Genomic DNA, 72,089 nt, shown 5'->3' with positions numbered 1-72,089 from the left:
GGTATATCCATGTATGGAGATTGGGTTATTTATGGTGGGGGAAGGCAAGAGCATTGGATTCCCTCTTGAAGAAAGGAGTGGGTGGAAGGGCTTAGAGGGCAACATGAGCATTGTATTCCATCTTGAAGAATGAGAAAGTTGTGGCATTGATGCTGGACAGAGATTCCATGTGTCAAGGTACATATGTTGTCATTAAATTTTTGATAAAAGATGTCCCGTGTTGTCACTTCTTATCTAAAGCCTGTGTAAGGACAAATGTGTTGTCATTTCATGGTTAAAGTTGAGTGGTGCGGTCAATTCGTTTCTGCAGATTACGCCAGGAAAGATGTGATGTCGTTTAATTGTTAAAGTTCAGTTGTGTGGTTACTTCGTGACTAAAGTTAGGCTCCCGATAGAGTTTTCGAACGGTCACTTCGTGTATAAGTAGCTTTGTAAGAAATACTTTTTTAGGTCTGTCGTGAACGGTTCATACATGGCCGAGAATGATAGCAAGTAGCGTGTGGTCACGTTGGATTAAGAAATGCAACTAGCGTGCGATCACATTGGAATAAGAAACTCAGTTACGACATGCTAAGTGTACCATAAAGATTATACGCATCCGAATACGTAAGAATAGATGGCGAATCGAATATGCATATGTAAGTTACAAAAACAAATGTACAATATTACTACTGTCTCTCTCACTGCCGTTGACCGTTCCCCTATCATGGTCCCGCTACCACTGCCGCTGGTTGGCCCTCACGTGGCCCCTAGAATAGGTCAGGGGTCGGGTGGACCAACCTGCCTGCTAGGCCTAGTAGGGAACACCGTTGTCGAGGTCTCCTCTTGTGTGTGTTGTGTCCAAAGTGGAGTACTGGGTACCTGGGACTACTGGAGGACGTCGTAGTCTGGTGTGCCCTTGAAGAAGTTCCGCACGAGGTTGTACGGGGGATCCGGCCCAGACTCATCCTCCTGACTAGGGTATGAAGACTGAGAAGGATCCGTGGGTGTCCATGTATACTGGCTGGAGGGGCCTACAGACAGATAAATGTATTAGATATGGAAAATGTGGAAATGAAAGTAGTTGTACAAAATGCACTATTGTACCTGTGTGGTATGCCGGTGCAGCAGCAGATGGCTAGGCGTGTGTGTCGTAGTAGGGGTCGGTGGTGGTGGGATCGGTCGTGTGGTAGCTGAAGATGGGCTGGCCTCATCACCGAAATAACCTATGGACAATATTAGATATACTGTTGAATATATTGAATACGGGAATGTAGTGTCGCCCAGTACCTGAGGGTGTCGGCACAGGGCTCGGTCTAGGTGGTTGCGTCGAGACGTGTGTAGGTGCACCTAATGTTTCTTTAAAATCAATGCACTAGTAAGGAATGAATATATTTAAACGTCGTGTGAATAAAAAATCCGTACCTATTGAGTCCGGGCCTGCAGGTCATGGTACAGGGGGCCGTGTGGGTGCCAACACCGATGAACGGCGGTGCACATCAGACCTCCTGGATGACTCGGCGTGGACCCCACTCGACCTGGGAGGCACTCCTGCAACGTCTGCGGTGGACTGGCAAGAGGTAAGCTTTAAGGCCCGTGCGGTCTTATCGAAAACCCGCTTGACGAACCCCACTATATCTGACGCACTGAGGTGCACCCCTTGCCTGAGGCGGTCCATGGTGCAAGCTGCGTCCCTATAGATATCATAAATGATATCGGCCTGTGGAAACAAACAAAAAATAACAATTGCAATTTATAGTCGTTGTTACGCGAGTTTGTAGTACTGAAATGAGATGTAAATTACACATACCGCCAATGCAGCGTCCTCATCCCAATGGCCCGGGTAGGCCTCCGTAGTCAACGTGACGTGGGGCCGGACACCCTGTAGGGTGTAGGTGACCCGTGTACTTGTACGTGGCACGTACCACCATAGGTAGTCCTCGAAGCTCCGCTTGTCGAACGGACGCGCCTCCTCCACGACATCCTGAAGGGCTTGGGCCCATGCTGAGACGTACGGGGCCAAGCGATCTACCCAGAGGTTGTTAGCCGGCTATCCCTTGCGTGTATACCCGCAAGTGAACCACGTTAAATAGAATTGACAGTAAGACGAATGTTACGAATTATTCACTTCATTATATTTACCTGTGGACATGCACTGGAACAATGCGAATGTGGACGAGAGGGAAAGCCTGGTGGCAGCCAAACTGCCATATGATGCGGTGCGGTGAGTACTCCTCGGCGTAGATATCGAAGACAAGCGGTGTCTTCGTAAGCCAGTACTCCTCGTCGCAGGTACACAACGGAGATAGACCCAAACCTGCACGGCCTTGGATGGCCAAGAAGCTGTGTGGCGTCCATACCATATCGTCCGGACGCAGCCGGTCGAACTGCAACCGAAAATGCTCGTAAGCGTTGTGAGTCTACTCATGCGCCCAGTGTGGTTGTGTGACAAAATACCTTCTACAATTTCAGCGAGTGGGAGAGACCTCATTTCTCGCATGACCCAGTTATAAACCTCAGCAAGATGTATTGTCATTATTCCATACCTTGCCCCACCACTGTCCTACAGCAAAGCCTATTTTTCATTTGGTTCATTACATATCCACTGTGAAAAGCTCCTAATAGTTGACCCTGACCTCCTTACTATCTGAGGAGTATCTGTTGGGAGAGGTCCAAGGGCTATCGGTTCATCACCAGTGGCTGCAACCACTACTGTTTGTTTCAGAGTTAGTTCATCCAGTTTTGCCCATAGGACATTGAACTTCCGTTGCTGGTTTTGACTGCACAATTTTTTGAAAAGCTTCATCAACTCTTTATTTTTAAACTGTCTGTAGAAGTTTGCACCCATATGGCGCATGCACCACCTGCTCTTCAAGTCGGGCCACTTTACTGCAACACCCCGTCGAACATTCCCAGATTGCATATCCAGCAAAGGCTGCAATAACCCTGCATGTCTATCATGAATTAGACATACATCTGGCCGGTCAAAAACAATAGCATGCTTCACCCGCTCAAGGAACTAATACCAGTTGTCCCCGTTCTCACTCTCTACGAAGGCAAACCCCAGTGGCAGGACTTGGTTGTTACCGTCGATCCCAATTGCAGACAATATCTGTCCTTTTTACTTCACAGTCAGGAATGTCCCGTCTAGGCAAATGATGGGTCGACAATACCGAAATGCTTTGATGGTTGCAGCGAATGCAAAGAAAGCAGGCTGTAATACTCGTTTCCCGCTGTACTCCACATCAGTCGAGGGGTAATGCTTGATATCATAGTAACTGTCTGGGTTCCTTCCACATATTATGACTAATTGATGAGGTAGATTGTGATATGAATCTTCATATGTTCCGAACCTCATCTCAATAGCCTTCTGTTTCGCCCTCCATACTTTCGTATAGTTTATTGTATACTAGAACATTTGCTCAATAGCATGGATTATTGATCGTGGCTCATACTTCAGATTGTCCACAATCTCCCCGTACGTAACATTAGCAATAAAAGTAGATGTCAGGTTCTGGTGGGTGAACTCTATTTTCTCAATATGACAATTATGTTCCCTGACTATTGAGCACCGCCAGTAGTCTACCTATTTCCCCTTGAATGCGTGCACCCGCTAAGGACATTGAGGCACCAAACACTTCACATCATACTTCATTTTACTATATTTAACAACATTGAACTGCCTCCGAAGAGACGACGATCAGAATTTAACTGCATCAATAACAACCTCCTTTATATGGTACATAGCACCCTGAGACACCTCGTTCTTATGATACTCTCACGGTGTTCGATCAGCCTCACTAACCACTAGCTTTGAAAATTCATGATCCGTCCACTCTGCAAGCACTGGAGCATTACCCTCCTCGTTAGATGAATCCTCGTCGGCAACAGCTTCCTCCAGCTCTTGATCCTCCAACTTCATCTTTTCAATTATGCTAGGGATGTGCTCCCCCTCATCGTCTACACCCATCGGTTGCATCTCAGGAATATCCCTAACATCTGCCCTGGTCTTGACATTTACCGGATCTGATTTATCTTCCACTACCTCACTTGATCCTGCTACTACTTCCGCAGAGTTTACCTCTGTTTGATCTTTCTATACACCTCAGCTAACAAAATCAGAGGCAACACACGTTCACATGATATATCTATATACTGCCTCCAAGTAGATGTGGCTTCGATCGGGGCAAGCTCGCTAAAGTATCCCTGACTAGCACGGCTGAGGACAACTTTCAGCTTAAGATCATGTTGCTGTGGATCCAGTTGAAAAAACCGCATCAGCCACTTGCACACACCTACAATGTTTCTCTCATTAGCTTTACTAAGACCCTTCATGACATGACGAAACTCAGACAGATCTACACCGTTATGATCATACTTAATTTCACCCTCACCATAATATATCTAAAAATTAATTTTATCTGCCATCCCTGGAAACATCTGCAAATATAACCAATGTTAAGACTGACAAACTATATTTCTGGAACTAAAAAATTACCAACACCAACACATGCCTAACAATAAGTTCTTCAATAATACCCCTAACCAAACTAACATACAATTATTACTCTATACAATCTATATTTTCGAAGCTACTAACTAAAAATACTACTATATATTTAGTAGCTATCCTACCATGTTAGAATTAATATTGAAAATATACTAGCATTTTTTAAACCCTAAACCCTAGGTCATACAGTTAAACCCTAGGTCATATAGTGTAAACCCTATGTCACACAATGCTACCATACAATTATTACTCTGTACAATCTACATATTCGAAACTACCATACTACAAATACTACTATGTATTTAATTGTTATCCTACCATGTCGTAATTAATATTGATAATATTCTACTAAATACAGCATTTTCTAAACTCTAGCTCATACATATCTAAACTCTATGTCATACAGTGCTACTTTACTTATTAACAATAATAAAAATATAAAAGAAATTACCGGAAAGTACTCTTCAAATCCGCGAATCAAATACAGCAGGACTTCGTCGCGCTCTCTTCCTCTCCTCTCTTCTTTTCTCCTCTCCTCTCTTCTTCGGAGTTTTCTCTTTTTTCGGATTAAAATGATATTTTTCAGCCTTTTATAGAGAATGGAAGGGGTGGGGCTGCCTTCCTAACCGCCCTCTGATAGAGCTCTCTCAGAGCTACAGACGCCTACTTTTATAATTATTACGATGAGAAATCTATTTATTTAAATATTTAATAAAAATATATATAAATAAAAAAAATTCGCAATGAAGCTCTAATCTGGTGCTCCTGTCAAGGAGAACAACTAAAGAAGAGAATGCGGTGTTACTCTTTCTGAACTACTGTATTCGTATTAGATGAGAGGTTAGGCTTGCACACACAATTTTTATGTAGTATTAACATGAGTTTAATAGCTAGCTAGCTAGCATGGTATTTTTCTTGCTGAAATGTTTTACGTGACTGCTACGTTTTCCTGAAAGTGGTTCCGTTATCTGTAGTACAGTACTAGCCAAGACACCTGCTACAGTACATGCCTTTGGATGGTAAGGCACCGGTGAATAGTATTTTCTACAACGGTGGACAATACCGTAATTTTACTGCAATGACTTACTGTAGCGCATATACTGTACATAAAATACTATAGTGATTGTACTGTAGTATGGTACTGTATCTGAACTATGATGATTGATCTCACTCGTTTATTACCAGTCCGATTGATGGTAGGATAAAATCATAGATACTGTTTATCCGTGACTTTACTCCCTCGTATCAGGATCTCAGTCAGTCCTTGGATGGCTAACACAGGAAATTTCGTATCCGTATAACATACCCGTGTCTGTTGTTGACTATGACTAATTGAGCGAACTCACCAACCCGTGTCAGTTACTCCTGGTGACTGAACCCATCAGTGCGAGTCCTACTTCGAAAGTCCAGAACAGGAACAGCAGGGCCCCTCTTACTTGAACAGGCCAAACCCCAAAGCCTCTTGTACAAATGGGAAATGCATTTTCGTATGTTTTTACGTAGGAACAATCTATCTGGAGTAGCTATCTCTCTGATATGAAATTCATTAATTTATTAATTCTTTTATCTACTTATAACTTTTTTTATCTACTATTCTAACATAAATCTTATCGTAAGTAAACAGTTCTAACATGAAATTTTCCTCTCCAGCCCAAACACCCGGCGTGCTCCAACGACGAACCGACGCAGCTCGCCTCGCGCGCTCCCCGCGAGTCCGGTCCGGTCACGCACGACCAACGCGACGCGTACCGAGTCAGAACTCGCGTACTCCGTAGGACCGTAGCCCGTACCCATCCAGCCACGTCACTTGGCGCAGAACGAATCGCGCGGTCCTCTCTCTATTTGAAGTCCAAGCGTCTGTCATCTCCCGAGTCGGAGCTGAGCTCCGTGCGGTGCAGGCAGGTGCAGAACAGCAAGAACTAAGCAACTTGATTTCTCTCGGCCGGCACGTCGGTGGCGGCGGCGAGCATGGGGATGCGCGCGCTGGCCGTGCTGGGGCGGTGCGTGCGCGCGCCGTACCGGGCGCTGGTCCGCGCGCGGGACCTGTACGTGAGCCGGATGACGGCCTGCGCGGGGCCGAGGGGCGGGGGGCCGGTGGGGCTGGTCGCTATGCCGCGGAGCCAGAGCCACGGGTTCTACCGGTCGGCCGGGGGTTCAGGCGAGGACGACGTGCGGGAGCTGATCCGAGCCGCCTCCCGCGCCGGCGCGCCCAGGCCCGCGGGCGTCGGGCCGCGGAGCCAGAGCGTGGCCATCGGGAGGATCGACGAGGACCGGCCGTGCGAGTTCGGGCTGGAGGACGAGGAAAGGGCGCAGGCGCTCGGGCCCAGGAGCAAGAGCTGCGCCGTGGGACCGTCGGACAGGACCGCTCGCAGAGCTGGGGTCGCGGCTTAGCTCAACACCGGCACAGTGACGGGGCTGACGGCAGTATGATGCATACGTGTGACTCGTACAATTGCATTTACGTAGTTTCTTTTGCGACTGCAAATCTGAAATCTGAAGTCTTCGGCAGTGAGCTCCAAACTGAGCACGGCTCGATCGATCGATAGAGAGAGAGTCCCCAATCTTAGCTAATGTAGCACGTACTATAAACTCCGTATATCAAGTATTACATCGTTCTGACTACCATTTGTGAAACGGAGTTGATAAAAAAAAAATCCGTTTTGATGCCATCTCGAACAAAACTCGTCGTCTTTCTTGACCGTCGTCATTCAATAACGGGCAGCAGCAATCTGCTCGCCCGGATGGCCTTCGCCGACTCTGACTCGGCATGCGAGACTACGCGTTTCTCGAACATATTCAAGCACAACAATGGAGTGTCTGCGTTATTGAATGGTTTAATGGTGACGGATGTGTCGTTACAATTTGTTAGGTAGACTAATTACAGATTTATATCTAAAAATACATATTGCAACACGAGAAGCTAAACACTGTGAGTTACAACTTGTTATTCACACTGCGTACATCCTCCAGTTACAACTCGAAACACTGTGAATTACAACTTGTTGGTAGATCAGTTACAACTTCACGTCTATAAATGCATAATTGCAACACGAGAAGTTAACACTGTGAGTTACAACTTGTTATTCGTACTGCATACATCCCTAGTTATAACCTGAAACATTATGAGTTACAATTTGTAGGGTGTGCACATACCTGAACTACAATAAACATACCTACAGAATATATATATATATATTCATGGTTTTCAGGCGATGAGCAACGTCGGCGGCGAGCTCCCCTTCGGGTTCAGGGAGGGGGTTGCTGGGGGTCGGTTTGCGGTCCCTAGCTTAGAAAAGAGATTTTAGGTGGCAGACGAGTCCGACGGAGGCGACAGTCGGTAGGCGGAGTAGCGAGGCAGGGCGCTGCAGGCCACGAGCAGTGGAGGACGACCGGTGGGCGGGGTTAGGGCGGGGACGTCACGTCGCGTGGGGTTGGCACAGAAGGGGCGGCGGCGACGTCGCCGGGGACGAAGGCAGGTAGGTGGGAGGTGGGGGAGTGTGATGAGGATTAGGCGACGAGGTAGGGGAGACGTGCAAGCGGAAGTAAGAAGAAAGAAGAAGATCGGACGGTCCACATTATCGGCTGAAATGGATTGAAAATTAGTCACCCCATATGTAAATAGTTCCCTGTATATCATATGTTTGAAGTAACATTGATGACAAATAAAATAATAATATTGCCATTTTACTTAATACATATTGTAGAATGTATTGTCGATCAAAGTAGTACTAAACAGTAAAGTCAATTTAGAAAGGGGTGGCGTTCTTTTTCCTGTACATCAATCTCATCACAGTAAATCAAATTGGCTGAGGGAGATAGTGCAAGGGGACGCTAGTAGAAGAAAATTAAAGTTGATAAGGACGACGCACCTTCAGGAGATCCTTGGACTCCGCTTCCCCCAGGCCCCAGTGGCTTCAGTTCGTAGACATGCCCATGCCACTCCGCTGCATGCCCCGCGCAGTGCCGGGCGACGTCCTCCCGCCGCGTCGTCAGGATGATACGGCTGCCCTTGTTGCCGAACTGAAAAACTCTCCATATGACCAAGTGGCGCTTCTCCCGCAGGTACAACCCGATTTCCTGGTCGCGTGACAGGCCCAACTCCTTGCTCAGCCCAGAAAGGATGAAAGAATGCATTACGTGAAAAAGGGATAAAGTTACGTAATTTAGTAACAGATAATTATACGATATATCATTTATATAGTCTCAAATTGGGATTAAATATAGATATGTTATATATTGTAAATTATAGGTGACGGGTTATAATACCGTCCATCACTTATAATATATGTAACCAGTTATGACTACATCTGTCATTTATAATTTGATCATAGGTGACGGATTTCTTCACATCAGTTATAAGTGACGGGTCATATTACGACCCGTCACTTATAACTTGGCACAGGTAACGGATCTTCTGCACAAGTAATAAGTGATGGATCATATTACGACCCTCATTTATGATAAGTCATAAATGACTGGTAATCTTATAATCCATCATTTATAATTTAGATCTGTTATAAGATCAAGTTTGTTACTGTGCGTGCCCAGATTGGCTAGCACTGTGCGCGTGCAGTAGATCAACAATTTTGTCCGGTTCTGCTAGAGACTCTCTAATATTTTGTTGATTCGAGTTTGAATTGGTGCTAGGTCTTTAAGGTTTGCATCTCTACTTTTCCTCCTCCTATAATTTCTATTTGGTAGATTTGTTGTGTTTTAAGTGGTAATCAGCTATTTTGCATCTTTTCCAAAATCTTAATACAAGTGAGCTGTATTTATATTAGATTTAGTATCAGGTTTGCCCGATCTACCGCGAGATGCCATAGATCTAGTGTAATTGTATGAAATTTTTAGTCGCATGCTTAACCACAAAATTAAGGTAATTGTTAATGAAGAATTAATATTTTTATATTAATTGTAGATGACGGACAAAAGTTGGATGTACCTTGAGAGCTGAACTTGTCTGAAGTATCTGAGCGGAGTAAAGCATTTTATGAGTGCTGCCTTGGTGGATATGAAAGATTATGGTAAAACGGTAATGTATTATCCATGTCACGACTACAGGAATGATAAGATGTCGGTGTATTAGAAACCAGGGGTCCCTGAATCCCGAGACCGGGCCGGCCATCCGCCACATGTCACCATCCCGCGAGGTCCACCCTGCAGGATAAGAAAAAACTAAGTCCCGGGGGAAGGTGCTCGGGGCCGTAGCCTCTAGGTTCCTGAGCACCCCAGTTCCCCGATGATCCACAGAGTCCAAGTACCGAGAAGGAAGTGCTCGGAAGGTTTCTCACTTATCCCCGAGTACTGTAGTCCCCTGATGATCCAAACACCGAAGTGCTCGGGAGAGAGTGCTCGGGGCTGCACGTGGCAGCCCCCGAGGACTCGGTTCCCCGAAGGTCCCACCGAAATGCTTGGGAGAGAGTGCTCGGGGCTGCACGTGGCAGCCCCCGAGGACTCGGTTCCCCGAAGGTCTCACCCAAGTACTCGGGAGAGAGTGCTCGGGGCTGCACGTGGTAGCCCCCGAGGACTCGGTTCCCCGAAGGTCCCACCGAAGTGCTCGGGAGAGAGTGCTCGGGGCTGCACGTGGCAGCCCCCGAGGACTCGGTTCCTCGAAGGTCTCACCGAAGTACTCGGGAGAGAGTGCTCGGGGCTGCACGTGGCAGCCCCCGAGGACTCGGTTCCCCGAAGGTCTCACCGAAGTGCTCGGGAGAGAAGGCTCGGGGCTGCACGTGGCAGCCCCCGAGGACTCGGTTCCCCGAAGGTTCGCGCAAGATCGTCCGACGACCCGAAGGGTCCCATCGTCGGGGTGTCAGCCAGTCAAAGGCCCAATGCCGCATTTAATAGGCACGCGCGGCCTAACATCCTGACATTCTCAGCTGCCCACGCTCCAGTGTCAGACCCTGCCATGCACTGGCAGGGGGGCGTGGATCCATTAAATGCACGGGTCCCGTCCCGTTTCATTCGGGTGCCTCGGGATAACATTGCCAGAATCAAAGCGCTCCGCCTGCCACCCCACCCTGGCAGAAGAACAAGACAGGGTGGGCGCACCGGGCACCTCTGAGGCTGCACGGTGGGCCCCCTTAATGGCGCCCGAGGGCATCCACAGTGGCGGGTGGTCGGATGCGCGCCGTATTTTTCCACCGCCCCTGTCACTTCGCCAAGACGGAATGATGATACCTTTCTCCGTGGCACCTTGGCACTCGCACCCCCTCTTTCCCATTCAGGATATGTCGAGGTCGGCGCGCCTATAAAAGGAAAGAATGGAGAACACGTAAAAAGACAGACCGTAAGAAAAAAAGAAAGAGGACGCAGACGCTCGAACCAGCTCAAGCTAAGCTAGAACACGAGAGCCTCAAGCTCTCAGTAAGTGGCTCTCTCTTGTAACCAGATACATCCTTGAAGAATTCGCTTCAAGGATAGATATAGCACTCACACAGGAGTAGGGTGTTACGCCCCCGTGCAGCCCAAACCTGTCTAAACCCCGGTGCACCCATCTTTCTCGCACTAGGACGATCATCTCCCACCAGCCACTGCATTTATTTCCGTTTCCCGCTTATTTCCCAAAACAAGCTCGTTCAGGATCATCCCCCCGGACGAATCTCTAAAAAGGGGTCTCTCGGGATCCCTGCGATAGGAGTTCACCCTCCGACATAAGAAGTTCGCGAAACCAGACAATATCCATGCACACTTGGTCATACGTGGATTTAAATAGAATTATACATGTTGGAACAAACATGGCGAGGAAGGCCTTAACAAGGGAGAGATAGACCGGGCCCTCCATGTCGACAGTGTGGACCAAGGTCTTACACCCGGTGAAATGAATCATGATCTCAGGAACGATGACGTATTAGATTTCAATGATATTGATCTCGAGGATTTTGTGAAGAATGTAGACCAGATGATGCGGGATGTCGAGTAGCACGATGAGTATAACGTGAGTTTGCTAAATTTCAGGAGTTTATACGGGATTCCAAAACGCCCATTTATCCCAACTCTAAGGAGAAGTACACGTGGATATTTGAGAACCTAAAGCTTCTGCAACTGAAGGCAACTCATGGTTGTACTGACAAGAGTTTCAAAGCATTGCTGGATCTGCTAAGAGACATGCTACTAGAGAGGAACTTTATGCCTAAGGGCGTCTACAATGCGAAGATGATAATTTGTCATTTAGGACTGGAAATAGAAAAATACATGCATGTAAGTGAGATTGTATCTTGTTTTGTGGAGAGATGCAGAGCTGGATCAATGTCCTGTTTGTGGAACCCATCGATATAAGCATAGAAATGACGGTGGTGACAGGAATGGAGGCAAGAAAAGTAAAGGTGGTCCTAGGAAGGTGGTGTGGTATTTTCCTGTAATTTCCCATCTGAAGCGTCTATTTGTCAACAGAAAGGAGGCCCAATTGGTATGTTGGCTTAAGTAGGGTCGTAAGAATGACGCAATGATGCGACACGCGGTAGATTCTGCTCAGTGGCGAATCGTTGATTCCACATTTGGTTGGTTCGCTGAAGAATTAAGAAATATTAGGTTTACTATGAGCACAGATGATATGAATCCATTCGGTAACATAAGTACCTCATATAGCACTTGGCCTGTTGTGGTGTCGATTTACAACCTTCCACCCTGGCTTTGTAACAAGTAGAAATACATTATGTTGTCGATTTTGATATCAGGATCAAAACAACCTGGCAATGATATTGATGTGTACCTCAGTCCTTTAGTCGATGATCTTAATAAACTCTGGTCGAAATGCATTGAAGTTTGGGATCAGTACAAGTAAGAGTACTTTACCTTGCACGTCATGTTGTTTGTCACCATCAATGATCTGTTAGCACTTCGTAACTTATCAAGTTAGAGCAAAAGAAAATGTGAAGCTTGCCCATATGTCTTAGATGATATATGCAGTTTGAGGTTGAACAACAAAAAAAATAGTGTACATACGGCATCGATGTTTCCTTCCCAGGAAACACCCATACTGAAACATGGATAAGCAGTTCAATGGCACAAGGGAGAGAGCATTACCTTCGAGACTTTTCAGCGGGAAAAATGTCCACAAACAGGTTAAGAATATCAATATTGTCCTTAGCAAGCGAAAATAATCCTCCAAGAATGATGAATAGTTAGGAATGTGGAATAAAAAATCAATACTATACGAGCTAGAGTATTAGGAAAAATTAGATGTTTGTCACTCTATTGATAACATGCATGTAAAGAAGAATATCTATGAGAGTCTGATCGGTACATTGCTCCAAATAAAGGGAAAAAGAAAGGATTATGAGAAAGCATGAGTTGACCTTGAAGAAATGAGTTTAAGGCCGAAGCTCCATGCATATGATACGAACAAAGGAAAAAAAATTACCCCCAGCAGCTATCACTCTCTCCAAAAAGGAGAAAAAAGAATTCTATGAGTTCTTGCACAGTGTGAAAGTTCCCTCCGATTACTTGTCCACCATCGCAAGACTTGTTTTGGTGAAAGAGCTGAAAGTAAATTTTGCCATGATGAAGTCTCATGATTGACATATGATGATGACGTCACTGCTTGCGGTAGCTATTAGGAACATCCTCCCAATTAAGGTTCGCGAGGCTATCCTAAGCATGTGCTTCTTCTTCAATGCAATTGAATAAAAGGTGCTCAATCTAAACTTGCTCGAGGAGCTAGAAAAAAGACACTTTGAGACTCTATGTATTCTTGAGGTGTATTTTTCACCATCCTTTTTTGATATCATAGTACATCTCACTGCTCAACTTTTGAAGGAGATACACTACCTTAGCCCCGTGTTTCTGTATCACATGTTTCTATATGAGAGATATATTGGTGTTTTCAAGTCGTACGTAAGCAACCGAACCTTTCTTGAGGGATCCATCCTGCAGGGTTACGCGACAGAGGAGGTGTTGGAGTGGTCTGTTAATTACATTGACCTAAATAACCCAATTGGCATGCCTAAGTCTCGTCATGAGGGGAGGCTCACAGGTGTAGGGGTCCTGGGGAAGATGATAATAACTTCTGATCCAAAGGCATACGAACAAGCTCATTTCCTTATGCTGCAACAAATGAGAGAAGTGTGCTCATATGTTAATGAGCATAAGTAGATGTTATTTGAAGAGAATACGGGGTAGACCGAAGCTTGGGTTGCATGACAACATATGTGAAGGTTCACGACTTGGTTTCGAGATCAAATTAGACAATCGAGTACTTCTACAAGTGGTCTGATAAAAAAAAACTGGTATAGGGTCCTATATACACAATTATGACATATCAATGGTACAATATAAATGGATACACATTTTACATGATTGCCCAAGATGAGAAAAGCATATACCAGAACAATAGTGTCCATATAGATGCTTATGACAACTATATACAGAGGGGCACATACTACGGTTAAATAGAGGAGATCTGGGAGCTAAACTAATTTGGATTCAAGGTAGCCCTGTTGGTGCTGTTGGGTACATGAGGAAAAGAACGTTACTAATGATAAGTATGGATTCACTAGCATTGATCTTAAACATGTTGGATGCAAGTTTGAACATTTCGTACACGCTAAAGATGCCCGTCAAGTCTTTTATGTGACTGACATAACAAACAAGAAACACCATGTTGTGCTCGCTGGGAAAAGACGCATCGTCGAAGTTGCAAACATCATTGATGAGGAGGAGTTCAATCAATTCGATAAAATCCCCGCTTTTACTACTACAATCGTGCTACATCTTTCGCCGACTAAGAAAACTCTATACCTGCGCTCCAACCACAATGAAGAGATCTATGTCAAGAAAGCACGAAAATGGTGAATTTGAATCTGAGTGACAAATTTGTAATATTAATGTCAAATTTGAATTTTATGTATTAAATTTGTAATATTAAGGGAAAAATGCAAATCCCCCCCCCCCTAAAGTCACTTGGATTTTGACTTTCCCCACAGAAGTTGTTTTGTTGAAAAAAAACCCCAAAAGTTTAACTTTATTGCAAAAATCCCTCAAAAATTCAAAGCAATAAAAAAAATCATTAAAAAATCTAAAAAAACTAGAGACAATTCTAAGACCTTCTGTGATTTTTTTTCAAAAATAATATCCTTTGCATCATATTTTATGGAGATGAAGTTTGGAAAAAAAGTGTAGCTCATTTATTAACTCATGTTATTTTAACTTTTTCATGTCTACCATTATTTTTCCTACACAAATAATTGTTTAAGTAAACTAATAAAAGTGATTTCACTAATTTTGGGGTGTTATGGATTAGTTATGAATTAATCTATCTGCAATACATTTACTCAATTCTGCACATTACAATAACTATTTTAAGATTTCATGTATTTTTAGAAGATATAGGATCATGTAATAAGACTAAAAAAATTGGTTTCATGATTTTTAGATTAATAAATAATTAATTATGCATTTAATTCGAATTAATAAATGAGCTGCACGTTTTTCTTTTTTTTGAAACTTCCTCTCCATGGAATATGGTTCAAAGGATATTATTTTTGAAAAAAAAATTTCATAAAAGATCTTAGAATTGTCTCTAGTTTTTTTTAGAATTTTTTTTGTGATTTTTAAAAAATTGATTGAATTTTTGGGGGTGTTTTTGCAACAAAACCAAACCTTTGGGTTTTTTTTTTGCAACAAAAAACTTTTTTTTGGGGGGGGGGGGACTCAAAATCCAAGTGACTTTTGGGGTGGGGGATTTGCATGTTTCCCTAATATTAATGATGAATTTGCAATATTAATGTCACATCCAATATTAATATCATATCTGGAATATTAATGACCAATTTGAATTTTAGGTTTTCAATTTACATTAAGTGTAAAATTTCACATAATAATTTATGAATCTAAATCTGGAAAGTAAAGGTGATGGGCTAAAAGTATCACCCATCACCTATTACTTTTATGAATCTGAATCTGAAAATTCAGTACTAGCTTTAGTTGTATTAGCCGTGACTTTGCCCGCGATGTGCATGTACAAGCTGTGAGAATGTATGAGCTGGTTGCTTATGTAATTTGTACCCTGTTTTGAATCCAGTGTATGCACCAAGTTAATGTTCATTTGAATGCGTAGCTGTAGAATGCAGTTTATTTTTAGTTTCCAGCATCAGTTCTGTGGTGATGTCGTCAGCCAGTTTACTGAGTGCTAGATGCTTTGCTTACTTGCACGATTTTTTTTTTTTAGTATGCGCTTTTGCACTAGAACAGGCTAAATTTTTTGAGCGAGTTGAAATTTTTGACCTCTGAAGTCCGTATGATATGACTAAACTGATTCTAATCGCAACAGACTTTACAGTTGCAGTACTAGCATGAACTTTCTGTTATCGAAATGGTAACAAGTACACAAACATGTGAAGTTACAATCTGCAAAGCAGGCAGGCAAAACTTTCGCCTTTCCTATGAGGTAGACCCTGGGTATTAGATTTAGATGTAGTAGTACAGGTGTGGCCTTCTGTACTTCTAATATTCATTGATGTTATATTGCAGGTCCTCTTAGTTGTGATATAACAATGAATACACACGATGCACTGTTCTGTGGAAAGTCAAATTTTGTATTCCTGCTAACTGGATTTTCAAACACTGATGAACGATATCATACTAGCATTTTAATACTAAGGATTCCTTTTTTCATTGTATTAGGCTATCTGCAATGTGCTGCATTGTTACATGCATCTTCTTTTTTTTATTAGATATTCCAGATCTCGATTGTCCGCATTTACATCACTTCATTGCATTAGAAAAAAAAAAAACAGAGGCCTGCCATTCTTTCTGAAAGGTTAATTTTGACAAGCAAAATATGAATTGGCAAAGCACTAGCAGTATTTTTTGCTTGAATTATTATAAAGCTGATTTATTGTTTTCAAGATTTCCAGTTAACTTTAATCCTGATACATTTTAATTGGGACATGAATACCCAATTCTTTGTTGGAAATTCCTTTTCTCTCTATCTGTATTTTGCTGCATTTGCACTACCTTCTATGTGCCTGAGATGATGTTTGTTTTAACGATTTAATCTGGCGCTTGCTTTATGTGGTAGCTGGCCTAGAACACAGAATTTGTACGATGAAGAAAGGACAGAAAGCACTATTTATGCTTTTATGGAGATTCTGGTGCTCCAGATATTCCTCCTTTGGGTTATTTAGCTGGCCTAGAACGCGGAATTTGTACCATGCCATTATCTACCGTATGTTTGGGTCAATGTATATGGAATTCTATATGAAATATGATCTTTCTTACCGCTTTGGGCTGTTGGCTCAATTCTGGGAGTGACAATGAAGGTAGATATGGTGTATCTTAAAAGAACATGGGTGGTTCGTATTTATGTGGCTGTAACCGATGTCAACAAGATCTCAGATGCTACTGATATTACAGTGGATAATGCGATTTATGAAATTTGCTTCAAAGTTGATAAGGTAATGCCAACTGATAAGTCAGGTGTTGATCCTAATGAAGGAGAGGACGAGGATGAAGATACTATGCAAGAAAATGAGGAGAAAGGGCATGATGCTCGTGATAATAAGAGGCTCAAGAGCAATGACAACAAGGGTAGCAACTCAAGTGCATCATCCATTAGACAATCTACTATAGATGATATGCAGGAAGAGCTTCTTAAACACGATACTATGAATGCGAAAATTCATTCCATGGCTAATAGCATTTTGGACAAGGTTGTGGATGATCTTCTCGTGGGTTTAGCTGATAAGGTGATTGCTGAAGATGCAGGGATTGCACAAAATGGTACGTGCAACTTAGCACTGGTCGATGACCGCGTGGTGCAAGATAGTATGTTCTAGGAGCAGGAGGTATCCTTGGGGCCGCTTGTTGATGTGGGCAGTGGGCTGCTGGACTCTCAGCCGGTAGTGCATTTGGCCATGTGCATGCCAGTGGGGCTCCACGATGATGTATCTCATGGTGAGGGGGCTAGACAGCTTGGCGCGGGACTGCGGGTCATTCAATCGCCCCTTGTGGACACTTGTTGGCCGGCCGCAGTGCTACAGGAAATCATTGCTACTCCTCCTTATCCTTCTCACTCGTCATTTCGAGAAGCATTGCTCTTGGCCATGTCACTGCAGTTGGATGGTGTGTGACCTGGCGCGGGGCTGGCTACGCTGTCGCCTCGTGTGGAGGGCTACAGTCCGTCGGAGGAGCTGCGGGAGTTTTGTGACTTTAATGCCGCAGATGGATGTGCTGCTGTTGCTGAAGATGGGTGGCAGGGTGTGGGACTTATGGCCCTTGATTCCCACTCGCAGGTGCTTGCATCTGGCACTGCCCGCTGGCCCTCTGTTTTGCTGCTGGAAATTGCTGCCCACGGGATGGATGATGAGCTGCCTGTAGGACCATTGTCCACCTCACCAATGCAGCCAGGTATGATTGCCAAGGGCCTTGATCAGTGCATGCAGGCTACAGATCCAAATAATACTAACACCTCTCCCTGAGGGTTCTGGCCTAGAGGTTGCTAAGAAGCTTCTTGTTGCTATATCATCCATAATAGTTGCGGATGAGACCTCACTTGCCTTGGCTCTTGAGCTGCTAGTCAAAGCGGTGGCTACTGGTTCGGCTACAGATTGTTTTGAACTTGCGACTCCTCCAAGGAAATAGGGAATTTATGATGATGCAATTCTGAATGATGTTGATGAGCATCCGATCAAAACATAGGTCTCAAGCAATTTCCATGGTCTTCCTCGTCACGTGTTACAGGCGTTTTCCAAACAAAATGGTATACAAGCCAATATGTCTAATGTGGCAATGCAAGAGGCATTACTTGCGCTTGACACTGTGGTGGGAATTGATAGGATTTCTGTTTTGAAAAACAAGACAAATGCGTAGTGTGAATATCTCGGAGGTGGATAATATTACAATCATTCCATGGGGTGACAGATTGGGCACAAGGTGTAGCAAGAGGACAACAGCACGTGGTGATGAAGATATGTTGGAGAAAGCAAAAATGTTGGTGACAAATAAGAACTTATATGATGGTATGTCTAATAATTCTTTTGTTTCTACGCCTTTTGTAAATATTAGAACCAATATAACTAACTTAGGTGTATATATGGGTAGAAATAATAATGATATCATGAGCGCTGTAATTTCTATTTAAAATATAGAAGTAGATCGCCTTATTGTTGCTGCTAAAAAAACTAATTCAAAAGGTAATAACCGTTGTGCTAAGATTCTTCCTTGCTCTGATAATATTGAGGATGAGGATGATATGGGTGTCCTTGATGCGCACCTCACTCACATATGTCATGATTTAATTGAGGTCCTTAATGATGAGGGTTTAGAATAAATATGTTACGATCTAAACGCTATGCTAAGGAAAAAAAGTCTAATTCTATATAAAAAAAAGAAGGGCAAAATTGAACGCCCTACCAAAAATCCAATCACTCCTTCGAAATTAATTATCTCATGAAAAGAATCTTCTAGAATAACAGAGGTCTGAGATACTTGGCTAAACATAATTTTTATTTCGGATACGGTAAAAGAACATCACCTAGATTTCCTTGCCATTATGGAGAAAGGAAGTGTTTTTCATGATTCAACACTTCGACACCTATGTGGTGAGCTTGAATTCTTGTGGCATATTATACCTCCACGAGGTCGATCTGGTGGAATACTCATCGGAGTCAATACATCAATATTTGATATTGTCTCTATTGTTGGAGTTTTGTATTCTAAGTTTCTTCTGAAAAATAAAGAGGATGGCTTTACATGGGCTCTATGGACCAGCCCAAGATGAGTTCAAATCTGATTTTTTTTTTTAGCAGAAATGGCTAATGTTTGTAGTGCTGAAACCCACCCAATTTTGATCGGAGGGATTTTAATATTATGCGGAGGTCCGAGGATAAGAATAATGATAATTTTGATCCACGTTGGCCCTGTTTATTCAATAATGATAATTTTGATCCACGTTGGCCCTGTTTATTCAATGCCGTAATTGAAACAGTGGATTTACGGGAGATCAAGATGAAAGGTCGCCAATATACACGGGCTAATGATCTGATCCTCTAACCTTCGAAACTTGATAGGGTTCTGATGAGTATTGAGTGGGAAGGTAAATATCTGAAGGTATCTATGGAGGCTATGGATAGGGCAAGATCGGACCATACTCCGCTATTGCTCAATACAGGAGCTTCCTCTCATTACGAAAGACAACCTCTTTTCAAATTTGAATTAGGATGGTTAATTAGAGAGGGTTTCTACGAGATGATTGCTAATATTTGGCAAAAAGACCACCGTGGAAACAACACAATAAAGATATGGCAAAATAAAATTAGAGCCCCCAGACAATACATGAGGGGTTAGGCCAAACACACTGTTGGAATCTTGAAGAAAGAAAAGAAACAGCTGGCCAATAAAATTGATAAGCTCGATAAGAAGGCGGAAACAATTCCCTTATCACCAAATGAGGTGGCTTTCAAACATTACCTCAATGAGAGGTTTGCACATCTGCTGCGAGAAAAAAAAGCTCAAATGGTATCAGCATGCCAAAGTGAAAGAGCTACTTGAGGGTGACAATAATACCAAATATTTTCAACTTGTAGCTAGTGGTAAGCACCGGAAACAATGTATATACAAATTAGAGGATGAGAATGGCTCCCATGTCAAGGAACCAAAACGCAATAAGTATATCGCCAAATATTACATGGGTTTATTTGGTATATCGGAGCTTAATACTTTTGCTTTAGATGAATCAATTGCAAATGACATACTCCAAGTGAGTGAGAAAGAAAATGCAATCCTCACTGCACCCTTCACTAAAGACGAGGTGCGACAAGCAATCTTTCAGATGGAGGATAATAAAGCTCCTGGCCCAGATAGCTTCCCGATTGAATTTTATCAAGTCTTCTGGGAGGTGATCAAGGGTGACCTCATGAGTTTGTTCACTGATTTCTATCAGGGGCGGCTGGCTATATACAACCTTAATTTTGGCGTTATAAAACACTTATCCGAAAAAGGGAAGCGCTGAAAATTCATGAGTACCGTCCTATTTATCTGCTAAATGTCAGCTTTAAGATATTCACCAAAGTTGGCACTAACAGAATAGGTATTGTTGTGGAGAAAGTAATAAGGTCCACACAAACCGCTTTTATGCTAGGTCGCAATATAATGGAGGGAGTAATAATTTTACATGAAACCATCCATGAACTCCACATGAAGAAGAAAAATCGCATAATTTTGAAGATTGACCTCAAAAAAGCCTATGATAAGATTAAATGGTCCTTCTTACAACAATTTTTATGAATGAAGGGTTTCTCGACACAATGGTGTGGATGGATCCAAAGTTTTGTTTCAAGGGGTCATGTAGGAATCAAGATAAATGATGAGATTGGCCTATACTTTCAAACAAATAAAGGAATGAGACAAGGAGATCCCTTTTCCCCAATCCTTTTTAATATTATAGCAGATATGCTTGCAATATTAATATCAAAAGCCAAAAGTGACAGCCAAATAATAGGTGTGGTTTCACATCTAGTAGATGATAGACTTTCAATTCTACAATATGCAGATGACACTATCATATTTATGGACCATAATATAGGACATGCAAAGAACATGAAACTACTTCTATGTGTTTTCGAACAACTCTCAGGGTTGAAATTAAACTTCCATAAAAGTGAGTTGTTTTGTTATGGAGAAGTAAAGGAATGTGAAGAACAATATGCATAGTTATTTAGGTGTGATATTGGTATACATCCATTTAATTATCTTGGCATTCCAATGCATTATAGAAAGCTTCGAAATAGAGATTGGAAGAGGGTTGAGGAAAGATTTGAGCATAAGTTGAGCAATTGGGAAGGGAAGATGATGTCAGCTGGGGGCAGACTAGTCCTCCTGAATTTTGTTTTGAGCAGCCTTTTCGTGTTTATGATGTCTTTTTTTGAGATCTCTTGTGGTGTCCTAAAGAAACTGGATTATCCATGTTCTAGATTCTTTTAGCAAGGGGATTACCAAAAAAATATACTGGCCGTACTTGTGATGGTTCCCCAGGATCGATTAACTCGTTGGGATATACTTTACCAACCAAAGGACCTGGGTGGTTTGGAAATTACTAACCTCTCGATCAAGAATATTTGCCTCCTCAACAAATAGCTATTCAAGTTACTTAATGAGGACGGAGTTTGGCAAAAATTGCTCAGAAACAAGTATCTAGGTTCCAAGACACTCACACAAGCACAAGGCAAACTAGATCGCATTTCTGGTATGGTCTTATGAAGATCAAAAAAGAATTCTTAAAATGGGGTTCTTTTCAAGTATAGGATGGAAGCCGGACTCGATTCTGGAATGATGCTTGCTTGGGCAATAGTCCATTGAGCATGCAATTTCCATCTCTTTATAATATTGTGAGGCATAAGTAGGCTACAGTCGCATAAGTTATGCGAAACACACATCTTAACTTATCTTTCCGACGACTAATTGTGGGTGACAAACTAATTGAATGGCAAATTTTAACCTTGCAATTAGTCCACACAAACCTCTCTAATGAGAGATACGTTCAGGTGGGCTTTACATGGAAGTGGGTTATTTTCAGTCCAATCCATGTATATACAAATGATGTATCAACCCATTACGAACTCCCACAAGTGGTTATGGCAATTGAAACTCCTTTCAAAGATAAAGATTTTCTTATGGTATATAAGTCGTGGGGTTATTTTGACTAAACATAGTTTGGCCAAAAGAAATTGGGAGGATAGTCCAAAGTGTTGCTTTTTCAATCACAATAAAAAATATACAACACCTTTTTTTGAATGTCCCCTAGCTAATACCATTTGGCACAATATCACAACAGACTTGGGAATTAAAAGACCTAGGAACATAGCTCATATTGTGGGCAATTGGTTACAAGAATTGGGATAAAGATAAAGAAAAGAATTTTGGTTGAGGTAGCTGTTATTTTTTAGGCTATCTGGTTTTGTCATAATGCAGAGTAGCATAAGCATCTATCGGCAATTATATGTAGTCTTACTCACTTGGAATGTTGTTGTAATGGCAATCGGCAACAGGGAACGGTATGCGAATGGATAAGATGCGTCAAGGGCCTCATGCACAAGATCTCCCAAGCAGCATAAATTACCACTTTAACCTCACAACCAGAGGTTATCGGGCTCTTGTATACAGGTGAAACCATCAGAAGTCAGAGTAACTTTTCTTATTGGTACTGGCTGAATCTTCTTCCATGTCTTCTGATTCCGTCCTCTGTAGGTGCAGCGGAGACCATGATCTTATGGTACCGTTTCTCGGCACGCAAGTGTGGATAAAATCATTGAATTTCTCCATTATGGATGACTGGAGAGTATGGCATCTTGATGGCCAGGCTGCAGGGTTAAGTCATAATGATTCAGAGAAAAATGAAGAAAAAAAAGACTATCCAAATGGAGGGTGAGTAAGAGCTTCCCGATTGCCCAAAGGTGGCTGGACAATAAGCCTCTCTGACGTGTATGCATCTGCTGCTCAAATCATTCTATATGGGATGTTTGCCTGTCTCCACTCCACTTGCACAGTTGCTCTCAAGGATGGCCAGGGTATCCAAATCATTCTGCACATTTGCCTCTCTACTTATCTGTGAATGCCTCTAGGGCTCTAGGCTGTATCCAATTGAACAGTTGCAGTCAACGATGATCTGGCCGATGAAGTTTGTTATCATTTTTTATATATATTCCATTGCTCGTTACCGCCCTGTTTCACCTCCTAAATACTTGCGTGGGAGATAAGCGTGATGTTGCTCGCTAGAACACACCTTGAACTGAAACAACAGTCCGATTTTATGCATGATCGACTGATGAAATAACATACCCAAGGACCTCGACGAAAGAATTTGGGATACCTGATTTATCGAGGAAGTTCACCAGTAGGATCAATCTCCTACCAGAATATGGGGGAGAAAATGATTTATTTACTTGTATTTCGTAAGCATCAGTTACAAGTATGAACACTGTCTATAAACAACTAGAGATCCTACAACATATTCTCGAAGCTGCTCTATGTTTTCTTTTCAAAACTAGAATCCTGAGATCTGAAAGAATCTGAAGCTCCCGTCAATCCTTGTGTGAGACCACCCACAAAAAGATGTGCACAACGTTTGTCATCTTTCAAGTCCATAAACATTAGCCAAAATCAGTCTCACTACCAACAGAAGCCAAGCTTTTCGTTTTGTGCTGCATGAAACTCCATATGCTGAGGCCTAAAATTAGTTATCTCGAGATTCTTTCGGAAGTATCTCACGTCTCCATAACCTTACAGGTAATCTTCGACCTGCAAACAAGTAAACTCAGATTCTGCTAACTAAACAACTGCTGTACCATTGTGTTAGATCAATAAATTTATGAGAAATTGTGCTGTTACAGAGAACATACCTCGTGGGCTTCTCGAGAAGAATTTCAATACCTCATCAATCAAAATTACCTAACAATTAGATGAAATTAGTCTGCCAAATAGTTACAAAGGAAAAGATATTTGAACATAAAAATGGTCATGTTTTAACTAATTACACACTGCTAAAACAATGTTATAATGAAAACACAGGTCGCCACATAATTGAATGACAGAACAAGTCAAGGTAGAATCAGTACTAACAGGGAAGGATAGATAAAGAACAATTTTCCACTCATCCCACGATAATGGAGACACCTGCATAAGTAGATCACAGTTTATCAAGATTTACTTGAACATTAAGAACAGAGGACCACACAAGAATAAAGAAAGACGACTCACTGAGAAAAGAGCTGATAGTGGTTCAATGTACAGGACTGCTATGTGAAGAAGCATTGTCAGAATAATCGACCCAACAAGCCACAGGTTGCTCCATGGACGAATAACACTGAATGCGAATGAAGCTACATTAGTACAAAAGTATTTATGCACGTACCACAACCTTTTCAGAGACACCTGTTATTTTCAAGTTCACAGAAATGGGAGGGCACAGACAAAACAAGCAGTTGGCCTTGTGCCTGAATACATCAAAAAGCTACTTTGAAGAATGTCTACTTGTAACATCATAATGTAGATATAAAAAAATGATATACATAGCTACAGATTCCACATTGTTGCTCACATCACTTATCCCAATTTTCAAATATAGACCATAAAAATTCCCTTTAGATTCAGCAGAAATATCATATATGCACAATCCATGTCCCAAATTTTACACTGTGCTTCATGGGCTATTGTAGAAAACACTATTTGAGGACAATGATTGTGCAAATACTTTAGATTTATTTGATGTTTTAATGGAGATATATGGGAATCATGGGAATCACCTTTCACAAATGAAAAGAATAAATATTGATGGTCCTTTGGAAGTCAATCAAAAGAAGAACAATGCACAAACACAAATCATGATGCAAGCGGACAACCTATTCCATTATGGCCAGATATCACTCCAGCGAAAAATAACTTTTAAAATTCTGGCTATTAATATTTTTAAGAACACTTTGACTAAACATACAAAATTGAAGTGCATAGATTTGTCTCGAAAAGGTAATATTATAATCTTACTAGGTTTAATAAATTATCACAACAGAAATTTAGTGGTCAAAGTAGCATTTTGGAGACTGTCAGTGCGCAAAACATCACTTATTTGTGATTGAAGGCGGTATAAGTTATATAATAATGAAAACCCAAGGCTCAGAATAGTGACAGTAAATGATGGACAAGAGCACTTACAGCAGAGATTGGTTTTCACTTAGGTTATTCAAGGCATTAAACATCTCAACAACAACAAGCACAGTCATTGAAACAGTCGATGGATGACGATCCTCAAAGATGCTGCAAGGATACGAAGTTTGCCTTGTTGAACATGAATCAAAATTGACCTGCAATAGTTAAATGAAGAAGTTCGGAGTGTACAGAATCAGTAACGCATAAATAAGGGTCACAGCATTCAGAAGGAGTATAAAAGAGGGAAATTAGACCGTAAACTCATTCGGCCAACATGCAGAACAAAAGGTACCATACAAAGATCAATCAACATTCACATGATTGAGCTATGTAACCATGCAGGTTAACTGTAATTCAGTGGTACTGCAAGGGTAAAAATCCTAGCAACAACCATACCAGTGTGAAAGCATGTTCCAGTTGTTAAGTGGGATTTTCCCTGTAATTGATTTTTTTTTTAAGAAGTCCCTGGGTAGAGCCAAACAACCATCAACTGATATCTCATTATTTGCCTACAAATAGCAAGGCCCAATAAAGGGCTTTCCTTTGTATAAGCTCCTCACTGGGCTAAGGTTATGATCCTACCATGAATTAGAATCTGAATTTACTCTGATAATCGCATACATATCTATTATCTGATCATATGAGAAATTACTTCTGCAGTGCTGACTGCTGAATTGACTCCAAGAAAGTATTTTGGAGAATTCAATACGAGTGACTCCTGAGAATCTTCATCTCAAACTAATTTGAGTTCCTAGTTTCTATTATAATAAAAAAAGGAAAAAGTCTATTTTTGACCACTCAACACTTCAATTTGTCTAATTTTCACCCTCAACTTTGAAACCATCTAAGTCTGGCATCCCAACTATCAAAACCGGTTCACTTTATACCCTCAACCATTTCCAAGTGGTTTTCGTATGACGTGGCAACAGTTTTGGTCACGACATGTCCCAACCCCACATGTCATGCCCCTCCACCTTCCTCTCTTCTGGCCAACCAGACTAGCGCTAGTGTGCTCGTCCAATCTTCTCCGCCGCAATCCCAGCCCTCTGACCTTGTCTCCTCTTGGCGTGCCTCCTAGGGATGGCAATTTATCCCGATTATCCGTTTACACGCGGGTAAATACCCGAATAGGGTAGGGTATGGGTAGCAAATGATACCCACAGGTATGTTCGTGAGTAAAAAATATTACCGGAAGGGTAAACGGGTACAGGTGTAGGTAAGGCATACCCATACCCGTGAAACCCGTATACCCGTCATATAAATATCTCACCTTCAAACCCTAACATTCTACATCATATAAATACCCCGCTTCGGCCCACCCCGCCATGCCGCCGCCGCCCCACATCGCACCACCCTGGCCCGCCCCGTCTCGCCGCTGCCGCCCCACCCCACCGCCACCACGCCGCCCTGTCACGCCACGTCGTCGCGCCGCCCCACGGGTAAACAGGTATACCTGTGGGTAACGGGTTTGGGACCGGCTCTTCACCCGTGGGTGTTCGTGAGTATACCCGTGGGTGGGTAAAAAACCGACAGGTACGGGTATGAATGAGCACTACCCATACCCACTGTACTCGATTGCCATCCCTAGTGCCACCGTGCCATGGCCACACTCCACCACAACCACCTGCTCCTCCTCCCCTCGCTTCTTCCTGCCTAGGAGGTTGTCTGTTATATATATATGCTCCTGAGAGTATGTACTCCCTACCACAAACCATGCATGCGCCCACTCCCTACCACGGATGGATGAACAGAATGCATGCATGCGCCCATGAATGCATGTATGTGCATTAGTTACAGCACAGTTGCGTGCATGCAACTTTGATCAGCCACAAACCATGCGCCCACTGATGCATGCATGCCGGCTTGGATACCTAATAAATAGGTGCATATATATATATATATATATATATATATATATATATATATATATATATATATATATATATATATCGAGTCTATTCTGCGTCTAGACGCATTATAGTTCACTGTTGCGCCACCCACAAGTTACAACTCAAAAAACTGTCAGTTACGACTAAGAAAATAGTCTGTTACGATCAAAACTATACTGACTTATCTTGTGGATAGTTACGATCATAACTATATTGATCTATCTTGTGGATAGTTACGGTCACAACTATACTGCCCTATCTGTCAGTTACGACTAAAAAAATAGTCAATTACGACAGCACATATAGTTGAGTTACGGTCACAACTATATGGATCGCAACTGACATATCTTGTAAATCGTAACTATATTGTTTTGGGATCATAATTGAGGTGTAAGCAGAGGTGAACAAGTTACAATCACATGACAAAAAGTACATAATTATGACTGGAGAAGATACCGAGTTACGGCCATATTTATTTGTACTAACTGACATATCTTGTGGATCACACATATACTGTTTTTTAGATCGTAACTGATATATATATATATATATCCTCATGCCCAACCCAACCCCATGCCCGCCGAGACTCGTGCACACCCGCCCATCCAAAGAAAAGAAAAAACTTGCACACGCTGACCCACTAGCTCGCACACGGCCCATGTGTCAGACACAATTGCAGCAACTGACCAAGAGCATGTATATAACGATGCACGACCCGCTAGCTCATACACGCAAACCAAGAGCCTATCTCCACGCGCGCCTGACGCAACTGTAGCAACAAAAAATATAAAAAATGGTCTGCGACCGAACTGCAACAACGAAAAAAAATTTGACTCTTGACTCCGACTGATGCATGTATTTGATACATGGGCCTTTTTGGTCAGTGGATATTCTTTAGGATGATGGTCGTGAGGTGTTAGTAGTTTTTGTTTAGTAGTGTCAGCAGTTGTCAGTAGTTATGTTCAGTAGCTGTTAGTAGTTATTAAGTAGTTTCAAGTCATAAAAAAATTGTTCAGTAATTCCAAGGCATAGAAAAATTGTTCAGTAGTATCAATAGTTCAATATTCAGTAGTTTCAAGGCATAGTAAAATTGTTCGGTAGTTTGTATCAGTAGTGTTAGTATATATCATTAATTGCAAGTAGTATTAGTAGTTTGTTCAGTAGTGTCAGTAGTTTCAAAATCATAGTAAATTTGTTCAGTAGGTATGTTCAGTAGTTTACTTTAGTAGTTTCAAGTCATAGAAAACCAGTAGTATCGGTAGTATTCAGTAGTTCCAAGTCATAATAAAATTTATTCAGTAGTTTGTGTATATAGTATCAATAGTTTGTTCAATAGTGTCGGTTGTTTTGATTCAGTAGTTATTGTTCAGCAATGTCAGTAGTTGTTAGTAATTCCAAAGTTAGTAAATTTGTTCAGTAGTGCTAGTAGTTTAGTTCAGTAGTTGTCAGTAGTTGCTCAGGCCAGTTTCCAGCTCATTCAAGTTGATAGCTTGCAGGTTGCATGTACTGTGAAGGCAAGCAAGTTCTGCAAATTTTGTCTTTGCAGATTAGGTTTGGGAAATAGTAAGATGATAAGATGTGGCCACTCTTTTCTAAGTTTCCGGTACTTAAATTCTAAATCACGTGGTTAGCACTTGCAATGACTATCTGCATTGGAGTACTAGTCATAAACTTCTCATTTGAAAATTCTAGAAATGCTCCTGCATAAATTTTTTTGCTTCTTCAGAGTTCAGAGCAATAGTTCCCAAGCACTCCGTGAGGCTGACAGAAGGTCCCACCTGTCAGTGTTGAGGTTGTTGAGTTGAGTGGTTGTTTTGGTGGGCGTAGCGAGGGGCTCCCGCGGGGTTGCTTCCTCTGCAACAGGTGCATGCACTGGCAGGTGATCGGGCGCCTGGAAACTAGTGGTTGTGTGGAGCGGCGTATGGACAGTGTCCACGAGCGGATGTCGTGAGCAGTGCCAACGGAAGGGGATGAGCGGCATGGCGATTTTGCGAGGCCTTGTCAGGGCGGTGCGCGAGATGCGTGCGCCGCTGCTGCCCGCGTGGCGTGGACCCGAAACCAAAAGGCAAAGCTACGGTGAACACTCCAGATGGCCGTTGAGCACGCAGACTTGACGAAAAAGTAGCAGCACAAGCCGCGAAACGGAAATCCGTAAGGCTTCACCTGGGTGTAGAATATATTGCTGGTCATAGGGATGTCAATGGGGGACCTGATCCCCCATTCCCGTGAGGAATTCCCCTATTAGGGGACGGTGATGGGGAGATTTCGTCCCCCGCGAACTCATATGGGGACAGGGACGGGAAGACGCTCTCTGTCCCCGCTCCCCGTTATATCCCCGATATTATATATATATATACATTTTTCTTAGTATATAAATATACAAACATTACATTACATAGAATAAATAATAAATTATTCTTATTCTTTTTTGTCTAACCTACGATATTTAATCAATCTTGTATTAATTACCCTCATATGCATCAATAAATTACTTATTTATACAACATACACATTGTTAATATATAGAAATAATCAAATATAATTCAATTTTACCTCCTCATTGGGGACCCGATCCCCGCAAAATTCCTCATGGGGATAGGGATGGGGAAGCATTGCTCGGCGGGGATCGGCCCCGTTGCCATCCCTAACTGGTCGAGACACCCTTAGTATTTCTTTTAACGTTCCTTTTGTTGCTCATGTTCCCCAACTCACCATGCATCTCATATTAGCTGGTCAGCTTACTGACCATGGTTGTTGTGTTATTCTAGATTTTAACCCTTGCTGTATTCAGGATCGTCGCACGGGTGCTCTGGTTGGTACTAACCCCCGACGCCATGATTCTCAACGTCTATGGGAGCTTGACTGACTTCGTCTTCCTTCCACTGCCGTCATTAGTATTTCTACTTCCTCGACTATTGGCTCCTTTCAGCAATGGCATTGTCTTGGTCATGTTTGTGGGTCGCATCTATTTTCATTAATTCGTTGTGGTCTTTTAGAGTATGTCTCAAAAGATGCGTCTTTAGATTGTCAGGGTTGAAAGTTTGGTAAACAGTTTCAACTTATTTATCCTCATAGTGAGTTAGTGTCACAACTTCCTTTTGATAACGTCCTTTTGATATTGTTCACTCAGATGTTTAGGGTCTGGCTCCATACGTTTCGAAAGAGGTCATAGCTATTATATTATCTTTATAGATGATTTCTCTTGTCACACTTGGATTTATTTCATGTCTTCCGTAGCAAGGTATCATCTATATATGACCCCTTTGCCACTATGATTTGCACTAAGTTTGACACTCCCATTCGTGTCTTTCGTGTTGATTCTACCAGCGAATTTCTTTCTTGGCACCTTCATTCTTTTCTTGCTAAACAGGATACGTTGTCTTAGTTCTCCTGTCCTAGAGCTCATGCTTAGAATGTCGTTGCTAAGCATAAGTATCGTCATCTTCTTGAGACAGCTCGCGCGCTTATGATTGCCTCCTATGTCCCCTCATTTTTAGGCTAAGACGGTCTCCACTGTCACATATTTGGTCAACATCCAACCCTCTTCTGCTCTCAAGAGTAGAATTTCTTTTGAACGTCTATGTGGACACCTTCTTAAGTACCCTTCGTCTCATTGGTTGTGTTTGTTACATTCTTCTCGCTCCCCCCCCCCCTGAACGTACTAAACTGACTGCTCAATCTATTGAGTGTCTTTCTTGGCTACAATGCTGAGGATAAGAGTTATTGGTGTTGGAATCTTGTTGCTCGTCGGATGTGTATTTCTCGGGATGTTACTTTTGATAGTCTCCTCCCTTCTATCCTCGTACCTCTCTTTCCACTTCTTTAGTTTCCTTAGTCGAGCCACTGTCTTTTCTCACCTTTCCTGCCACACCCATCATTGTTTCTTCTTCTCTTCCCCGAGCACCGTTGGCGCCTTCTACTGTTGTGCCTTCTTCGGTGTTCCACACCTTTGGCCCCCCGCTACACTTGTTGTATTCGTCCTACCTTACATCATGTTGTGCCGCTTTCTGATGAGCCATCTCCTTCCGACGATTCAATTCCTCCATCCTCTCCTCGTTATTCTCTTTCGTGATCGCCATTCGATTCAACCTCCTGATTGTTATGACTTTGTTGGTATTGTTCCTACCAAGCTGACTTCTTATCGTGATGTTCATCAGGAATGACAGCATGCGATGGCAGAGAAGTTTGCTACTCTTTAGCGCACCCACACGTGGGATCTTGTTCCTCTTCCCCCACGTGTTTGTCCTATCACTTGCAAGTGGGTCTATAAGGTTAAGACCCACTTTGATGGTTCTCTTGAGCGTTACTCCCTCCGTCCCACTTCGTTAGGCGCGTTTCCCTCCAGCGCAGAGACCAAGAGCCCAGCGTCGCATCGCCTCACCCCTCTATAAATCTCTCATTCGGATGCAAGTCTCCTGCATGGCCGCCATACAATAAATTGCCTGCATGCATGGCCGCGCGCAATATGGGACTCGCCTGCATGCATCTTGTTTTTCCCTCGCCTGCATGCATCTTCGCTTTCCCTCGCCTGCGCAAAGCTCCCCGCGCACCCTCGCCTGCATGCCCGCGCGCCTCCAAGCCTGCATGCTCACGCGCCCCCGCCTCCAAGCTTGCATGTCCTCTCGTTTCGCCGCCGTGTCCTTTCATTTTGCTTTTGCCTCCAACCTTCTTTCGTGTTCCCTCACAACACTCCTCTCCTTTCGCCTGTGCAAATTTGGCCGCGCGCCCTGCGCCCTCATCTGCACAAATTTGGCCACGCGCCCAGTACCCTCGCCTACGCAAATTTGGAGCCAAGATTTGACGGAGCGAGGCGTAGCCCCTTCGTTTTGCCTCCAAGGTCCTTTCATTTTCCCTCGCCTGCATACCCTCTCCTGCCCAAATTTGGAGCCAAGTCTTCTTCTTCCTATAAATACGCGAAGTCATGGCTAGCAAATCGTCAAGAGATTCCTCTTCCTTGCTCTCCTCTTTCAATCCTCCATTAGTATGCTCTGGAAGAAATGGCCGGGATAATCCATGGTTTTGAGCTTGATCTGAACCAGCGATCCCTGGTTTGGGTCCAGACCTCAACCAACCCATCCATGAGTTTGATCTCAACAAACCAATCTAGCCCGACGGGGTAATCCATGGTTGGGATGAGATCAACGGAGTTTTCGGCCTTAATGACCCACTTTTATGTGACCTAAGACTTGCCAACTGATGATAGTGGTGACAGCCATGCTGATCATACAAATGGTGAGTCAGATAGCCATGCATGCAGATCATACAGATTTTGATTGATTACGTATACTGATTTTGATTGATTATCTTTATGGTACAGATGTGGATGGCAATGGTCGTACAAGAAGGATTTTCCTAACTGATGACGAGCGTAGAGCCATATGGGCTATGCTTTTGGAGAGGACTACTCCTGCCATGTTGAATCATGGAGTGACAAAATCCGTAGCCCGTGATACCGGTGTGCCTCTTAGGGTTGTGCAGCGTATATGGCGTGCTGGTAAGCTTGGTGGGGGTGTGCACAATATTAGCAATAAGAGGGCCAAGAATTGTGGACGTAAACGAATAAACGTTGACCCACAAGCCATTCGAGATGTGCCGCTAAGAAATCGCACAACTCTCAGAGATCTAGCACACGCTTTGAGTACCTCCAAGAGCACGTTGTTCAGACAGCTCAAAGAATGTGAAATCAAGAGGCATACCAATGACATCAAATTCACTTTGACCGATGAAAATAAGGTTGCCCGTGTACGGTTTTGCTTATCTATGCTCCATAGCCAAAGCATTCCTCATGCGCCCATATTTAGAGATTTGTACAACATGGTGTACATTGATGAGAAATGGTTTATAGGACTAGGAAATGCCAGAATTATTACCTGGCCATTGATGAAGATAAACTAGAGAGAACGGCTAAAAACAAGAATTTTATTGAGAAAGTCATGTTTCTAGCGGCTATTGCTAGACCTAGGTTTGATGATCAAGGCAATGAGACATTCTCTGGTAAAATAGGCATATTTCCTTTCACGTTTACAGAGCCGGCAAAAAGGAGACGTGTAAATAGGCCAGCGGGTACGTTGATCACAAAAGCAATGACATCTGTGACTAAGGAAGTTAGCAGATCCTTTCTTATTGAAGAGGTTCTACCTGCAATCAAACAAAAATGGCCTGCACATGAGGTAGGAAGCACTATCTATATTCAGCAGGACAATGCAAAGACACACATTTCCGTTGATGATGAAGATTTCTGTAGAGTGGCAACTGAAGATGGCTTCAATATTCGTTTAATTTGCCAGCCTCCTAATTCTCCAGATCTCAACGTATTGGACCTTGGTTTTTTTGCAACCATTCAGTCGTTGTTCCAAAAATCATCTCCAAATAATGTTGAAGATATCGTCAACAAGGTTATGCAAGCATACGAAGAATACCCAACAGAAAGGTCTAATCATGTGTTTCTTACTTAGCAGTCATGCATGAGGGAGATTTTGAAGCATAAAGGCGGCCAACATTACGCTATTCCGCACATGAAGAAGCAAACCTTGGAAAGGATTGGCGAGCTACCGAGAACGTTACAGTGTGATCCATATATTGTTAGGGAAGCCTTAGAGTTTCTTAATGATTAGCCGTGAAGTGTAATCCTGCGTCATTTTCTTTTCAATAGCTGCAAATACCCCACTGTTCATCTTCTTGCCGTGCCTTGTTTCGTCACAGGCAAGCCAACAAAGTCTAATTGTGAAAGCGTTTTGCAAAGCGTTTATAGCTACAAAACGAGTTTGCAAACAATTTACAAAGGGAGCCGTGCATTGTTTTGCAAGCGGGGAGGATGACACCGGCGAACTAGCAAAGTCGCAGCTCGTTTCTTTGCTGTGTCGAACGAGTTTGCTGCGTATCCGTCTCCCTCGCCGTCGAACGAGTGCGTCGAACGAGTCCGCGGCGTATTCGTGCGTCGAACGAGTCCGCGGCGTATTCGTCTCCCTCGCTGTCGAACGAGTCCGTCGAGTCCGGCGATTCGCACGAACCAGTTCGTCGCTATGAGTTCTCGCCTCATAGTATTCTCTCGCCTGCCGCATGCAAAAGCTTGCATGGCCACATGCAATAACGTGTGCTGGCCTAATTAATGCACGTGTGCAATCAAAGAGTTAGCCCAGTCACGCCTAACAAAATGGGACAAAATCAAAACTCAATCGGCGCCTAACAAAGTGGGACGGAGGGAGTACCAAGGCTCGTCTTATCGCCCATGGTTTCCAGTGGGAGCGTGGTCGTGACTGTGATGAGACTTTTGCTCCGATGACCCACATGACCACAATGCGCACTCTTCTTGATGTTGCTTCTGTGTATCAATGGTCTATCTCCCAGCTTGATGTCAAGAATGCTTTTTTTTAATGATGAGTTGCGTGAGGAGGTCTACATGCACCCACCGATAGTTCTATGAGCAATTTGTCTCATATCGGTCATTTTCGTTACTTTCTTGGGATTGAGATTTCTTCTACTTATGTGAGTTTCTTTAGGATCCACTTGCTCGTGCTTCTCTTACTAATGAGTGCATTGTTGAGACTTCCCATGGAGCCTAACCTTCATCTTCGGTCCACTGATGGTGAGCCTCTTACGGATCCCACCCACTATCGTCATCTAGTTGCGAGTCTTATTTACCTTGGTGTTACTCGTCCTGACATTTCTTATGCAGTACACATTCTCAGCTAGTTCGTTTATGCTCCCGCTTAGCTCCACTATAGTCATCTCCAGCGTGTCTTACGCTATCTTTGTGGAATTATCTCTCGTCATCTATTCGTTTCACGTTCTAGCTCTTTACAGCTTCATGCTTATTTTGACGCTACTTGGGCTAATGATCCTTTTGATCGCCGGTCTTTTTCTGCCTACTGTGTTTTCCTTGGTGGTTCTCTTATTGCTTGGAAGACTAAAAAGCATAATGTGGTTTCTCGTTCTAGTGCAAAGGCTGAGTTGTGAGCCATGGCACTGTTGACAACGAAGCTTGGTTGGCTACGGTGGTTACTTGAGGATTTTATTGTTTTGTCTCCTGCACCCCCTCTTTACTCAGACAGTATAGATGCTATTAGTATTGCTCGAGATCCGATGAAGCATGAGCTCACCAAGCATATTGGTATTGATGCTTGTTACACACGAACACAAGATGAGGTGATTGTTCTTTAGAATGTTCCTTTAGAGTTTTAGATGACTGATTTCTTCTCGAAAGCACAAAATACAGCTCAACACAGGTTTTATCTCTCAAAACTCAACGTGGCTGATCCCCCATGAGGTGTTAGATATATATGTAATATCCTCGTGTTATAAAGGGTTCTTTGCGTATTGTGTCACCTATACATGTATATACTAGCCCAATGCCTCAGAGAATACAAGTTGTTATTCATAACACCGCCAAGGCCCCATCGGATCCGACCAGTGCGCCAGCCTTGCCGACATCGGTCTGGTACACCCACCCGCCGATGTGTACCTCCATGGTCGGCCGCGGTCAGGCTAGTGCTCCTGCGTCGCATCCGATGAGTACTCGTCGTACGTTTCCCCACACCACTTCCATGTGCGCCGCCAAGGCTCATACCCATCCCCATTGAAGGGTACCACCTCCCTGACAACCACGAGCTAGTGAGGCGTCACGCTATACTCGCGACAACCTCTGGCCAGCTCACCGTTGTGGGACACTATCCTCCTTCGCGAGACCTAAGGCCACCATCGTGGGAAGACTCACCATCAGATCGAGGGTAGTCTGCCCTAGATCCGTTGCGTGTGTTTCAGCGATGGAATAACGAGAGAGAGAGAGAGAGAGAGAGAGAGATGTAGGCGAGAGAAAGACCTTGGATCGAACGGTGGCTCGGTCCTCATCGCCATGACTGCAAATGATTTTGAGACTATGAGGAAGGAAGGTGGAGGGAGGGGATGACAAGTGAGGGCTTGGGGTCGAGCCAAGTCATAGCCCATGTGGCAAAGGTGGAGCCAAAACAGCTGCCACATCATAAAAAAAACCGCTTCAAAGGGGCTGGTCGTATAAAGTGCTGGTTTTGATAGTTGGGGTGCCAGATTTAGACTGTGAGAGTTGGGGATGAAAATTAGACAAACTGAAGAGTTCATGAGTCAAAAATGGACTTTTCCCAAAAAAAAAAAATCCATGTCCTCTGTATGGTAGTCCTCCATACCGTTGTCCTCTAATAAGCAAACAAATTTTTTTTTGGGCAAGGCTCACTCAAACATAGTTGACCAATAATCTTCTGTCAAGATGCAACTCAACGAGACAAGGAGCGCAGCAAACAGCAGAGACTGACTGTCACGTAAAACTAGTAGTTTATACAGAACTACAAGAATATCATTTTTAAGTATAACCTCTTGTTGTTGGATTGTTGAAGGTAACACTAACATCAGGTCATGGTGCTGCAGTTCCAGTGGAAAACCAAAAGGTAGGAACATACACAAAGGAAAAGAGCTTCAAATTCCCAACTTACCAATTCAGAGTATGGTAATCTAGGACCATTTTCAGAATAAACAAACCACCAAACAAAACCAGCTATAGTAGCAAGACCAACATAAGCTGCATTAACAGAACAAAAAATAATAACCATACATGAGTCAAAAGCGAAAAGGTAAGTAGCTATCACTAGGAGTCAAATAATAAGTGCATAGAAACAACATACCTCCAATGACCAAATAACGGAAAAAGAGCCATCCACTAACCACAGCTTCATTAACCTGCAACCCAATGGAAAATGAGCATTGTTTAATATCTGGGACGGCAGTTTAGCAATGCAATTAGAGTAAACATGCATTAATACATAGTTTCAACAGAAGTTTAAGAAAGAGCTGCCAGCATGAATAGCTATCAATACTCAGGTATATAATTAATTTTTTAGTTATATATTACCTTACGAGGCTTAACTGTCATGATGTTGCCATCAGGCTTATTGAAACCAATTGCAGTTGCAGGCAACCCATCAGTTACAAGGTTCACCCAGAGTAGCTGTACCTGCAAAGCAATGAAGTAGAGAGGTAAACACAATTTCCATCCAGTTCAAAAATCAGAACCATCCACAAAAAAAAAAAGGAAATGGATGTTTAGAAATGTGTTTGCAAGTGGACAGGTGACTCTGCCCATAGGTCATGGAAAACAAGGAAAACAAACTTCATCACAAGATAAAAGTAGACAAGTGTGCACACAAGGAAACAAACATCGTCACAAGATAAAAGTTTGGTGTACCACATTTACGAATATCATTGTTGCAATAGTTTGTAAACAAAAAGTAATATTTTGATACTCATTTAACTAGAGATTATAGAAATTAAGAGTACACAAGTCTTATCTCAAGGAAACTAGTCGCAATTAAGAGAGGGTTTCCACTCACAGGTATAAGTGTGTCAGGCATCCCAAGCACTGCTGCCACAAAAATACAAACTACCTCCCCAATATTTGATGAGATCATGTACCGGATAAACTGCTTGGTGTTATTATATATGGCTCTTCCCTCCGCAACAGCCTATGAACAAATGGTAATACAGGGTTTGGGTAAAGATCATTGTCTGAAAATAACAACCAATGGTTTTCATTATTTACATGTCATACAATGAGAAAATAATCTTACTGCAACAATTGTAGCGAAGTTGTCATCCGCCAAAACCATGTCTGAAGCACTCTGAGATAGAAAAAACAATACAAGTGTATTAAATCAAAGAAACAACCATCATAACAAATGGAGATTTAAGAAAGGGCAAAATTGGTTACAAGGCACTTCATTTGGTTTGTTGGTTGGCATTTGCTGAGACGCACAGCAAAAGATTATTTAGATGGACACAGCAAATCATGGTCATTTGCTGGTGAAAATGGACATTCTTCACTGCTCAAATGAAATACAAAAATTTCAAGAAAAGCCTCCTTTAGTTGGGTGGAGCAAATGACCAGAAATTTGGTGTGTCCATCAGCTAGCAAAATAACGTCTTGTGGCATTTCAGCAACGCCAATCCAGTGCAACACCCAGGAGCCAGTTTTACAAAAAAAAAAAAAAAAAAAAAAAAAGGGAACGGAAACGCTTACAAAAAAAAAGGAACGGAAACGCAAAAAAAAAAATGAATATACTAACTCCCCTGTTTTACTTCTAAGTGGTACTTCTATTTGCAATTATTGAATTTTTGAGGTCTTCGAGGTGCACCTTTAACCACTACTTTATGCAACTTTTTATTGATGTGTACTAATAAATTTATATTTTTATGAAAGAATTTCAAAAGATGAATCTAATAGTTTTTTTTTCAAAAACGCAGGAGAGCTGCATTTCATTTCATTAAAGGAGAAGATAAACAAAGTACCAAACTGGTGTAGGACACCGACGAACAGGAATGAATCTAATAGTATTATTTTCATATACAATTGTTGAGAGATTTGAACATATTAGTGGTCAAAGTTAAGAAAGTTTGACAACACGGAACCTAGGACTAGAAACAAAAAAGAATGGAGGGAGTAATACCTTTGCAACTGCGGTTCCTGATCCCATTGCTATACCTATATCCGCTTTCTTTAGGGCAGGTGCATCATTGACGCCATCACCAGTCATAGCAACCTTGCATAGGAAATGAACATAGAAATTAGTACATGATTTATTGTGTAAATCGAGTTACTTCATGAATAATATAGGGATCAATTCATTGGCCATTAAAACAACTTTGATTTATCAATTACCATGACAACTAGGTAACAGTGGCTGAACCATGTTAAAAATACCTAGCCATGCAATAATTCAGAGAAACCGTTATAACAGGAGATTTTAAAGGAATAGATCCCACAAAATTTTGTTGTTGTGTATCAGACCCCCATAGATATAATGCTCTGGCTCCATCACTGACGAATAAAGAAGCATGATGGTGCATTTTGATGACAGGTAAGAATCATACATAAGTGTACAAGCTTACCACTTCATTGTGTGTTTGCAAAGCTTCAACAAGCATCTTCTTATGAGAAGGTTCCACTCTGACATCCAGTAAAATTATAAGGTTAACAAAGGCACTAGGGTAGTACAGAACTCAGAATACGGCCATCGCTAGTGACTTCATATTTTGATATGATTTAATCAGCTTAAATATCTTCTCTCATCTTTCACAAAGCTCAACATTAAGCAAAAAAAGGTTATGAGTAACTGCCATATTGCTTTGTTTGATCTGAACCATCCAGATCCAACCTAGTGGGTTGAGATTGCTAGTTCTCGTTTTTCATATTCAGAGGTGGTTCTGACATATTATAGACTTATGGAATTGAAATGAAGAAAATCAGCTTGACTCAGACATGATAAATTCTTGATAAGATCAATCCTTTTCTCACGGCCTGAACAATGGCAAGCAAACTATGATACATAGTACGAGGATTGGCCTCTTATTCCCATTTTTAACCAGAAATTTTTCTCTCACCCCATGAAACCAGAGGTACCTGCACTGAATTCTGATAGCTTCAAAAATTTAAACTCATAGACAAATTCATCAGCAATGAGCTGGGGTGGCCTGGACAGAAGCATTTTGCATCCAGCAAAATAATCCTTTGGCATTTTGCATTGTACTTTTTAAGTTCACGATTCAAGAGAAAATTGACAATGGTGCCATTACCCATTCAAAGGAAAAAAGCTATGTCCTGAATTTCTAGAATATAATGATACTAAATCACCTGGAAAACAGAACCATCCTTTGCAATGCGTTTGTCCTTTCCAAAGGAGGCAATCTTTCAAATTCTGATGCTGTATATGAATGCCCCGCAAAATCATCTAAGTGCTCAAAAGCACCAATTTTCCGACATAGAGATTCTGCTGTAGACTAAAATAGCGCATATTCATTTCCTCACCAATAGCAAAGGTTCTCAAAAAAAATAGGCCAAGATTTCACCAACCTTGTTATCCCCAGTAACAACTATAACACGAATCCCCGCAGACATACAAGAGTGGATAGCATCCCGAACTTCTTCTCTTGGTGGGTCAAGCATTCCAACCTAACGAGTAGCAAAAGAAATGGATTCATCAATAACTACACTATTATCTTAAACAGAAACTGATATCTCATTTCAAAAGGCAAAACACAATAGAGCAAGTGAAAGAATGTAGAAGAGTGTAGCAAAGGAAGAGAGGAAGCAGCAGGAGAGTGAGAAGCCATACCAATCCTATAAATGTGAGGTTGGCCTCATCATCATAGCAAATACTTTGTTGACCAGCTGGCATTAGTTTTAATGCTAATGCTAAACACCTTAGGGTATCTTTTCCTGCAAAACTGGAGTTTTGGGAACATTTATCATATTTATACTAAAGCAGAAGACTATATTACTAAAGCACTCAACATAAAAAAAAAGTTACTATAACACTAAAGTGAACAATTGAACAACATAATCACTAAACAGTATCAAGGGCTCTAGCCACCAGAAATAGTGTCAGAACTATTGTTAAATACACTGATATGAGTTGGATATTCAAATATTCTAGTAACATTCATTAAGAACATGTAAGATGGAGTGCCTGAAGACAGAGTACACATGAAAAAGGCCAACCTTTGAAATCTAGCTTCCAACTCATTACGAATGTCTATAGTCAATGGTACTGAAGAACCATCATCATTGCACAATATATGTGTGCATCTGGCCATTACACTTTCAGGGGCACCTTTTGAAAACATAATCTCCTGTTGTTTTCTACTGCAAAGGACGCTCATCATTTTGCGATCTCGGGAGAACTCTAGAACGGATATCTAAAGAATAAATCAGAAAATAGAGAAAAAAAATGAATATTGAAACTATAAATCTGAAGAAATATAATGTAAAGAAAAGCACTTGTTATATGTATCTGAAGAAAGATTTGCCTCAAAGTGATATCATCAAGGCACTAAGATGAGTATATCAACTTAATGTTTATGCAGATAGGTAATGAAACAGTTGAAACCTTCCAGAATATGGAAGGAACAACTGGTGACCCCGTGGGAACTTTAGAAGCCCTTGCATACAGTATCAAGCAGTTAAATATTCCTGAGCAACTAAATAGTAAGTTTGCCTAACACAAATCAGTTAAACATAACGTGGAAAGACTAAAGCAGTTTGCAAACAGTTATAACGAGAGCAATGTCAATAGCATCACAGTCCAGGAATCCGCAAATTCCATCAGGTGCCTATGCATGTGGGGAACTGAGCTTATTTGGTAGGGAATAGTGAGTGAGGTGCAGAGTGATTAAAGCGGTTAAAATGCTTAATCTATTCATCAAACCAGAAATTTCCAAACAGCATTTGAAAACCTTGCAGTTATTTACTTTATCTATTTACAACAAGAGTCACATTCCAAATTCCTACATATTCAAGACAGGATGAGTTCATAATCAAGGACATTCCCTTAAGAAAATGGGCATGAGGGGGAAACATGCCTAATGCCAATCTTTAAGGGAGTTACAAACACAGAAAGGTTGTAGTACAGAAGAAATATAGCAATCCAAACAAGATGAGGAAAATAACCTTTCTGAACTGATTTTCCCAATAACGGTTGCAGTATGATGCACGCTCATGCTTAGTTAGCATGTTCAGGGCTGAAGGCATTGAATCAAAACCAGGAAGGCCAACCTAGCAGGGTTTAATGCACACAATGAACATTAAATTGAAGTTAATGTTTCCCGTACAAGCAAAATTACATAGATATGTTGATCCATATATAGTAACTGACCTTCTCCACCAGCACACGCAAAGCAACTTCAGTGGACTCTCCAATTTTTTCATAAGATTTTTTATCAGGATTGTATTGTAGAGTGGACTCATTGCAAAGAGCGGAACACATAGCTACATGAAGGAGACATGGGGATTGAGGAGGAAACTCCAGCTGTAACAGATGAAAGTCCCTCAAATTAGTGCATAAGGCCCTAAATCCAAAAGAAACTTGAACAAACACCTGCGTAATAACCTAAGTGGGTCAGAGGTGAGATCGCAGACCTGAGTTTTTCACAGGTTGCCTAAAAGTAACGAGTAGTATACATCCAAAAGGGCTTGTAGTGGAATTAGACCATCGGTGATGGACTGATGGCTTAATACTACTTGTCTTGGTGGGTTGAGGTAGTGTGTAGAGATTGATGAAAAACTTCGTATTAAACTCAGCCTCTAGAAGGGTATGAAATGCACTACCTAATGCGACAAATTCCCCAGTAAAGCTGGACTTTGCTAAGCAATATCCAAGACTAAGACAATCCATGTGACTATGTGAGGGGTGTGATGGGTCCATAGTCACCAGAAATCCGGATCAACTGGGTTGAGGGACGTGGGTCAACACCTAAGAAAATGGGGTACGAAAGGGGTATACCTCTTCGGAACGACAATTCACGACATGGTACGTGATCCCAAGGATTCCGGATTGATGACCCCAGTACGAAGCATCGGGTCAAGGGTCACGACAATTACCTACGAACCAAATCTAAGGAAAAAAAACCCAATGTTAACCATGGACAAGGGCATACTTGAGATTATATTGCTAAATTTTTTTTTTTGCGAGGGGGGGGGGGAGGGGGGTTGTAAAAGGTGTGCCAAGGATGGAAGGACCCTCCCCTGTGGATTTGGATGTGCAGTTTCAGCCCATAATACCCCTCTATGTCCCTTTCCAGGGCTCTCCCCTCCATCTTTTGCTCCATCTCCATCCATCAGCGGTGGCACAGGAAGAGCGGAGGCGGCGGCGCAGGAAGAGCAGAGGAGGCAGCCAAGTGCGGGCGGCGAGCAAGAGAAACCTAGTGAGTACCCATCCTCATCATCTCGCTCGAGATTACATTCGATTCCATTTCTATCTCCTCTTCCCTCTCCCTGTTTTAGATGCCACCAGCCCAATCAACGCCGCCATCGGATCCGGCGTCATCTTCCCGGCAGGATCCGAGCGGCCAGTGGCCAACCTCCCTCCTCCCCTCACTAGCCGGTGACAGATCTAGTGGGATCCGAGCCACTGGTGGTGGAGCTTCGAGCTCTACCCATCCTCCTCACCTTCCTCGTCCGCCGCCCTCTCTACCTCGTCCGCCCAGACACGACCCAACCTCAAATGGGACCTCGACCATGTTCGACTCTGACTCTTGATTTGGGACGACGTCCCAGGGTCGTGGAACGCACCATCGACCCCAACTCCTGTGACTATAGATGGGCCATTTCAGGTGCCAGGTGGTATATTTTAGAAAATGCAGGAAATTTTCTTTTCCCACACTGAAGAAAGCAAAACTTCTTCTGGATAATGCAGGTTTCAGATTTTCGCGCTAAAGGGATCCCAAAATTGATGACACCTGGAGAATACACTATTTACCTGCAATCCACCAGCATCATATATAAAACCATCAGGAGCAAATGTTGTTCCACTAATAGAGTACTCATCAGTCATTGGTCTCTGGTGTACAGACCGCACAACACACACCTGGGATGTAAAAGACACTTTTTAAGTCATGCAGTGAATTCAAGTATATCAACCTAGTGTGACAGACTATTTTTAATTAAAAAAGCATATCGTATTTCAGCTCCACATACTGTATATGCAAGAAGGATAAGTGTAATGGAAACAGCCACAGAAAAGAGAAGTATATCACCTTTGACACAGACATCATGTTTGTTGTGAGAGTACCAGTTTTGTCACTGCAAATGACTGTTGTGCATCCTAATGTCTCTACAGAGGGAAGGGACCTAACAATGGCATTCAAGCGAGCCATTCTCTTGGTACCAAGAGCTAAGCACCTAGAAGCAAAAACAAGCAAATGCTTGATGAGGTTCACTTCGAGGTGGAACAGAGTATAGCGCCACACTTCGACCAAAATTCTGTTTGTCAGGGAACTCACGTTGTTACCACAGCAGGGAGACCTTCTGGAATGGCTGCAACAGCAAGAGCAACAGCTACCTATCAAAAGAAAAGCAACAAAAAGTACATCCTTTTTGAGAAAAACAATATCAGGTGCAAAATACAAATGAGTAAGTACTAGTGATCTGACCATACACCAACAGATAAAGCAGTAAGTTACATAATCAACTAAAATGGTGTCTACAGAGGTGAACTATTAGCAGCTGTTGCTAATTTGTAAACGATGCATAATATGTAATGCACTTAATGACCAGATTTAACTTTGATGGTGTAAACCATGATCTCATCTGGGTCAGTTGACTTGATATGAACTTGAGCAAAAACTGCTAGCATCAATCATATCCAAACAATGTAGTTATCTTTTATAAACAGCAATATACAACATCTTGCAATCGCTAACATATACTGAGGGTTGTCAACTAACTCTAAGCTAAGGCTTGTCATAGAGTTAAAAAGAAAAACAACATCATTATACATGCTACCATAGAACATAATAACAAAAGGAAAGACATAATTTTCGTGAACAAATGACAAGAAAACTCAGTCCATTTGGGAAAAGTGGTAACTGGCTCTAAACGGCTATCTTTCATGAAAGATGAAGATTGTCAACTATAATCAGGTTAGATAATGTAACCAACTACTAGACTGTGCAAATGCGGTCCCAAAAAAAAAACCAGCATGGCCACATTCTGCATTTAGGCTTGATATTTAACACGCACAGTTCTGCTGATAGCATTTCACAGAATATTTTTCCAATCGCTCAACCTAACAAAGAAGATAGTATGTAAGTTGAAATAACATAGGAGCAACAAAATACCTTAAGATAGTGGATGGCACCCCTAACAAAGCCACCATGAGAAGGATCTCGGAAATGTCCAATATTTACAACCCAAACAAGAATACATATCCCTGCTATCACCTGAAAAGAAAAATGTATTATGAAGATTCAAGAAAAAATATTTGAACTTCACAATATGTTGTGCCTGGAACAAAAACAGGAACTCACAGTGAATTAATATTTCATGTATCTTTTGTGGCACTATACTATCGTTGCACCTTCTAGTGATAAATTAACTATTAAGATCCAGGAAAGAAAATTAAAATTAATGTTGCTCAGTTCTTAAATTCTCATCAGTCTCTTGATACATTAACTATTAAGATCCAGGGAAAAAATAAAAATAATGCTTCTCGGTTCTTAAATTTTGCCCGTCTCACGATACATTAAATATTTCCATGATTTCACTTTAGGGGTCAGGCTTATGAGGACCTTTATCAGCGGTTGGGCACAGAGGGAGAAGAAAATGACATCTATAAGACGGCTAAGATCTGTGAAAGTACGACAAGGGACATCAATCAAGTCAAATGTATCGAGGATGGGACCAGTCGACTTCTGGTGAGAGATGATGAGATCAAGACTAGATGACAAGAGTAATTTGACGAATTGTTCAACAAGGAGAACGAGAGCTCTACCATTGAGCTGGACGAATCTTTTGATGATACCAACAGATGATTTGTACGGATGATTCATGAAGCTGAGGTCAAGGAAGCTTTAAAAAGGGTGAAATGAGGCAAGGCAATAAGCCCTGATAGTATCCCCATTGAGTTGTGGAGATGTCTTGGAGACATAGCGATAGCATGACTAACTAAGCTCTTCAACCTAATTTTTGGGTCAAACAAGATGCCTGAAGAATGGAGAAATATATTAGTTCCAATCTTCAAGAATAAGGGAGATATTCAAAGCTATACAAATTACCGTGCAATTAAGTTATGAGCCATACAATAAAGCTATGGGAGAGAGTTATTAAGCATCGCATAAGAAGAAGGGAAAACTGCAAAAAAAAACCCCCAAAAGTCACTTGGATTTTGACTTTCCCCCCCAAAAGTTGTTTTGTTGCAAAAAGCCCCCCAAAAGTTTGACTTTGTTGCAAAAAACCCCCTAAAAATTCAAAAAAATAAAAAAATCATTAAAAAATTCTAAAAAAAACTAGAGACAATTCTAAGACCTTCTGTGAAATTTGTTTTCAAAAATAATATCCTTTGCATCATATTTCATGGAGAGGAAGTTTGGAAAAAAAAGAAAAATATGCAGCTCATTTATTAACTCATGTTATTTTAAATTTGTCATGTCTACCATTATTTTTCCTACACAAATAATTATTTAAGTAAACTAATAAAAGTGGTTTCACTAATTTTGGGGGTGTTATGGATTAGTTATGAATTAATCTATCTGCAACCCATCTACTGAATCCTGCACGTTACAATAACTATTTCAAGATTTCATGTATTTTTACAAGATAGAGGATCATGTAAGAAGACTAAAAAATTTTGTTTCATGATTTTTGGATTAGTAAATAATTAACTATGCATTTAACTCGAATTAATAAATGAGTTGCACGTTTTTCTTTTTTTTCAAACTTACTCTCTATGAAATATGATGCAAAGGATATTATTTTTGAAAACAAATTTCACAAAAGGTCTTATAATTGTCTCTAGTTTTTTTTAGAATTTTTTGTGATTTGTTTTAAAAAAAATTGAATTTTTAGGGGTGTTTTTGCAACAAAATCAAACCTTTGGGGGGTTTTTTGCAACAAAACAACTTTTGGGGGGGAAAGTCAAAATCCAAGTGACTTTTGGGGGGGTTTTTGCATTTATCCCTAAGAAGAATGACGAGCATTACTAAAAATCAATTTGGTTTCATGCCTAGGAGGTCGACCATAGAATCAATTCTCTTGATAAGGCAACTTATGGAGAGATATAGGGAACAAAAAAAGGACTTGCACATGATATTCATTAACTTCAAAAAGGCTTACGACAAATTACCGAGAAATGTCGTGGTGGACCTTGGAGAAACACAAAACCCTAACAAAGTGCATTACCTTCATCAAGGATATGTACAATAACGTTGTGACAAGTGTTCAGACAAATGAAGGTGTCACTGATGACTTTCCTCTTAAAATAGGACGACATCAAGGGTCAGCTTTTAGCCCATATTTATTTGCTTTGATGATGGATGAGGTCACAAGAGACATTCAGGGAGATATCCCTTGGTGTATGCTCTTTGCTGACGATGTGGTGGTAGTTGACGAGAGTAGGATAGAGGTTAATAGGAAATTGGAGTTGTGAAGATATACTTTAGAATCGAAAGGTTTTAGATTTAATAGAACCAAAACCGAGCATATGAAGTGTGATTTCGGTTCGGTGCTACTAGGCATGAAGGAGAAGATGTTAAGTCTCAATGGAGAGGGGGTTCCCAAGGATACATTTCGATATTTGAGATCAATGCTACAAGAAGATGGTGATATCGATGAAGTTGGTAGTCATAGAATCAAAGCTGGATGGATGAAATGGCGCCAAGCTTCTGGCATCCTCTGTGACAAGAGGGTGCCACAAAAGCTGAAAGATAAGTTCTATAGGACGACGATTCAACATGTGATGTTGTATGGTGCCGAATGTTGACCAACTAAAAGGCAACATGTCCAATAATTAAGTGTAGCAGAGATGCATATGTTGCGATGGATTTATGACCATATAAGAAAGAATCAGATCTGAAATAATGATATACGTGATAAGATAAGGGATAGCGTCAATTGAAGAAAAGTTTGTCCAACATCGGTTGAGATGGTTTGGACATATCAAACGGAGGCCTCTAGAGTCACGTATGCATAGCGGGATACTGAGGCGCGCTGGTAGTGTGAAGAGAGTAAGAGGTCGACTAAACCTAATATGGAAGGAGTCTGTAAAGAGAGACTTGAAGAAATAGAATATCCCTAAAGAACTATCTACGGATAGAAGCGCGTGTTAGGTGTTGGGATTACTGTTCACATGCGGTACTGTTCATGCATGGTGTTGTAGTACGAGATTAGATAAGTTAGTAATAGGGTTAGTTGGATTGGTTTGTTAGTTTGAATCAGATTCGGTTAGAGATAAGATTAGAGATCGATTAGTTTAAATCAGATAAAAGTTAGAGATAAGTTAGAATTAGATTTAAATGAGGTATTTGTAGGACTATATAAGACACGTTGTTGCCACCATTTGTATCAAGCAAGAGAAACCAATCTAGTTCCTAGTCCCCTTGTTCTAGGTCTCCCCCAATATCATATCTCCCCAACTTATGATATAATCCCTCCTCTAGCAGCCGATGCCGCCCGGCTATCCTCCCGGAGAATGTATATCCTAACAGTGTGGAAGTTAGCAATCGCTAGAACCATAACTTATACATTAGTCTCCTTGTACAATTATTACTTTTTTTACTATTACTAGTACATTTATTATCATTATTGTTTTCTCGTCATGTTTTCTCGTCATCTTTTTAGTTTGGATCTTATGGGTTTCATCTCTAGCCTACTCTAGGACAAAGACTGGTGGTGGTGGTGGTGGTGGTAAATTTTATAGTACTCCTTGGTTTTTTGGCAGGAAAAAAACTACTCACAACTTGTTAAAAGAACCATGATCACCTTTGCCAAAAATGTACCAAATTCATCAAGCTTTTTCTTCAAAGGCGTCGCTTCCTGTAATTTTGTGAGAATATTAGCTGTAAGCAGAATAATCTGTACAAGCGGGGGACGAGGCCATCATTAATCAAAGTGCCAATAGATATACTAGTTCCAACATAAAAGCAAGAAACATTTAGAATGAAGCGAAATCACATAGCTCAATTTCTCACAAAAGGCATGAGTGACAGGAATTATGAACGTTTAACTACTTACATCCTCTGTTCTCAGCATAGCATCACGTATACTTCCCATTGCAGTATTAGAACCAACCCCAGTAACGACTGCTCTTGCTCTACCAGCTACAACAACAGTGCCCTGGGAAACAACAACAGCGGACAACATACAAGTCTCAGAGGAACACAAGAAATGCTGGACGACTGCAATGATGGCATGATGCAGATATTTTTTTTAAAAAAAGTGCATATTCGAACATCATTTCAGGAATATGAACTACACAAACTCAAGAATCTACTATTGTGGATATGTTAAGTATCTCAACTGCTGCTGTTTCAATATGGTTTCAGAAAACAATCATGAATCATGCAACGACCAAAAAAATTAATCAAATAAATGGGGATGCAGGGAAGGTAATCTGGCTTGCTTGCTTTTATTCACAATATATGGATATTTCTAGAGTTTCCCAATGAAGATGTTAAGAAGAAGAAGATAAACGACAGAACATGCTTCAATGATTCTGAAGAAAGGAGCAAGACATGCAGATGTAAGCAAGATTTTCACAAACAAGAAAAAAGAAATGGGGAAATTATATATGGTGTATCATACAACTTGCATGATTTTATGATGCATAATGAAGTTCTAGTTCCAATGAATCAGTCCAATTAACGTCACCCCATTTTCATCATGGCAGATTGGTTGTTTAATAAAATTGCTTTCCTTTTGTTTCCTAGAAACTTTCTTGCTATTGTACAATGCTTAATTTTAACTAGAAGCCTTTAACAAAAAGGTTTATGCAAAAAAGCATAGAAAATAACAGATTAAACATATCATTACCAGATCATGAGATGCATATGATTTCCATTCAGTCAGGCAAGGAAAGGAATAAGTAGCTTTACTTTGAGGTTTCGGCTGTACCATAAATACAATACCAAATTGAATGCCACTGCCAGTATGGTATACTTACAGAAAAAAGAATGTTTGTCTTGTCCTGGTAGACAACATTCATTGCTGAAGTTGAGTCAAGCTCTTTAGCTACTGAACAGCTTTCCCCTAGTCAAACCATAAGTCCGCAACATAAGCAAAAAAAGTATACTTTGAATAACTGATGTTTGAGCTTATACAGCATACAGATTGCTCTGTGACCACATGCAGTTAGCTCATCAAGGATAAGAATTAAGCAACAACTACTGCCTCACCAGGAGCTCCAGAAGATCAACTAATGACTCTAGGACAAATGGCCAAATTAGCCATTTTTTATTGCCAAACTGGAAATGCTGAAGACAAATCATTCAAAGTGATGAAAATTTAAGTTGTTATAATTATTTCTTTCCCTAACTCTTGCAAAAAATATATATCTTCATACAGAGCAAATGGTTGACTCCAACTGATTTTAGCAACCAAACATGTCATTTAATAATGTTATTTAGAGAAGGACCATTTTAGGACAAACATTCTTGGTGTCCCATTTTTAGCCCTTCAACTTTCTCTGCAGGTCCCATTTTATTCATTGTTTCAAGAACCATGTTGTCATGTTATTTGGGGTCCAAAATTATGTGAATGATTATAGGATCTTTTGGATTAGTCACAAAAGTCAAGGGGCTAAAATGGTTGGTACCTCTAAAGACAAGTGTCCAAATTCCAAGGGTCAAAATGGGATTTTTTTTCCTTTCAAAAACAAGTAACGCTTCTTACATGTAATCGAGCAGTGGACTCAAAAGTAATTTACATCAAGTTGAAACAAAAGCCATATCGAAGCTAGCACAAGTAAGCCAGTGAAATAATGAATACTGCCCCAAGAACGGTCAATGGAACTCTAGCTCTAGAAGATCCATAATAGCTTTTTGAGGTGTCCAGGAGGTTTATCCATGGTTTACAGATATCTTATAGACCAGACATAACTTCCGTACTTCATTGAAAAATCAATCAAACATATTTAAAAGAAATATGAAACATTATAAGCCAGTATTATCTGGGTCCATCAGATATCACCAATAAATAGTGATGTTGTCATAATTACACTTTACACATAACATTTCTAGTGATAGCCAAGGTGAACGAAGAGTATGCGTATGCAAAAATGGAATGGCCTTTTTCTCTTATTCTGTACATAAACGTCGTACTATGATATTAAACTATTAAACTTCAGAATTCATATTAGGATGAATAGGTGGATGGCACAAGAAAAGGAAAAAAGTACCTGTAAGAATTGCTTGGTCAACACGCAATTGGTGGCTTAACATTTCAACCATTCTCATGTCAGCCGGAACTTTGCAACCAACTTATCGACAAGAAAACAAGCACCAACCAAGTAACATCAGGACACTGCTAAAAGACATGGTACTAAAAGGAAATCACCAGATGAGCAATTGACAGTACCTCCTACTTCAACAATATCTCCAGGGACCAGTTCAGTTGCTGGAAGTATAGAAAAGCAGCCTGCAAAATTCAACATTGACAAATGTACAAACCATCTAAACATCTATGACAAAAAAACATATGTTAATATTGGAAAATTGGGCTCCTGGACATCAGAGTTTTGTGATATTTGCTGGTGGAAACTCTTAAAAGTTAGTTTTCATGGTCAACACTGTGCAACTGTTAATTGGCCCCTGAACACCACACCAATCAAAATATGATTTCCAGAGGCCAGAGAGAGCGTAGTGGCAAGTTGACTAGAACGCCCTTAGGTGAGCAAAAGAAATACAAATGAGATGTAACAATCAATTGCAAAAGCTTACCATTGCGCAGCACCGTTGCAATATCAGCTTGATAAGCCCGGAGCTCCTACAGATTTTTCATTAAAACAAGTCATCATGGATGGTAAAAAAACGTTGGCCATTGCACTAGAAATTTGAGTCAAAGAATGCAAGGAAATGCAATTAACAAATTTTAGCATGTGGTGTTTAGATACACCATGCATACAAGCAATCACTTATGCGACAATGAACATTAGAGGATTAATAATTAGAACCAACCTAAGTGCTCCCAATGCTTAAAAAAATAGAACAGAGTAGGATTTTGAAAGACAATATAACCAGGGGGAAATATTTGTGATCAGGCTGACAAATCAATCAAATATTTGTTGGTGTCACACGTGTTTGCAAGACAAGTGTGGTTTGCTGTCCTATAGAAGGTCGGGATGCACTTGGTGACTCCGCAGCCAGGGGTGTCTGTGTTCTCTAGTTGGTGGTGTCGCGCCCTCAAGATGGTTGATAAGAAGCATAGGAAGGGCCTCAACTCTCTCATAATCCTTGTTGCCTGGGAAATCTGGAAACACCGCAATGGTTGTGTCTTCAATGGGGATGCTCCGAATGTAAGTTTGGTACTATGGTGTGCCGCTAGGGCTAAAGACCTCCGGAGTCTGTTATTTGGATAAGTCTAGGTTTCTTTACTTTAGTGTGTTTTGCTTGGGGGGGGGGGGGGGGGGGGTTGCAAGGGTTTTGGTGTTGTACTTGTTTGCTCTTTCTTCTTTAATGAAATGACACACAGCTCTCTTACGCGTTCGAGAAAAAAAAATGGGGGGGGGGGGGGGGAACATCCAGGTGACTAGAAAAGGCAGTAGGTTTTAGAGCATCCCATAGTTCCACCTCTATTTAATATAGCTCTGTTTCTGGGGAAACAAAGATACATGGGAGGCCAAAGATTAAGCCACAGAACAATCTCGTAAAATGTACCCAAAAAGAACCAATCATACAGCAGGAAACCACAACCTCAGAGCTAAAAACACAGCATTAAGGCATTATTTAGAGTAAGATACCTCGAGAGCTTTTTCAGCATTTGTTTCAGTGATCACACCCACAGCTGCATTTGCTGCCAGTATCATAAAGATGACCTACAATGTAGGTCAAAGCACCAAGTCATTCATTACCAGCAAGTCATTTTCAACCAACGGGATATATCCAACAAAACTTATCAACTTACAGATGGTTCTAAAAATGCTGATAATCCAGTTTCACCATTCATTCGAGCCAAAAGGAAGGAGATCACAGCAGCTGCGATCAATATTTTGACGAGTAAATCATCAAACTGCTTCAAAACTAACTTCCAAAAGGGAGTACCTGGGTAAGAAGTTCCATGTCAAAAGATGGATACTGAAGGGTATACGAATTTGCTAGTTCAAGGAGCAAACAGAAAAAGAAGAAGGAATCAAAGATGTAGGCTTTACAAAAATAAGGGTGACCTAAGAAGTCCATAGAAAAGTTAGTCTTAATTAAATCAAGTTCAGAAGACACATATCCCAGAATTGGCAGATGTGCCTTGTGCATACACAGGCATGTGATTAGCAAATAATAAAAGATAACAAAGCAGGAAGGCATTTGTACATGTATGCTACGACGCAACCACCATATTATGAAAGAGATTTATTTTATAAAATAAAAAAACAAAGAAAATAGCGACAGTAACACATTATTTAAAAAAGGATTGTGATATAAAGTGTAAACCGATGGTTATATCTTGTCTGCTACCATTATTTTCCAAATATTTAAATTTTTGCCATAAAATCCTCCTAAAGCAAGATCTTGTTAGTATTGTGAACTTCAGTGCTGCCCCTGAGGCAAAGAAAAGGACAGAGGCCGCAAACCATAGAATATCTAGGCCACAAAACTTTGAACGTCCAAGAAGAATATCTAGTGAACTTCCAAAAAGCTAGCGAAAGCAAGTAATCAGCTAAGGTACATAATTCAATTTGGATGGGAGTTACCAAATGATGCAGACACAGCATGGAACATTTCAAATTATCCATGATAAACAGACATTGGTAGACATTCCTCAAGGCCAGGGTGGACGTATTACTTCTTTGGTTTGTATGGATACAAATTATGTTGTAGATTCGCACTCTGCTCCTCCTAAAAACTTATTTAATTAAGATTTTTCATGTTGCTTTCCAGTGCTGTTTGCAGTGAGGATACATAAACAACAACAAAGCCACCAACGAGTAAAAAAAGAAACTTATTTCATTAAGTAATTCTACAGAATTACAATGTGGGTGGACTACACAACTGCAGAGCAATAAATTAGAGCTAATGCCGTGCTTTCATAGATGATAGAAAATGGTACATATTTGGATTCTTGATAGAGAAGCTCATTAACAGTTTTGTGTTCCAATGGTAATAAAAATACGGGAATACAGAATGAGAGTAAAATTTTCAGGTAGGCTCGAACCCCCTGATGAGTCCTCACAGAAAACAAAATATGGGAATATGGATCTTGATCTTATGGTTAACACTCTTGAAAATGAAACATACAGGTAATATGTAATGTACTGCAAGACATACAAAATAAAAGCGGAACTTGGAGTGATAACTTACTTTCTTCTTGGGGAAGCACTGGACATAATCCATGCATGAAAACAATGAATACAAATCAGATAGGCATCAGAAAATGGTAAGGATCAAATCTGTGAATAATGCAATGCAAAAATAACTATACATAAACACACCACCTACACAAATACTGATGCTTTCTGTGGAGGAATGATCATTACAATTGAAACTTTGAACTGATAAAATAGCAGGGGGCTCCAACTAGATCGAATGCATCGAACCTATAGTTCAGTTAGATCAGCATTACTAACGTGCCCCATGGCATAAAATTTTGACTCATTCCATGGTTTTGTCCTAACGCCCCTTAACAATGACATCCTTATTTGATTCAGATATCAGAGTAGTTAATGCTTGTGAGCTGTGACATTACTTCCCAAATAAATTTTTCTATGACAAACCTATCCAAACATTTGATAAGGTGCGAAATGGTAGAGTGATTTTAGCCCTCACTGAGCAAGGTCCTGGGAAGTAGCTTTTCTTGTCTAGAAATTACCTGAGTTTAGATGACATTAGGCACTAATTACTACAGTACTAACTAGCAATGAGCCACAGAAGCTGCAAAAATCAACGGGGTTATAGCTGATTGGTTTGTGTGAATTACAAAACTCATTGTTTGGATGAACACGGGGAGGATGCATTCCATAAGTCCATTGGTTCATGCAAAGCAGTTTATCCAGAACAAACACGCTTTTGCCTGAAAAAAACTCTCATGTGGTATAACCTTCAAATCACTCTCCCAATTCAGCTCCTAACTCCAATGCATAACATGTTACCTTTTCTATGAGACACGAATTCACCAATATAGTAAAACTATAAACATATCGACACGCATACACTGTGTTAGCGTTCAATATGTCTGATGCTGAAACCAGTCAATCCCTAACAGAAGAAAACGAATAATCTAAACGCGTAGAGAAGCCGAAACGCCTCACCGTTTTTGCCGTAGAGCCTCGCGTGCTGCTCCACCTGCGCACAGATACCAAAACCAAATCAGGCCAACCCCATTACCCCTACCCGAACCGAAATTCACATAGCAATACACTTCAGATCAGTACCTGCGAGTCCGAGAGCCCCTTGGTGCAATCCACCCCGAACGCCTCGAGCACCTGCGAGCGGCGGGGCGATCAGATCCATAGAAGCAGGCGGCGGCGGCGGCGCGAAGGGATCAAATGGACACGCGAGGGGGGAACGGGGTTTAGTCGGGAGGCGCTCGTTACCTCGGCGACGGACTTGGCGTAGGCGTCCTCCATGGGCGGACGGCGCCGGCGCGGCCTCCGGGGACGCCGAGGTGTGAAGAGCTCCGGCAGAGAGAAGGCCGGGGCGAGCTGGGAAGGGGGTGCGGTTAGGGAGAAGTGATCGGGTTTGCGCCGCTCGGCTGCGGTGTTTAGCAACGGTCACGGCCGCGCCGCACCGCACCGGTGTCCGGAGACTGGTGGGGTCTTGCAAATCGGGATACACGCCGCGGTCGCGTTTGCTCTCGATAACCTTTTGGTGCGGCCGCGGGGAAGAACACATGGGGTGGTGAAGTGAGAGGCAAGCGACCCATGCACGATTGGGTTGGCAATTTGGCATCGCTTTCTCTTGCAAGTTTGTCTAACCACTGCTCGCCTTCACAGGGCTTTCACCAAATCTGGATCACTTTGTTTTCAGCTTCAGTTGATAACCTCGAGTAAATGTATAACCTTGTACACAAATTACGGATCAGATGGTTGTTTTGCGTTTCGATGAGCTTGTATTGCAGAAGTTCGTATGAATTTGAATTAAGGTTGTGCTACTTTTTGGACTTCGTGAAGCTAGTTTTCCAAAGTAAAACAGGAAGATGTTAGTAGAAAAATTATAGTAAAAGATATTTATGTATATATTTCTTCTCCGATGTTAGTAGACATATATAACAATAAAAGTAATTTTATTATATGCATAATTTTCATTCTAGATCTTTATTTAACAACAGTAGAGTCAAGAATTAGATCATCACAACTCTTACAAAATACCCATATAAATATAGGACAACAAAGCACACGATTTAGACTATGCCAGCCAGCTACCTGATTGCTTCGAGAGAAACTCCACTACAAATTACCCATATGTATTGATATGAAGTTTTATCTACCATCTCTTATGTCACTTCCCATAAAAATCATATCATCTCATTCTCGTAATGGAACCCTCTCTATATATATCTGTGATTGGTCCTCCGTCTCGTCTCACTTGTATCCTTCAATCCATGATCAGATGCACTTTTAATTATCCATCATCACAAGTGATAATCCTAATAGCAGAGTGATTGAATCTTCCTTGGTGCTCATCCACTCTACTCACCAACAAAGCCACGTACCCTTACAACATATTGCTATGACAATGTGTAAATAGAGTCCCTTGAATACCTTAGATTTTCCTTCCGTGGCCTTCCTATGGTGAGCTTGATGTTTATCATTGTCTTCAGATACTTGCTTTGTTGCCAACATAATGTTACATGTTGCTATCGTCATCTCTCTTACGGTGTTAAAGTAAGTCGTAACATGCATCTCCCTATCTCTTTCAAAGAGTACACAACATATCCATACACTTAACACATATTGCATCTGAACAATGACACAACCACCCACACAGACGTGTGTGCATCTCCAATGTATACAAAAATCTATCATAATCCTGGATCGGATCAAATTCCATGATGAATTTGTCTTACATCTCATCCACCATATGCTGTTGTGGTTAGAGGCTCATCAATCCGTGTTAAAGTTGCAGTTTAGCTATCCATATGGTTGATTGGCTATGTCATTGGCAAATTTTTATAAGTCATCTGTGCTGTTTTGTCATAAAGTTCCTTAACTAAAGTTGCCCAAACCTTAGGCAAATAATTTAGTTGTGCATTATCTTAGCATGACAAAGTATGATTTTACTTTCACGTGCTATATAAACACAAAAGTAGAGGTGCACTCGTTTTCGGATGCATTCTCAACACGTGAGTCCCAAACTTACCTTTCTAAAACTAGAAAAAAATATTTATTTTTGAAGTCTAAAGTCTTGACTAGGCTCGTTTTTTAACCGGATTACGAAAACAATGCCTGTTTGGGTGTTACGGTTTTAGAAAACAACAGTATTTGAAAACCACAGTTTTTAAGATGTATGAAATACTGTAATTTTTGGAAACTATAGTTTTTACAGTTTTGGCAAAAACCATGACATGTTTGGTACTTGCAGTATTTGATATAGTATTTAACTTAGAAATAGCTATGGTGTGAACTAAACATTATTAATTAAATTCAAGCTAAATGATATACACATGAGAAGCACTAGGCTGCATATATATAAACAGAAATTATAGGGAAAAACAATCCTATATATAATAGATGCTAATCACATATAGTACGTCCCTAGCTAAATCACGTAACTTAAGCCTGTGACGAGATATTTGGAGACGTAACAATCAGAGCTAGGGAACGATCATGTGCTCCAGAATGCACTGACATACGCACAATGCAATGCGCACGTACAGGGAGCGATCAGTTGAACTCGGTTTTAGAAAAAGAGGTTGTGAGTGAATTTTCTAAAACTCTAAAAATACCATAGTATTTGAGATACTACGGTTTATAAAACAACAGTTTTTGTTTTCATCTAAACACCTCAAAGTTTTTAATATTATAATATTTTTCAGAAACTATAGTATTGCCACAAAACTCTTAAATTACTTTCCATCCCAACAGGCCCTAACTTGCAGCTTAATGGTCATATTTGAGCTTATTTCAACATCATATGCCATCGAAAGCCATTATGCTTTGGACCAAGGTTTGATGGCTGTATATTAAATTGTTTTGAAAGTTCAAAGTTGTAGAGCGAAAAATTTCACATATTAGAAATAAAAATCGAACCAAGATGAAACTCTGAGTTTGATAAATTGGTCTTTTGCAATAGACACAGAGATGGCAATTCTACCGTGGGTGCGGGGTACCCACGGTAGTGTGTTCGATGGGCGCGTGCGTGGGTTTGATTTTTTACTCACGGGCATAACGAGTCGAACGCGAGTTTTATAATCTACTTGTGGGTATCCGCGGGTATACCCGTTAAGCACTGTTGGTCCAAAACTCTAGTTTTGTTTTTCTTCGATCTAACTCATGAGGACCCCTACTCTTCTTGTTTCCTCAGTCTCTCAGTCTCTCATTCTCTCATTCTCTCCTCCCACACCACCGTTAGCCCGTCACCATAGAGGCCGATGCCACCGTCTCCACCACTGAAGAGGTTATGGCCATCGTCACCGTCTCTGACATCGACCGCACCCTTCCTCGAGCGCCCCTGATCGGCCCCTATCTCCAAGCACCATCCCTGGCCATTGCCATACCTGAGCACCGCCTCCAGGCCATCGTCCCCCAACGCCACCCTCAGACGTCGTCGTACCCGAACCCCGCCTCCAGACCACCGTCATCGAGCGCCGCCCCAGCCCCTGTCACCAAGCACTACCCTTGGTCGTGCCTGCTCCACGCCTATTGTCGTCTGCCCGGTCGAAACCGCCACCCAAGCTCGTCACCCCGGCTCGGCCAGATCCTCCCGCTCGCCGCTAGCTTCCTCCCGCACTAACCCATCGCAGGCCTCTTGCCCTCTGCTGGCTCCGCCCGTCGTCGGCCTCTCGCCCACATGCAGCTGGCTTTGGGCGCCAGATTCACGTTGCCGCTCTCGACTGTCCTCTTTCTCAAGTGTTGCCCTCGTCCCTGAGTATCGCCCTGGCCAGCCTTGTCCCTTAGCGTTGTCCTCGGCCGCCCCAATCACCTTCATACCTGATCGTCATCCCCAGCTCCCCTCTCGCTAGCTACCGATCCTCGTCCCCGTGGGTGACCCACGAGTTTCAAGTACCCGACGAGCACATACATAGATACAATATTATACCTGTTACCTTCATGGCACGAATTAGATAATCCAATTCAAACTACGAGTTAGACATAATTTTATTTTACTCACGCTTGTTACTATATTTAAATAGACTTACTCTGGTGATAAACTAGGACATGCTAGGCTCGCCGTGCGACCAACGAGCCAGCACCACCGGAACCGCAAACCACGGCCCACGTCCGCGGGATTCTCTGTCAGATATTCACGAAACCTCCACAAACCCGGTACACAAACACCGCCCCCACACGGGAACCTGACAAGACGACAACCTATAAGCTCATAGACAGCTTCCGCAGACCGGGTCCACCGGTCCATCCGACTGCACCTCCTCTGCTGATAGAGAGCGCACCCGTGACGCTACACGTCCCCCGAGGCACCCCCACTCCAACCCCACCGCCACCAGCACCGCCCGCTTCGCAGTTCGCACCACTCCAATCACCGCCGGCCCGGCCCGGTCCGGCCCCCAGATCTGGTACGTGCTGGCCCTCGAATTGGCGCGCTCGATCCGGCCTCGTGCTGGAGATATGCCAGAGTCGAGCTCGCATCTGGGAGATTCCACCAAGGCGAGATCGATCCTAGTCGCGAATCGCGGCCACCACGATGCAGGCGCGGGTGGCGTCCATGGAGGACGTGAAGGAGGCGAGGCAGGCGGCGGGGGCGCAGGGGCAGGGCAGGGTGTTCCCGTCGGGGATGCTCAAGGTGTTACTGGGGTTTCTCCTGCTCGGCGTTGGGCTGTCCGCGGTCGGCATGTACATGGCGCGGCACGCGGTGGCGGCGGCCGCGCCCGCGTTCTTCCGGCCGTGCCTGGGGGCCGCCGCTGCGGACGAGGAGCCCGAGGGGCTGGAGCGGTGGACCCGCCCCCCCGCGCGTGTGCGGCACGCAATGACGGACGAGGAGCTGCTCTGGCGCGCGTCGTTTGCCCCGCGGGTGCCCGGGTACCCATTCCAGCGCGTGCCCAAGGTGGCCTTCATGTTCCTCACGCGAGGCCCGCTGCCGCTTGCGCCGCTCTGGGAGCGCTTCTTCAGCGGGCACGAGGGGCGTTACTCCATCTACGTGCACGTGCTACCCTCCTACCGCGCCAACTTCACCTCTGGCTCCGTCTTCTACCAACGCCAAATCCCCAGTAAGGTTAGCTCGCATCCCTCTCTTGCTTTGCTTCACTTAAACAGGTCGTGGTAGCGTGGTAGGTAGCTTTGCCTGCATATTGCTGTTCTAATGGATTGACAGCAAAAACAAGCTCCAATTTAGTGCTAGGATTGTACATCGAGCTGTACTTTACTGTTCCTCAACGATTTGCACGTGATCTGACAAGTTGGTCACTGAATACCTACGTTTCTGTTATTCTGTAGCTTTAATGAATTCCTAAGGAACAGTTATATTGAGAAGAATATTAATATACTGAATGTGGCGGTACTTACTTCAAGGTAGGAGCCTGTGAATGATGCACCTTGGAATCCCCTGTAGAGTTGTAATTTCATCCTTGTGTGTTACCATGCCCGAACACTGCAAACGTTGGATGCTGAGTTGGATAAGAAGTTGATCTAATTCACACAGATGTTTTGACAACTGAAGATACTGATCCATGTCTTTTATGAATCTTTTCCTGATTTTCCATAAGGCTGAATTTTGTGCTGCGAATCTGTAAGTACCATTGCAAGTTACCCTCCATCAACACACGATGTGAAGCTGATTCACAGCACTGCCTCTAATATTGCCAGACCTACTATCAAGAGACAACCATTCCAGTTCGGTATGCATTTACAACTTACAAAAGCTAAGAGTCCAAAAATTGGATTGCTCTTTCTGTTATCTCAATACATCCACTTTGAAGTTGAAACTGATGAAAGTAAGATGGACAAGAACTAATGCTGAAACACTGACTACATTGATTATTTGTTTACCATCGAGAAGGTTGTAGTTTTGGTTTTTCAGATTAAGAAGTGGGAGCACGTACCTTGATTAACTGTGCCTGTGTGAAAACCACTGCCAATAGATGTTTCTTGCGGACCCCACAGTTATAGACTGATTGTTATTCTACTGTGATGGTAGATGATGTAAACCATATGGACCAACATATACAACATAGTTGTGCGTAGTATTGTTTGATCAATTGGATGAGTAATTTATGCTGCTTCTCTCTGGTATTGAGTTACCCTGACATACTTGCTTGATTTGTGTGCTGATCACAGGTCGCAGAATGGGGTCAGATGACCATGTGTGATGCTGAGAGACGTCTACTTGCCAACGCTTTGCTGGATATATCCAACGAATGGTTTGTGCTTGTGTCTGAGTCATGCATTCCTATATTTGATTTCAACACAACATACCGATACTTCCAGAATTCGAGCCAAAACTTCCTCATGGCGTTTGATGATCCTGGACCATATGGACGGGGGCGGTACAACTGGAACATGACCCCTGAGGTTGAGCTCACACAATGGCGCAAAGGCTCGCAATGGTTTGAAGTAGACAGAGAACTTGCCATTGAAATCGTCAAGGACACGATCTACTACCCAAAATTCAAGGAGTTCTGCAGGCCTCATTGTTATGTTGATGAGCACTATTTCCCTACAATGCTCACGATTGAAGCTCCGCACAGCCTGGCTAACAGGAGTGTTACCTGGGTGGATTGGTCAAGAGGCGGTGCGCATCCAGCCACTTTTGGTAGGGGTGATATCACGGAGGAATTCTTGAGGAGAGTTCGGGAAGGACGAACTTGTCTATACAACAACCAGAACTCGACTATGTGCTTCTTGTTTGCTCGGAAATTTTCTCCAAGTGCATTGGAGCCATTGTTAGAGCTAGCGCCCACTGTGCTCGGTTTTGGTTGATGTTTGCTTTAACAGGTGCCGTCAGTAATTTTGATATTAGATCTGTGTAGGATTACATGCGGGGAGATGTGGGCTTATCTTGATGGATGAGAACATACACGGTGCCCGCCCCTCCATTTGATTATTATACAAAAACTTGAATTGCTTTGTACAGTGAACTTGACAATGGTCACAAGAGATTTCCTCTTGGATTATTACCCTGTACTCCCTTCGGTTATAAATACACGTCACTTTTCGGTTATAAATACACGTCACTTTGAAAAAGTATCCGTCAAACTATTAAAACTTTGATTAACCATAGTTTTCAAAATATTTAGTTTGAAAACCTTTAAATCATATTGTAGATTTGTTTTAAAAAATATTTTCATAATCTTGTGCCTTCTAATCTCAAAAATATTTTCGTAACTCTCGCGAGTAAATAATCTTGTAAGACGAACAATCCATATGCATTATCCGAATGATCACAAGCAGAAACTTGGAAAACGACACTCTCACTGGATTTTGGATACATTTTTTTTAAGAAAGATTTGGGTACAACTGTCAACGAAGAAACAATACCACAAAACTAATTGTGGTGGTGAATCTCTATGGGTGGTGGGGATCGGTCGGAGGCTCAAGCCCCCGGTCTTGCATCCTGTCAAAAGCCTCCGAGAAGGCTCCGAAAAAAGGGGGCGACATAAAAAAAAACTAATTGACTTTGAGAACCAAGCTACGCTCGGTTGGTGTGCGCGTCTGCTGTGCAGGCCACCGGTTTGATGCTCAGTAGCAGCACACGAGTGTCTCACCAGGGCACACCAATCGAGCGGTACACACGTACATGTTTAGTAGTATTATGTGCTCCTGCGTACTAGAGTTCTTGTGCCTTCTAATCCCTTCCTAGCGTGTATATAGACGCGCATGTGTGTTCATATAGTGTGAAGTGTATGTGTAGTGTGCATTTTTATTGTATCTTTAAAAAACTAATTAACTCTAGAAAGTCGTAACATAACAAACTATAAGGACTAAAATACACAAAGGTTCGCATAAAACTCTTCCAACCAACATCCAACGTTTTCATTCAACTTTCGTACCAGCAACAATAAACTTAAACAAAATTAGATGGATATCATCATAAAAATATTTATATTAAAAATACTATCAGCTGTTGGATGACATATGTGTCTTTACAACTTCTACGATAGTACCAGTAAATTGCCCTATGAACGTATGGACAGATTCAAAGGTATCATTATTCAAATAGTCAGTGTTAGTTAAATGTCTATACTACATGCACCAACACGAAAATAATTTACTGGAACCATTATTCGGATGGCACATATATCTCAAATTGTCCGAAAAACTCCCAGATAACTTTCAACAAAATCTATGACAGGATTTTGTTCTTCTGTTTGATCACCTCATTTCATGTTGTACTAAGGACTTTGTAGGCAAGCGATTTTCCTCTCCAGGTATGCAACAGCTTCCATCCAAGATATCACATGAAAACAAAAGGCACTTCTTAGTTTCCAAATACACCGCATTAGTGTTGTACTAAACATATTTATAATGCCATTATTGTTGGAATTGATCTCGGTAACCACCCTAACGGTCTAACTTATCACCGAGAGAATAAGGGAGAGCTTGTCCCCACGAGCATCACGATAGGGGGGGGGGGCTAACCAACAGGTTCGTTGCGGTCCAACCTCCGTGCAGCACCATAAAACAGATGAATGGGGCTCCGGCAGTAGTAGGTGATCAACTCACGAATTAGCCGTCTCCCCCAAAAATCTAAAACCCTAACCGATCCTTAAGTGTGTTGTTAACGGGGTGAAGACTGTCGCCGCTTCATCCACGACTACGTGCCGGCATCTCGTCTACACTAAGCTGTCATCACCGTCGCCACCAGTTGCGCCTACACAACGGCAACATCGCCCAAGCTGACAGCAACTTCAACAACCCTCACTACTCATTTATCCCAAGCTGACATCAAGCACCTAATGGCATCATCCGGCTCTGGCATGTGTTCATGCTTCCGCTAATGATGTTTGTGTGTTCTGTTTTGAGGGCTAGTGATCATGTCTTAGGGTGATTAAGTTCTAATATTTGGTATCAGAGTCATAACTAGCCCTTAATTGAACCTAATTATGCTTAATAGTTTGGTTTATGACCGAATGATGCTGATTGGCAATCGGTTTAGGTGGATTAGTGATCAATTATGTGTTTTTAGTTCAATTGGGCTTGAGTTAATGCAATTAGGCCACTTTTATGCGCAATCATTCATAAATTAGGATCTTTATGTTTCAAATTAATGTTAATTGATTATGTTTTAGTGCTATTGACATACGATTATGGTGAATTAGTATTAGACTAATGCATTTTTCCCTAATTCATGCACATTTGATTAAGATTAGTTGGTTTTAGACTTCGATGTGATTAAAGCAACCTCATGTTCATGTTTTGGGTATTTATTCGGTTTAATGTTTTACGTGTATAAGGCTCGGATTAAGGGCTTTAGGGCGAGAATTAGCCTCAGGTAGAATTAAGAAGGAGGAAAATTGGGGAAATCCGAGAAACCCTAATGCAAATACTTAAGAAAGTCCCCAATTCTCCAATCCGAAAACGCAAAATCACCAAATCCAAAGCTAATTCTCAAATCCTAAACCTAGAACTCTCCAAAAATCAAGAGTCTTAAACCCATAGATCCCAAATCAGGGAGGCATATGGGTGGACTTATCTTTTGCTTGTTGTTGTCGTCATCGCCGATGAGGGCTACCGCCTTCATATGCTCCTTTTTCGTCGGTGGCACTCCTTCCCGGTGTCTCGGGTTGTGCGCACTCCTCATGCTAGATGCCTCCGCACCGTCGTGGTTCTCCTTCTCGCGTCGGGATCCGTCGGAGCTCCGCCCCCTTTTCACCACGCACACATCCAGTGCCATCACATTCCCATTGACGGGGGTGCGTGTGACCTCCATCGCGCGCACGCACCTGTGGGTAGAACCATGGCGGTGCCACTTGCCACCCCACTTACCCCCCCTCTCTCTCTCTCTCTTCTTTCTCGCTGGCGGCGATGCACCACCAGATTTGCCTCGATCGCCGCTCTTCTCTCACGTCTTGCGGCCGTGGTCTTTCAGAGGAGAGAAGGAGAAATGACACTAGGGTTTAGGGCACCCGACGTCAGACGAGTTTTGATCCGGCGAAAAACATGCACAGCCATAAGATTTGATCCAATAGTCGAGATATGTAGGGCTCGTGGTCTCAGGCCGTTGCGTAAAGTTGGGCAGCGCACAAGTTGAGGCCGACCAGGCCGTTTTTGTTTGGGTCGACTTTAATGTTTTGGGCTGTTATAATTTCTATAATTTTCAGTGTTTTTCTGATGTTTCTCTTTTAAGCACTAGAATCTTTAATCAACAACATAGCCCCATTAATTGATGTTTTATGTGATAAATTTTACGGATATTTTTTCTCTAGATAAATTGGAACCAACGGAAAAATTTATTTAGAGAAATTTGATGTCATTTTAGCTGTAACTACATACTGACCAACATTGTTTGCATCATGTGCTAAATTTTACAATTAATTTGACGAAAGTTCATAATTACTTTCTGACCAACGTTGATTGTAATTGTGTGCCATTTTTTATTTATTAAAATTCTTTTCTGTTTTTTGTCCAACGGTGATACGGACTGGAATTGAATTTTGCATGATTTTAATCAGACCAAAGTAAGGTTAATTTTATGCAAATATTATTTCATGATGATTATCTAATTTTGCCAAATCTTTTTCTCAACTCTTAACGCTTCCTCTATTGCTGCCACATGACGGCATAGATCAACTAGCGGGGAACAATTTTCCCGCTTGGAAAGCTAAAGTGATGGTTGTCCTTGGCGTTTTGGACCTTGACTATGTACTCAAGGTTGACGCTCTCACTGCTCCTGCCATTGGCGTGAAAAATTATTAAGAACTAAAGAAAACACATGATGCACTTTCTGATAAGTGAGAGCGGTCTAACCACATGTCACTTATGATAATGAGGATTTCGATCTCAAATGCAATAAGGGGAGCAATCCCTAACTCAGAGAAAGCTAAGACGTACTTGACGTCCATGGAGGAGCAATTCAAAAGCAGCTCAAAGGTTTATGCGAGTACACTTATTTAGAAACTCCTCAACACTAAGTATAATAAGTCCGACAGCATAAGAGAACATATTATGATAATGGCTGATATGGCTACCAAACTCGAGTGTTTTCTTGTACACTTTATTATGATATCTCTTCCTCCTAAGTTTTCTCCCTTCAAGATTAACTACAATACTTAGAAGGAGAAATTGACCATGAGTGACTTGATTGCGATATGTGTCCAAGAGGAAGAGAGGTTGAGGGCTGAAAATAAAGATTATGTTAATCAAGTAAGCAGCCCCAAAAACAAAAGAAAATTCTAAGATGATTATAAGTATAAGAAGAAGTTGCATTTCATCGCTAAGCACGGTAAATCAGCGCAGAGGGCGCCCAGGCACCTGCTCCTTCTGCTCCTGAGAGTGAAGAAACTAAGGATGATGGTGACCACTTCTGCAATAAGAAATGACACTACCAAAGAGACTATCTTGATTTTCTGAAATGGCTAGCAAGAAAGGGTAATGATATAATAATGTTTATTAATGAATCTCCTTGTGTTAATTTCTCCTTAATTTCATGGTGAATTGACTCAAGTGCCATTATGCATGTTGCACACTCATTACAGGCATTCCATACCGTGAGATCCCTAAGAGGAGGAGCAAAGTCTTAGAGTCGCTAACAGAAGAAAGCTGAAGTCGAAGCTGTCAGATCACTTTCATTAGTATTAGATAGCGGCTTCATTCTTTATCTTAATAATATTTTTATGTTCCTTCCATTAGGAGAAATTTTTCTTTAGTTTCTTTGTTGGACGATTATAGTTATTAATGTAATTTTGGAGACAATAGTTGTATCATTAGGTTTACATTTAGAAATTATTTGTCTTGCTTCCTCCGAATGAATTCTTGATATCTCTAAATATCTGTGATGTGAATGGTGAGACTTATTCGAAACTGTGGTATTTTCTTTTAGGCCACGTTTTGAGGGGGGGGGGGGTCTGTTGAGGTTTCTGAAGTTTCTAACAAAACATCTGATGGTGAGCCTCAGCAGTCTCCTGTAGTACCCAATCCTGGTTCTACAATGCCTAACCAATCGATCAGGAGACCCGTCATCTCGAACGATTACATTGTACACATGAATGAGGATGTTAATGGCATTCGCCTAAATGGCTTAATGCCATGAAAGACGAATTAAAGTTTATGAGCGATAATGATGTATGTGACCTAGTAGAAATGTTTGATGGTGCCAAAATAATATGTTGTAAATGGGTCTACAAAATAAAGCATGACTCTAAAAGGAATATCGAAAGGTTCAAAAACGATGCTCGTAGCAAAAGGCTTCTCATAAAGAGAAGGAATTGATTATAATGAAACTTTCTCTCCTATATCAAGTAAAGATTCCTTTAGAATAATTATGGCGTTTGTAGCGCATTATGATTTAGAGCTACATCAAATAGACATAAATGTGGCATTTCTTAAAGATGGCTCAATCGGAAGGTTTTATCATGGAAGGCAAGGAACATTTAGGATGCCACCTTAAGAAATCAATTTACGGTCTAAAGCAAGTTTTTAGGCAGTGGTATCTCAAGTTTAATAAAATCATTATAAATTTTGGCTTCAAAGAAAAGGAAGTTGATAACTGCATTTATGTAAAGTTTAAAGGAAAAAATTCATCATGTTAGTAACAACAAAGATCTCAGTGAAATTTTTACGTTCTTTATAATGATATTCACCAAAATAAGTCTAAAGGCATATATTGATAAAGTACTAAAGGAATACAATATGTATGAGTGCTCTGCTTCGCGTGCTCCTACTGTTGAGGGCAATGAGTTTGGGACATTTTAATATGCCATGTTGGAGGAACCAGTATGAAACTGATCAAATGAAATCGGTTCCTTATGCTTCAGCTGTTAGAAGCTTACGCACCCTAAATTCAATTTTTGTAACCAGGATATTTGGCAGATATCAGTCAATTCCAGGACTGGACCACTAGAAAGCCATTGAGAAAGTCCTTCGTCATTCGTAAGACACTAAGTACAACATGCTCATGTTTAAGAATCCGTTTGTGAGGTGTGTGGATACTAAGTAATCCACGACAGGTTATATCCTCACCCTTGTCAAAGGAGCTATCTCGTGAAAAAACTCCAAGGAGACAATTACTGAGTTTGTAGCATATTATGAGACTACTAGGCAGGCTGTATGACTTAAAACTTATGTTATCCTGAAATTAACAATATAAGACAACATTACGAAACCACTTATATTATACTCAATTTTCTATACGAGTAACAACAAGTCGAGTGTTACTGCCAAACACATCGACATTAAGTATTATATTGTGAAAGATAGAATCTAGAATCAAACTATCAGGGTCAAGCATATAAAATATTGAGTAAATGCTTGCAGCGCCACTCACCAAAGGCTTACTAACCCATATTTTTCATGATTATGTTGACGGCATGGGATTATAGGAAAGCTTACAATTCTGGATAAGAGGACCATAAAACAAACCAACTCCCATTAAGTATAATGAATTTTCATTTCGAGATGGAGTAGTATACTATAGATATTTGAGTTTTAGTGGTATTTCATTGGCTAATGTAACGCTTTACCTTGATGTGTTGTTTCATTAAGAGTAGGCTTATGATTTTAGCCTTACAATAAGGGGGATGTTAGAATTGATCTTGGCAAACACCCCAACGGTCTAACTTATCACTGAGAGAATAAGGGGGAGCTTGTCCCCACGAGCGTCACGATGGGGGGGGGGGGGCTAACCAACAAGTTGGTTGCGGTCCCACCTCTGTGCAGCACCATAAAACAAATGAAGGGGGCTCCGGCAGTAGTAGGTGATCAACTCACGAATTAGACACCTCTTCCAAAAAACCCAAAACCCTAACTGATCCTTAAGGGTGTTGTTAATGGGGTGAAGACTGTCGTCGCTTCATCAACGACTACGTGCCGGATCTACACCAAGCTGTCATCAACGTCGCCACCAGTTGCGCCTGCACGACGGCAACATCGCCCAAGCCGATGACAACTTCACCAACCCCCACTGCTCATCTATCCCAAGCTGACATCAAGCACCTAATGGCATCATCCAGCTCTGGTATGTGTTCACGCTTCCGCTAATGATGCGTGTGTTTTATTTTGAGGGCTAGTGATCATGTCTCAGGGTGATTAAGATCTAACACATTATGTCATTACTAATCCACAATAGGGCCACAAATTCAAAGTCAACCAATTTGTTTATGAAAGATGTAAGCCACTACACTCCACATATAATTTGTCATGGTGCAACTAAAAAATAAATGTTGAACAGATTCAGTTTTAGCACAAAACAGACATGAACTAACTGGTCTCCTCTTCCTTAGGTTATCTCTTGTTCATAGCTTATTGTTGGCAAACAACCATAAGGAAACATGAATGCGCGAAAGGTACTGTCAATTTCCAAACAGTTGAAATTAGAGATGGGCATGGATCGATTTGTGGATCACTCTAGTTTAATTTAATTAACTAACTATTCATTTGCCCGTCCCTAGCTAGAACACCAGTCCCTAGTTAGGACTAGCTAGTTGACTAAGTACAACTAAATTGAATCCATGGATCACTCCATGCCCGTCCCTAACTAGAATCTAAACAAGTTTTACTCCATGAAAATACATCACCGGTTACAGGGGCCCTAATTAATCAAAATGCCAAATTAATGCATCCTCCTCATTGTTCATGTTGAAGTAGCAATGCATACTTGTAATTCTTTTGAATAGTTTGGATATCTAGAATTGTTATGCTTCATGGCAAAGTAAAAAATGTGTAGAATATAGTTATTTTCACATGGTAAGAAATATCTAGAATTTATATAAGGATAAAGAAATATCTAGAGTTTTGATATTTTGTAAGAAGTGTATGGAATATGTCACATGGAAACATTACAAAAGTCTTGCACAAGTATAAATAGGGGCGACCTCCCTCCTTGCCACTAAGCCATCATAAGTCATAGTAAGAGTAGCCATCATAAGCATGGCATATTGTAGAGTCTAAGAGTGTGTCATCGTGAGTTCTTAGTATAAAATGGTTGGAGTAGCCACTACAAAGAGAAGTGTAAGAGTCGTATGTTGTATTAATATGTTAGTAATAAAGTATCGAGTTCTATTGCGTATGTGTGGTATCCCCGCTGTAGGTCCTCAACTTAGTGGGTATTAGGGCCGCCCTGATCCCTAATAGTTTAGATGCAAAGAAGATGTTATTTCATAATTTTATCCCACAATCGCATTAATTTTAGAGAGACACATCTTCTAGAAGGAGAACTTCTCATAGCATTGCAACACAAGATACTTTGGTTGCAAGGGTTATATTTAAACTCTACAATCTGCTTCCACAGTTAATGTTCGCTTAAGTGAAATCTCTCTATCCAAGACACATGTTTAACTCTCTCATGTTAGGGATTCCTAATCCTCCGTATTCATATTGCACTTAGTTCATATTGCATTGTAGTGTAGGTAGGTAGTATAGATGAAAGAACTCTTATGAAACATCAAAGGCCCACTGCCTTTTTTTTTTATCCAAAACGTTACATATTCAGGCCTTGCCGGAGGCCCAACATGGATCACCACGACTTCTTCGTTGTGTTGCACCTTGGAGGTGATCCATGTCCCATAAGGCAATTTTTCATTCCAAATGAAGTGATCATGCTTCCTCTTTTTTTAGCAACGTCCATGCTTTCCCTTGATCACATTATCATCATCAAGCAGCCACTACAACACCTTCATAGTTGGCTTGCACTCATCCTTCACAAAAAAATATCTTGCATTCTGATAGCATAATTGAAGCTTCTATCAGATCATAGGAACCACGGGAAAGAGTAAGAAGATCCTATCCTGCATGAAAATGTCACTCTCTTCAACAATCAAAGATGTTGATGCATCTACAGACAAATAAGACATGGAAAATTATGGTGTCAACGTACTCTCTACTAATCGTCAAGATGGCAAAACAGATTTAGTCTTGGGCATTAGAGTCCCATCACAAATAAAAGTGATGATGGTGCTACACGAGGAAAATCAAGTCCATCAAAATTCTATCCACTAATACACATCCAAGGTAGAGACAAGTGTTGTATGAATCACTAGATATCACCTCACCATTTAGTGTTTGCTTCATTAGGCCAACAAGGCAACGATGGACAATTCATCTCCAATACTGCCTAGTACCTGCAAGGTGCGATGACTATACTCTCCAATTCGTAATGGGTTATTTTAAAATATTATTGTATGATTGTTAAAAAATTGGAGGGGGATGTGATGTGCAAGCAAGACCACAAGAGTTGTCGCGGAGCCTTGGAGACTTTTGGTGTACTACAGGCAAGGAAATGATGGTGTGTGCATGTCCTATGGCTAGTTGCTTGGATGTCGCTCGTTGAAACATGAGTACCTAACGACTAACGGCCAATCAACAAGGCAAAGAATTGCAGTAGATGGACCGACAAAGGAAAGCTCTTATGACCTGCGACTCGCATACTCCCTAGGCATCAGTCCTCCTCCTCCTTCTCCAATGAGCCCACCGCCGTTGAGAGCGAGCAGGGACCAAGCTCACCTTGTAGATCTATAGTAGTATTGTAGTATTATGCGTAAGTAAAGTTCTTAGTAGAAATTTGCCCTTCGTGGTGGGTACAATGCCGACTCACTGACGCTCTGGTGTTGCCATTTGGCTCGTGTCCTCCTCACCGCCGTTGTCATGCTTGCTTGTACCTCAGTCGGTGATGCCCTCCTATTTGGGGAGGCTCTGCTCGTTGGTGCTCTTTCGATTATCAAAGGCCACAACGCCAGCCGCATATGTGTTGGTCCCAAGCTAGCGCTAGCTCAATGCAGCACCATCGCTGTTGTTCCTGGAGTTTCCATCAGCAATGTTGTGAGCACCGCCATCACCCTCTATAGTGAGCATCCTATTTCTATGCCTCCATAATCCGCTTGGATCTAAGCTTTGTTGTCACGGCTATGTTGCCCCTCCCCATGTCACTCATCCCGATGCACCACTCCATGCCGCTGCCACCTACCACATCCACTACCTTGGGGCAACTATACATGTCATTGCCATCCACCACAACTTCATTCATCTGCCCCAACACCCCCACATTCATGCCACGACCTCCAGATCTGTGAGCAACAATGGGAATAGGGAAGTTGTTGCAGAATCAACTCAAAATTGCAATGGTGGGATGCAATAAGGTAGCTTGGATTGAACATACCGCAACTCCAAAATTCTTTAAAGGAATGGCCATGTTGATGCCTTCATTTGGGTTGAGCACTAACTATTTTCAAGACCGCTATTTGCATACCACCGTGGTGATCCCTAGATTTGACGAAGGATCACATGTTCAAAATCACCTAAGCCTGATGAAGCTTATCAAATATCTAACAGGTCTATCAGCGAGTGTAGATGGATAAGAAAATTAAGGCTCAATGCACCACA

General features: G+C 41.7%; 3 protein-coding genes across 3 annotated transcripts; 2 read left to right on the top strand and 1 right to left on the bottom strand.

The window, feature by feature from the left end:
* Nucleotides 1–6,370: 6,370 nt before the first annotated feature.
* LOC133914148 (uncharacterized) lies at nucleotides 6,371–7,187 on the top strand. Its single transcript, XM_062357291.1, has one exon. The coding sequence runs from the start codon at nucleotides 6,458–6,460 to the stop codon at nucleotides 6,878–6,880; it is 423 nt and encodes a 140-aa protein (XP_062213275.1). The 5' UTR covers nucleotides 6,371–6,457; the 3' UTR covers nucleotides 6,881–7,187.
* A 16,131-nt stretch (nucleotides 7,188–23,318) lies between these two features.
* On the bottom strand, nucleotides 23,319–55,381 carry LOC133915522 (calcium-transporting ATPase 3, endoplasmic reticulum-type). Its single transcript, XM_062358710.1, has 34 exons — nucleotides 55,041–55,381; nucleotides 54,879–54,929; nucleotides 54,756–54,789; nucleotides 53,809–53,826; nucleotides 52,421–52,557; nucleotides 52,257–52,331; nucleotides 51,238–51,283; nucleotides 50,876–50,935; nucleotides 50,697–50,777; nucleotides 49,464–49,549; nucleotides 48,536–48,637; nucleotides 48,284–48,337; nucleotides 44,647–44,748; nucleotides 43,810–43,868; nucleotides 43,564–43,708; nucleotides 43,287–43,394; nucleotides 41,685–41,837; nucleotides 41,480–41,584; nucleotides 40,532–40,728; nucleotides 40,146–40,257; nucleotides 39,884–39,982; nucleotides 39,665–39,810; nucleotides 38,923–38,980; nucleotides 38,481–38,573; nucleotides 37,605–37,655; nucleotides 37,368–37,499; nucleotides 36,890–36,991; nucleotides 36,663–36,717; nucleotides 36,474–36,559; nucleotides 25,130–25,278; nucleotides 24,179–24,284; nucleotides 24,041–24,094; nucleotides 23,821–23,869; nucleotides 23,319–23,719 (listed from the first exon to the last, which is right to left on the bottom strand). The coding sequence occupies exons 1-34, from the start codon at nucleotides 55,071–55,073 to the stop codon at nucleotides 23,655–23,657; spliced, it is 3,003 nt and encodes a 1,000-aa protein (XP_062214694.1). The 5' UTR covers nucleotides 55,074–55,381; the 3' UTR covers nucleotides 23,319–23,654.
* Nucleotides 55,382–59,025: 3,644 nt separating this feature from the next.
* On the top strand, nucleotides 59,026–61,750 carry LOC133915521 (glycosyltransferase BC10-like). Its single transcript, XM_062358709.1, has 2 exons — nucleotides 59,026–59,835; nucleotides 60,897–61,750. The coding sequence occupies exons 1-2, from the start codon at nucleotides 59,308–59,310 to the stop codon at nucleotides 61,536–61,538; spliced, it is 1,170 nt and encodes a 389-aa protein (XP_062214693.1). The 5' UTR covers nucleotides 59,026–59,307; the 3' UTR covers nucleotides 61,539–61,750.
* Nucleotides 61,751–72,089: the final 10,339 nt, after the last annotated feature.

This window comes from Phragmites australis, chromosome 4 (genome assembly GCF_958298935.1).
Source record: "Phragmites australis chromosome 4, lpPhrAust1.1, whole genome shotgun sequence".
Lineage (NCBI taxonomy): Eukaryota > Viridiplantae > Streptophyta > Magnoliopsida > Poales > Poaceae > Phragmites > Phragmites australis.
This window is presented reverse-complemented; position numbering and strand designations above follow the sequence as displayed.

Excerpts from the sequence above, each read along its gene's own strand:
- LOC133914148 (XM_062357291.1), top strand. The coding sequence starts at position 6,458 with ATGGGGATGCGCGCGCTGGCCGTGCTGGGGCGGTGCGTGCGCGCGCCG.
- LOC133915522 (XM_062358710.1), bottom strand. The coding sequence starts at position 55,073 with ATGGAGGACGCCTACGCCAAGTCCGTCGCCGAG. Across the intron at positions 43,709-43,809 it reads CTCCCTGCTGTGGTAACAAC|GTGCTTAGCTCTTGGTACCA; the intron begins GTGAGTTCCCTG and ends TTTTGCTTCTAG. Across the intron at positions 39,811-39,883 it reads TTGTTACTGGGGATAACAAG|TCTACAGCAGAATCTCTATG; the intron begins GTTGGTGAAATC and ends GCGCTATTTTAG.
- LOC133915521 (XM_062358709.1), top strand. The coding sequence starts at position 59,308 with ATGCAGGCGCGGGTGGCGTCCATGGAGGACGTGAAGGAGGCGAGGCAG. Across the intron at positions 59,836-60,896 it reads AACGCCAAATCCCCAGTAAG|GTCGCAGAATGGGGTCAGAT; the intron begins GTTAGCTCGCAT and ends TGCTGATCACAG.